The following is a 72,089-nucleotide window of genomic DNA, read 5'->3' as shown; positions in this document are numbered from 1 at the left end:
AGACTGGAACTCAACAAGTTGGGGAGCTCCAACTCTTTGATTATAGATCATTTATCAGCACGCGGGACTTAGAACCTATTCTACGAGTTGGAATACCCCGACTCGACGAGTAGGCACCGTAAAGGAAAACCCTAATTTTCAGGGATTTGTACCACATTTGAGGGACATATGGATCATTTTTTCCTCTCTCATCGTCCTATCTATCCAGACAGAAACCCTAGCCGCATTTTGGTGCTTTATTGAGTATGTGTGAGCCTTGGAGAGTGAAACTTGTGCTTTTTAGAAGGAAACTTGAAGGTTGTAGAGATTGAAGTGAGGAGAGGGATTTGGATCCGACATCTACCTATTGTTAGCATCCATTTTGTAACGATGTAATTTTTCAAAACAATCTTTCATTTTTCAACACAATAAAAATTATTTAATATTCTCAAATCTCATGTTCTCAAATGTCATCACAATAAACATATCCCAGAATCTCAAAAACATAATCTCCTGCCAGTGTGTACAGATCATCTCAGCGCCTTCCCACGATCATCGCTAGTACCTAAAACACATAACACATAACACGGTAAGCATAAATTCTTAGTGAGTTCCCTAAAATACCACATACGGCACATAAGCCACTTGAGGCTACAACTCGGACGACCCTCCGGTCAATGTGTCTCAGCGGGGCCCTCCAGTCCCGTAGCTCATTGGACCCTTTGGTCCGGTCTAGCTTGTTGGACTCTCCGGTCCGGTCTAAATTGTTGGACCCTCCAGTCCGGTCTATATAATGCATAGCGTACATATAATACAATGCAAAAAAATCTCAAACATACACATACACATAAGACCCTCCAGCCAGCACATAAATACCACTAATGTATAGTAAGAAGACTCACCTCGGGTAACTCGGATAATCTCGATTCTCGAATACTAATCTAGCCTCCGCCTAATCAAATAAAAAATTTTCATCTAATTAACAATAGCTCTCAAATGCTAGATTAATCCCCCTTATAATCCCTCAGAAGGGTAAAAGACCATTTTACCCCTCCAAGACCCAAAAGCCTAATCGTTGACCAACCCAAAAAGTCAATGAAAGTCAATTCAGTCAACGGTCCAACTTTGACCAGACTCGCCGAGTGCAATCATGGTACTCGACAAGTTCATGCACATCTTTTGAATCCTTCTAAGACCTCACTCGACTCGTCAAGTTAACCTCTCACTCGACGGGTTACCACTGACTCCGAATCGCAGGGCAACCCGACTCGACTCATCAAGTCCTCTCATGGACTCGGCGAATTTCCTCCATGGCAACTCCCAAATGACCTTCTGAAGTCACATTTGTTTCTCTAACTTATAGATCTGACCTGTAAACACTCAAAAGTCATGTAAAGGCCCAATCTTTAGGCTCATGCAACACTCATATGGCTCTATTTGATGAATTAGCCCATCATATGACAACCCAGATCCAAAACCCCAAAGGGACTGCATAAAGTTGCATTATTGAGACTCTCTGGACCTCCTAAGGTCCAAATCTAAGGTCTATTTTACATTGGGACTTCTCATGCTTCTTATTCCAACTCAAGAAAGGGTAAAGAAACCCTTGATTAAATAAGCCTACACAATAAAGAAGAAAATGGTCGAGTTGCTACCTCAAAGTGAAGTCTCCTTGCTTGAAAGTCTCAGAACAACAACCTCCTTTGGTCCTTCTTGATGGATCACTTCTCCTCCTTAGCAAAATCACAACAAATGGCTCAAGGTGGCTCTCTCTTGCACTTCACACGCTCAAATACGCTAGGGTTCTTTTCTCTGGAAAGGGTGGCCGCAAATGAAGGCCATAAGGACCCTTAAATAAGGAACAGGCGACTCGTCGAGTCCATTCGCCGACTTGTCGAGTCCACTCATTAATCTGAGTCATCATTCGCGATCCTACTCGACGAGTTAGGGCATCAACTCGTCGAGTCACTCCTCATATCTCAAAATAAATAATCATACGATCATACCTGGGAATCCAGATGTTACAATTCCCCCTACTAGAATCAGACTTCCCCCTCGAAGTCTTACTCAAATAACTCTGGATGTTGCTCCGGCATCTCCGCTTCCAGCTCCCAGGTCAGCTCGAACCCTCTCCAATGCTGCCACTGGACCTTAACCAGGGGCACGTCTTTGTTCTTCATAACATTGATGTTCTGATCCAAGATTGTGATCGTCCTCTCAATGTAGTTCAGGCTCGCATCCACCTAAATATCCTCTAGTGGCACTACTGTCGTCTCATCGGCTATACACATCCTCAACTATGATATGCAGAATGTATCATGAATCTAACCCAACTCCTCGGGTAGCTCTAAACGGTATGCTACCTTACCCACCCTGGAAATCACTCTGAAAGGACCAATGTATCAGGGCCCCAGCTTTCCCCTTTTCCTGAATTGGATCACTCCCTTCCAAGGAGATACCTTAAGGAGTACGAAGTCTCCAACCTGAAACTCGGGCTCGGATCACTGCCTATCCACATAGCTCTTCTGGCGGCTCTGGGATGTCAGTAACCTCTGTTTGAAATGTTGTATTTGCTCAGTCGTCTTCAGCACTATCTTAGTGCTACCTATCACTCGCTACCCCACCTCGCCGCAATAGATAGGGGACCTACACCTCCTCCCATACAACAACTCAAAGGGAGGCATACCAATACTCGAATGGTGGCTGTTGTTGTCGGAAAACTCAACCAAAGGTAGGTATGCATCCCAACTTCCCCTAAAGTCCATAACGCAAGCTCGAAGCATGTCCTCGAGCATTTGAATCGTCCACTCACTTTGTCTGTCAATCTGTCTATGGGTGGTAAGCAGTGTTGAAGTGCAATCTCGTGCCCAACTCCTCATGAAACTTCTTCCAGAACCTGGAAGTAAAATGAACATCTCGGTCTGATACGATCGAGATCGACACTCCATGCCGAGATACCAACTCTCTCACATATATCTCTGCCATCCTCTCTGAAGAAGAGCTCTGACTGATAGCAAGGAAGTGAGCGCTCTTCGTCAGCCAATACACAATCACCCAAATTGCATCAACATCCCTCGCAGTCCTCAGCAATTAGGTGATGAAGTCCATATAAATTTGTTCCCACTTCCACTGGGGAACCTCTAGTGGCAGCAACTTGCCATGCGGATGCTGGTGCTCAGCCTTAACCCGACGACAGGTCAAGCACCTCTCTACAACCCATGCAACATCCCTCTTCATACAGGGCCACCAATAGTCTCTATTTTGGTCCAAATACATCTTAGTGGCCCCGGGATGGATCCAAAATCTCGATCTATGCGACTACTCCATTAGTATGCTACGTGCCCCGCCCATAAACGACACCCATATCCGGCCATGGAAGGTCATAAGCCCTCGACTATCGGTAACAAAATCGGATACCTGCCCAACCACCCGCTCTCTCTTGCGGTTCTCCTGTCTTACAGCCTCTACATGGGCCTCTCGAATGGTATCCAACACCGGAGTCATCACCATCATCCTTATACATATGTCTCGAATTGGGGCACTCTCTGCCCTGCGGCTCAGAGCATCGGCTACCACGTTAGCCTTTACCAAGTGGTACAGGATTTCACAGTCATAATCCTTTACCACATCCAACCATCTTCTCTGGCACATATTCAGGTTGGGCTGATCCATCAGATATTATGACTCTTGTGGTGCGTGTATATGCTACACCGAACCCAATACAAATAATGGCACCATATCTTGAGGGTGAATACCACTACTCCCAACTCCAAATCGTGGGTGGGATACCTCATCTCATGAGGCTTCAACTGCCTCGATGCGTATGCTATCATGTGCCCTCTCTACATAAGCACCGCGCCCAACCCCAATATAGACGCATCACAATACACCACAAAATCCTCCATTCTATTTGGAAGGGCTAACACTGGGGCTTCGCATAATCTCTGGCGAAGAGTCTCAAACAAGGTCTGCTGCTTGGGACCCCAAGTAAAAGCAACACCCTTCCGAGTCACTCTGGTGAGAGGAACGACAATCATGGAGAAGTTTTCGATAAATCTCTGATAATAGTCGGCCAACCCCATAAAACTCCTTATCTCAGTGGGGATCTCGGCACCCCCCAACGCATAACAACCTCAATATTGGCTGGATTGACCAATATCCCATTCTGATTAATGAGGTGCCCCAAGAGCTGGACCTATCGTAACCAGAAATCGCACTCGGAGAATTTGGCATAAAGCCTCTCTAATCTCAATACTCCGAGGATCTCTCTCAGATGCTCCTCATGTTGCTCTCTAGACCTCGAATACACTAAAATGTCGTCAATAAACACTATCACCAATCGATCCAACATCGGCCTGCATACTCGGTTCATAAGATCCATGAACACTATTGGTGCATTGGTGAGCCCAAAAGGCATCACCACGAACTCTTAATGCCCATAACGAGTCCTGAATTCCATCTTCTGGATATTCTCATCACGCACCCTTATCTAGTGATATCCAAACCTCAAGTCAATCTTGGAGAACCAAGATGCACCCTGCAACAGATCGAACAGATCGTCGATCCTCAGTAGTGGATAACGGTTCTTGACCATCAACTTGTTCAACTCCTGGTAATCAATACACAACCGGTGTGTTCCATCCTTTTTCTTGACAAAAAGGATCGATGCTCCCCACGGTGAGCTACTCGGTCGAATGAATCCCTTCCCCAGCACCTCCTGAAGCTGCGAGGGTACCTACTGCATTTCTGGTGGCGCAAGGAGATAGGGTGCATTGGCAATAGGCACTGCTCTCGGAACCAAATCAATGTGAAACTCCACTTGCCTCTCCGTAGGCACAGCCGATAACTCTTCGGGGAAACATTCGGGAACTAACGCACTATCGGGACCTCATCAATTGAACACGGCCTCTCGGCGGCAGTTCGTGTATCCATCATGTAGTCTACAAACCCTCTACAGCTCTGCGGTAAACTCTGTCTTGCTCGGGCAGCCGAGCAAAATGCTGACCCAGACTGGGTACCATCGCCATACACCGTAAGCACTCCTCCACTACGGTCTCGTATGGTAACCAACTGTTGCTCGCAGTCTATAACAGCTCCAAATCGGCTCAACCAGCCCATGCCCATGATGACACATACATCCCCCATCGCAATCGGTACCAGATCTATCGGGAACTCAACACCAAAAATCTCGAGCACACATCCTCGAATCACGTCAGTAGCATAGACCACTCGCTCGTCAGCTATAGAAACTCAAAGAGGTCGAATCAATGCCTCTTGTCGGATACTGATGTGCTGACTAAATGCTAAAGATATGAAAGATCGACTCGCACCCGAGTCAAATAACACCAAGTAGGTATAAAATTCACAAGAAAAGTACCTAAGCATACCACAATATAAGCACAATATCTTAGAATTAGTAATAGCAAATAAAAGAGTACATACCATCCACGACATCGGGTGTTGCGCGGACCTCCTCCGCTGTCAACTGGAAGGCTCTCCTGCGAGCCTTTGGTGCGTCGACCTTCGCTGGCCGAGCCTCGGTAACCCTAGCAGCAGGTGCAGACCCCTGAGCTGATCCCTGAAGTAGCTGCGGGCACTCGGCCTTCCGATGGCCAGTCTAGTTGCAATGAAAGCAAACTGTAAACCCCTTGAGGGAATCCCTCGCGAAATACCCCTCCTTGCCACACTTGCAACACACCTTTGTTCTGCATACTCCCTCATGTCTCTGACCTCCAGATCTCGAATCAGTGGGCTTTGCCTGCTTGGCTGCCGGTTAAGATTGAACCGGTCACCTATCTCTCCTCTGAGACTCATCCTCCTCCCTTGCCTGAGTCTCCAGCTCGATCTCCCTCTTTCGGGAATTTTCCTGGAGCTCAGCAAACATCCAGTATGTTGAGTTCGCCAAGAATTCACGAATGTCTCTCCTCAGTCTGCTCAGATATCGACTCATGCGTGCCTGCTCAGTAAACACATGGTTAGGGCAAAACAACGCCCTCTCATTGAAACATCCGTGTAATCACAGTCACGGACTCCATCCCCTGCTTGACAGACAAGAACTCCTGTGCCAACCATTCCCTCTCCACTAGGGGAACATACTCATCTCGGAACATGGTAGTGAACCTCCCAGGTCACCGTTGTAATCTTTGCAGAAGTGAAATCAGTTGTCATAAATTTCCACCAATCCTTCACTCCCAAGCAAAGCTGGTTCAAAGCCAACCGTACCCTCAAATGCTCCGAACAAGAACAGGAGTAGAAGCATCCCCTAATGTCTGAGATCCACCTCATTGCAACTATCAGAACCTGAGCCCCATCGAACTCGGGTGGCTTCGTGTTGCTGAACTCTTGGTACAACAAAGAGTCACCTCATGTGGCCTCGCGGCAGCAACAACTACTGAGGCTGCAATTGTTGAGTTTTAAGCATTCTAACACTCCTAAGTGTACATGCAACCCTAAATACCTTAGATCTATGTTTTCTCTATAATACATGCAAATAAGAACTTTCCAAGGCTTTAATCCTAACTAGCATATTATGAAGCACTTGTAAAACAAAGTACTAGTTAGATGACATACCTTTTGATGTAGCTTGATGTCTTCAAGCTTTAAGAGCTTAGCCCCAATAGTGTGGAAGCCTCAAGTGGAATCACAAATCACCAAAACACCTTGGAAGACTTTAGAGAATATGGATACTTGGTTCTCTCTAGTGAAATCGGCTAGCCCTTTTTAGTGTACCACACTAGTGCTAATTTCACCAACCAAGGACATCTTTATATAGTGTGGAGGATTAGGGTTAAACCCTAATACCCATGACCTTTCATTTCCTAGGATCCATGGGTTAAACACTCCATGGACTATCCATGAAAGCTTAGCCCAACCTAAATGAACTTGGCCCATTCCATATATATAAGAGTCCATATTTAATTAGTTCCTTTTGATCACTTAATTAATTATAAATTAATTCTTGATCAATACTAATTAAATAATATGATTCCAAAATAATATATTAGAACTTATAATATATTAATATGTAATCATAAACATACTATTCTCAAAAGATTATCCATATAAATTGTGTCGGTGAAGTGCAACCCAAATGGACCATGCCGGGTCGGGTCAAGTACATACCAAATATAGTTATGGACTTAGACATTAATCCAACAGTCTCCCACTTGTATAAGTCTAAAACTATTATTGCGTATGACTTCAAACCTAACTGGAAATCATAGCTCTTAAAGCCGCTGTCGAACTCTGATCTTGTCAACGAATTTGTCCATTAGATAAGGGATCATATATTCCTCCATTCTAGATATCATATGGACTGAGACATGGATTATAATCATTCTCTCTGTCCATTCGTTGTTTCCCGATTTCCGATTTATGACGACTGACTAATTGAACAAATCAAATCAGTCCTGGCCCGGCCGAGCACTTCCATTTGTCATCATCAAATCATCGAGGGGCCCACATATATCGCTTTTATCCCGAAGGTAAAAGGAATGGATAAACTTCGACTCATATGGCTTGTTCTACTACTTGTTGAATCATACACAAAGGCACGTTTTATAGCACCGAGTTACCAAATGCGTTTTCGGGCAATCAATGTACAACCAACTCATAGTAACAACTCATATCTCTAGGTTTGAAGAATATATGATATTATCGTCTCATGATCACTCGTGATAAAATCCATGAAGTGATTCCAATGAACGCGGGTTGAATCCAATACTCAGAACTTATGAGCACTCATGAGTGTTGTAGCCCTTTGTCCAACACCTTAGACCTCTACAAGCCAACCCATGACAGTCTTTATTCATATATACTTCCAACATATGACTGACTGTGGATGGTTTGAATAACTTAGTCATTCCTAGTTTATTCGGGAAGTCAAAACATGCAAAGTGAAACACAATAATAATTGAATCCAATATGGTATCAAAACCTATGAACATAAATAAAACACCTTTTATTTATCACCATATGATTACACATTATTCATTGTATACTATTTCAGCTATCAACTTTATTCTTGAATTTAAAACAATAGTTGTCCCATGCTCCAAGCATGTACATTATGTTTTCTAAACACTAGTCATGCCATACACCAAGTATGCATACTATGTTTGTCTATGATCTTTACTTTGTGAACTAGATCAATTGAACATAACTTCAATGATTCTCTTTTCACACTCCCAAATCCTTACTGCAAATGCAAGAATTCCAAATTCATGCCATTTACTGAAATCTGTTAGATTCTAAACTTATACGCATTGTTCGTCTTGTAATGATTATGCACAAAGTCAGAAAGACTTGACAACAATCATTACAGAGTATTCCAAAGGAGATCAGCTCCTTGGAAACAACCTTCTAGCATTAAGTTTCCTAATCTTAAACAGATTGAAAATTCTAACTTTGAAACATTTCCAGATTCCATTTTGACTATCACTTCTGAACAAGAGTTGCCTCCTTCCAGATTATGTCAATATGGTCCTTCCAGAATTATCACTATACTTCCAACTATCCTTGAGCAACCAATCTTTGGTAAACCTTAGATTGTCCTCGACAATTGTTTAATCCTTTTAGTCATATCCAGTTCTAAACCTTTTCCCTTCTTAATGCCCTAGGCATTTGGAAATTTTTAGAAAGGATGAATATAGCACATGTAATCCATCCTATATCCGAAGCATATGGGACACGATTCATGATGTCTCACATAAAGACTAAACCAGTCTTTTGCTATAACATTTCCATTTCAATTTGCCAAGTTCTCATAATTCAGATTATGAAAAGGGGTGCCGTAATCATAATCGAATTTAAGAACACAAATAATGGACCCATATACAGAATTTCCTTGGGCTTTGAGCCATTCCAACATGAAATTCATATATATATATATATATATATATATATATATATATATATATATATATATATATATATATGACTAAATGATTAAAGCCTCATGATCTAAGCTTATAGATTTGAGATGAAGTATAGTTTCCTTTCCCTTAATTATAGCAAAACAACTTTTCCCAAGTGAAACCTTTTTTTTCTATAATTAACATTGCTAACTTGCAATACTTATCATAATTATCATGCTCCCACTAACATGATGATTATTAGCATAACACTTATGCTCCCACTAGCTTTGACATGTACTCAGAAATCAACTGACTTTCTTACCAAAGTTCAGATTTCTGATACTAGATTGTTTTGATAAAACTTTATCAAAATCATACACATTCCCTTAGATAGCACACTTGCGTATCTAAACAATTATGAAGAGGGATGCGGTAATCATAATGGTTAGACCTTTTTGCCACTTCTCACAAGTCCAGGTTAGTGTGTCGGTTAACCACACACGCTCCACTAAGGACTTTGAGAATGCAAATATCACAATAGCTATCTAACTAAAAACTACTTAGTGAAAGTGTTTCCTCACCATCATTTTCATGAATCGGAGAGAAACCTTATGACACTTAGATTTAACGGTGTATGTGTTCTTATCCATGTGAATTGTCAAAACCATAGTCACAAGACAAGGATAATGACAAATCCAAACTCATATGGACTGAACTCAATCTTAACTTCTTGCCACCTGGCAGCTCAAGGGCCTATCATTGCTTCCAAGTTGTTGTGCAACCAATTGAGAACTCTAAGAACTCAACTTTAATTGGAATGGGCACAGACTATGTCAACACGATAGGTTATAAACCTCAAGTCGTGTGCTACTGAAGAACTTTAGGTTTTATTCTTGATTAGTTCTTGAGACTTTCAAGACCTTTAAGACTCCCATTGTCCTCTTGACCTATAAGAATCCCTTTTCAAACATCCATGAGATAGTGTGGATTCTAACCAAGACAAACACTTCACATAGTTGGCCTAAGTTGGTCTTTGTTTTATCCAAAACATCACAACTTACCAACTTCAAATGAACAAGAGTAGGACACTTTTACTCTTACATTTGACATGTGTTTTAAACCTTCTTAAAGACATGTCACTCAAATTACAATCTTGGAGTATGACTCTAAGACTTGTATTGGAACGAAGTATGTCTCATCGTCTTGATTTAACCATTTCAACAATTCAAGATCCCTTCTTCTTAATCATAAGCATGCACTAAGACTTCCTTAGAGAACTAATTTTGATATGGTTTCTTAATCATTAAGATGATCACAAAACTGATACTAAAGTACTCTCCCATCTTTTCAGATTTGAGGAACTTTTATCCTTCTGCCTAATTTGATTCTTCTTATTCACTCTGCCATGCATTGGAACCTTTTCCAATGTCTCAGAGTTACACTTAAGCTTATAAGTATAATCATATTTACTGAGCTTTAGTAAACGATGACGAATAGCCTTATATCTTTTATGGTGGACTTAATCAGTGCACATGACTATGTACTCGATCCCTTAGTCCATTACATGACTCACACATCAATGTGAACAAGTAATTAGTCTTAATTTTTCCAATACTTGAAAGTTCTCATTCATCATGCTATACAACGTGCATGATTCCAAGTCCCGGTCCAATTGACACTTTGGATGATGAGAATCTTTCCTTATTTGGTAAATTTAGACATTACCACAAATGAAGGAATCAATTTCATATTTCCACTCTTGCTATTAATGGAATCATATAAGCAACAATTTTTCCTCAAATGCCATTGTAAGGATATTTTAAAATAAATAAAATCAAAAATTTTCTTTTATTTTAAAACTATGCGGAAAAACTTATCCTTACAATCCATATGAAAACTTGTTGTTATCTATTCCTAAGCAATACCTCATAACTCCTAAGAAGTAGCTCAAGAATCTAATCTTTAAACAACGCGATAGAAATCCATCTATGCGATCAGATTCAACATATTCTTTCTTTAAGTTCCTTCACTTTTCTTTGATTCTTAAAACATCAACATGTGACCCAGTCACATCATGTAATAAGAATCTCAGAATAGAAAGTTAGCAGAGTTAGATCGTGGACTTTACCTGAAGTAGAGTCAAACTTATTGACTTTAACATCCTTAGGTAAATTTGGCAACTTCGCAACTAATGATCCTTTCTTTGGCAATATAAACATATGGACCCTTTGATAATGGTACACGGGACTATCACAGACTTAGCTTTTCTCTTTACCATTTGGTCAACCGAGTTGACTATGGCCGATCCCTTTCCACTGGGAAGAGAGAGCTTTACTAGATATCCAATGTCATCATTGTCAATGTCCATAAAGTTTTAGGAAGTTGATCTTAGCAAATAGATAAGATCATTAAGGGTCTTGTCATAGTCTGTTTCATAGGTGTTCCAAAAGAACTCACTATGTGACTTAGGAAGTAGTTGAACCACCAACTTTCTCAAGACTTTGACACCCAACTCTCCCGGCTTGTCAATATGTGACTACATCTCCAAGATGTGACCACACCTAGACCTTGCCTTGCCAATAGGGCTTGAGTGACCTTAAACTTTTCAAGAACTTGTGGGTTAGGGAGAATAATCGGAGGAGGTGAAAGAAGTATGATTTCCAAGGGACATCATCTTCATTTAGGAAAGCTTGTTTCAAGAGATTTGGGAAGATCATAAATGTCTAAACCAGACATGTTATGGGAGATATTCAAGATAGTTGATTTATAGTCCTTAATATGACACCCAATATGAAATATTAAGGCTAGGACCCAACAAACTATTTTATAACTTAGAAGAGGTATGCCATTATCCAAGCTATAAAATATTTGAAGGTAGGTGAATGACGATTCACCAATTTCCACCAAGATAAACGAAATGTATTATTTGGTTTTAATTGGATTTGAAACTCCTAGATCTTTGAGATTCATTGAAGTGTTCAATGGCATGTTTCAATCTCGAGTGTGCCCTTCAGGTTTTGTGACTGGGATGTCGAGGATCACAAAACAAGGTGTGAAGTAACCATGCAAATTACTTGGTACCCTTAAGTGTTTACCCCTTAATCGATGTGCCGATAAACCACACACGCTCCATCGATACTATGATAAACATTAAGTTACCCTTTGCCTCCCTTGTTAAATACGAGTTAGTGTGCGGTTAACCACACACGCTCCACTAACCGACCTAAACAAAGTGCAAAGTGTAATTTCATGGATTAGCACCTTATTCACATTTTCCTAAGTAACTAAGATTGGGTATTATTAAGAGTTTAGTTACTTAGTATTTATCATTAATACTTTTAATGAAGGGAGAATTATAATCCTGTCAAACCCGTTCGGCTAACGACCCTCCACCAGTCAAGCAAGCGGTGGGTGAGAGTGGACACCCATTAAGTTGCCATTTTATAGGCAACAACCTTATACCCACCTTATAGACCGGCTTCGTGAATGAGGCGTACTAGCGGTAAGACTGACTTTACTCTTATACATATATATATTATTAACTTATAGTATTATAAAGTATAAGGGTTGAATTTTAACTCTTAAAATTCTAAGGGCTAACTTGGAATTAAAGTATTCATAAGAGAAAACTTTACAAATTCCAAAACTTGAGGGCAAGTTTTGAAACTATTCAAAACTAATTAATTCCATAACTTATGTGTTTAAAGTAGTCACTACTAGAAAAAAGCCCTTTAATGGCGTGCAAACAATGACACGCGCTGATAGACGATACGCATTTGTGCGTGCCCTAAAAAATAATGTCAGTTTTGCAAAATATGAAGGATAGAGGGAACCGCATTTGTGCGTGCCCTAAAATTAGTGTCAGAAAAGAAAAAAAAAGAAAATGCGGAGGGCACCTTTCATAAAACGTGTGACATCTAAGAGTGTCGCTTTATAATTTTTTAATGAAACACGCGTTTTAAGCGGGATTTCACCCGCCTATATTGGATCCCAAAAATTAAACCCCCCACCTCTTTCGATTAGCAAGAAAAAGCCCTAGGGCGTTGGTCTTCATAGCAGCATCGCACCACCACCCAACCTTCGATCTCACACCGCCAACTGTCTCCGACCATCTTCTCCAACCATTTGGGAGAAGTTGTTTCCAAACGTTTCAACCTTTCATTATGTCTGACCAGCTTCTAAACCAATTTTCCCTTCCATCTTACGAAGACATCCTATTTTTCTTCTTGAGCGATTCCACCCTTCTCCTCTAATTACTTTCTCGGCTTCTCCCCTGACTTACAACAAGAAAACCCTAGTTCTTTCCATTATCTCGCCTTCGCAAAATCAAGCGCATACAACCATCATCTATGAGAGTACATCTGTCTTCTTCCTCTTACAATCGCTAAGCCCTAACACCAAAAATTGAAAGTCAATTGACCCTCCGTTCGAAGAAAAAGGTAAGAATTTTCCTTTATTTATTCCATTCTGTTACTTTGACCTCATATTCTTCTGTTCTTCGTCTTTTTTCTTCCAAATTATCAACTTTAGCCCTATACTGTGTTTTCTTTAAATGGAGAACTATTCAATTTAGGGCTTGATTGCAATTTTATCCATGAAGCCCTTCTTCAGTAGTCAGATTTTTCATCTTTTTCTGAAGGACCAATGCCCTTCTTTAGTGATTTCAAGATCCATGTAAGTATCAATGTTGAATTCATCTTTTTCCGATTGCTTTTCCATCTCAGAATGCAAATAGGTCTGGAACTTTACATCATCTGTGATTTTAAGGGATGAACTTTCTTTTAAAGACCTTGCAAATTCCTTCTCGCTTTTTGATTTTCAACTTAGAACTAATACAACAGGTTGTTGGGACTCCATGTTTGCTATAAAAAAGCACGATCGAGTTAGTATACACATATCATAAACACTTGATTCTACAATCTTAGATGATAGTGATACTTCAATTGTAATACTTAAATTGGTGTGTTTCAGAATTTGTAGGTCCCACATGAAGGAACAATGTGTGATCTGTTAAGGTCCGATCCAGATGATAGATGCGGGTAGGGGTTCTCTCCACATGGGGCTGGGTACACATTCGGACTAGACATCGCGTCTCACTTCAACTATACAAATGGGCTTACTCTCATCTCCAGAGCTCACCAACTATTCATGGAGGGTTTCAACTGGTGTCATGTATATTTACTTAACTAGCCTTCCATCCCTCTATCCCTCTTTAATGATAATTATTAGGCTTATTAATAATTTTCTGATTGATATTAGGACAAGAATGTGGTGACAGTGTTCAGTGCACCAAACTACTATATGACAGTGTTAATATCAGTTTCCCTGTTCTTTTTTATACTTGATGCACCTTTGATGTATCAAGTTGCCTATGTTTTCCTTGTCATGTCTGATTTTTGGAAGAGTATGAAACGAGGAATGGGCATGGTTATGTTCTTTATGCACAGTGCTTCTTACTTCAAAAACAGATTTGGATCAGTATTGGGGGGAGTCGCAAGTCATGGGGCCCCAACAACATAGTGCTTCTTACTTCAAATATGGCTTTACATTATCAACAAACCAATTTTTACTCCTTCCTTTTCAAATATGGTTGTTCTTTTTAGTTATTTTAACAATATTTTGTGACCAATTATCATTTTTGAATGTCGATAGTATGACCTCATTGGCAAGCTGTGTTCTATTAAGCATTATCTTCTTCCGGATCAGGTTAAATTTTGATTGTTGTGTTTTTGTAGTTTAAATTTTTTGAAAACACCAGTGGTGGTAGCGATGATGGTAGTGGCACTTTCTTTTTGTTAAATTTTTTTTCAGAAAGATTACTTTAGCCATGACATGTGGAGTTCTTGGAATATAGATGTGGACCCAAATCTAGGTAAAACGTATTTTATATAACTGGAAAGTTTTTTCTTTACAGATTAATCATCATCTAAAAATGAAAAAAAAATGAAAATTATAAGAAAAAGAATTATATCAATATTATTTATCTTCTATCTTCTATATTCTGTAAAAAATGAAAAAAAAAATGTAATTCATATTTAATTTACACTTACTTTACAACTTTTGCTATTGTTTGGGCAAAACTTGAGCATAAAGGATTTCATTCCAACCATCAAGAACACCAGCTAAACACCAATAACCAATGGAATCATGGAATGGAAAAAGGAAGGAATGAAATAAAATGAGTTTTATATATTTTATGTAAATACAATTACTTACTTATGTACATAATTTTAATTAAAATTAACGAACCATTACATTACTTTCCAGATTCCATCATATACGAGACACCACCTAAATGAGGTCTTAGGTTCAAATGTTTGTGGACATTGTGGTCTGCTTTGTTGGCACTGCTGCAGGGGTGGATAGCAATCTCCATGAAGAAGCTGACTTAGTTGTTGAACGTGGAAAACAGGTAAATGACCATAACACCCCTGATCTAACTTTTCTGGACATTATTGTCCCTGGCGTGCCTGAATTTGATCGGAAACTTGGTGCACCTGCAAAAAGGTTCAGCCCACCATTAGCAGGGGATTTTTCGACCTTTTCTCATATACCTTTTAATTCGGTTATGGTGCGTGTTTGTTTCATTGTCAATTCCATTCCTCCTTTTTATTGAAAGACCGAAATACCCTTGTTATTACTTTAGATTAAAAAACAAATTCCATTTTGTTTTATCAGGATGGCTCCATTGGTGACCCTGCAGAAGAAGGTTTATATGTCAATACTAAGAAGAGAGCTTCCTAAGCTTCTAGCATTGTCTTCTAGAACTTTTAGCCATCAATCCTTGGAGAATATTGTAAGCCAACATCTCTCCTTCTATGCTTACTATCATGAACATTTAGCAGGTAAACATTTTGTCATGGCTTGTTAGTTTTTTTTTTACCAAAATTAGACAAGGGTAAATTAGTCATTTTTCATAAATTTGATGACTGGACAAAAAGTGTTATAAATCATTGCATTAGGGACTTAAAATGAAAAAAAAAGATTCCTTTTGGACCGTATTCAAAGAACACAATATAGTACAGGAACCAAAAATATAAATTACTTGAGAAGTAGTATTTGATTGCTTGTGTTAATGCAGGTAATACAACTACGTAAAGCAGGTAGTCATCCTCACCTCTTTGCTGGTATAGAGCCAGAACCATATGAAGACGGTGAACACTTGGTTCAGGTATAAAAAATATATCATCTCTATTTATTTATAAAATCATACAAAATGTTAGTAATAAATTTGAAATCTTTATGATTTCTTTCAGGTAAGTGGCAAACTGGTAGTCTTGGACCAGCTACTTCAGAAGCTACATACGTCTGGACATCGTGTTCTTCTGTTTGCACAGATGACACATACACTTGATGTCTTACATGTTTACTTCCTTATCTTTTCATAAAAAAACTGTCAGCTGTCAGCTGTGCTTATGTATATCCATCTGTTATTATTTAAACTTAAACTTTTTTGGAAAATTTTGAAATACAGGACTATATGGAGTTGAGAAAATACCCTTATGATCGGCTTGATGTATCCATCAGAGCTGAAGAGTGGTTTGCTGCAATACGGAGTTTTAGCCGAAAGTCCGGAATTGGAAATTCCAATTCCGAAGCTGATTCTGACTCTGCATTTGTCTTCATGATTTCCAGCAGAGCAGGGGGTGATGGGCTGAATCTTGTAGCTGCTGATACTGTGAGCTTTGCAATACTAACATCTATGGAGCAGGGTGTTTAATTATGATCTTTACAATACGTAGTTTTTCTAATTTTCACAAAATTAAAAATATTTTAAGCCGTTAATTAAGGACATCAAAATATTATGTCTAAGTGATGACCATATAAGGGGCCTGGGCAAAATTTTTTGGAACTTGAAGATATTATTACCAAAAAAAACATAATGTGATTAGCTTGCAATGTATTGGAAAAAGTGATTGCATGTGCATGGCTTTGAGACAATTCCTTATTTGGGTATCACGTCTCCCACTTAGATTGAAAAAATTGTGGAACTTGGTTGTTGTTGTACCCATAAGCCGCGAAGGTATATGAATTTTATTTCCAGTTACTCAATGACGACTTGTTGTGTTTCAAAATAGATCTCACTGTTATTACAGTATCACCCATTTGATGATACAGGTGACAAGGGAACGAGCATTGAGAAATTGGGTCTTTGATGAAACTGCTGGAAACATTCATAGGGAGTTTGGATCTGGCTATCCTGGAGGTGAAATAACTATTACTGCTTTTTATTATTAAAGTAATTCAACAGCCATGGAATGTGATCATACGAATTTTCCTACTATATCTATGTGATATTGTGATTATTCCATGAATTTACCTGTCCAAGTGTAAAAGTTTGGGGTTTTGCTTCATTTTGTGTTTTCTAAGTAGATTTTTACACTATTGTTGGATGAAAATACCCCTGCTGTTTGTTTCCTCTAGGGATGTCAACGGGATCAAACGGGAGCGGAAATAGCTGCCCCCGGTCCCGCCCCCGAAATCAGTTTTTGCCCCCGCTCCCGGTCCCGCCCCCGGATTGCCTGTTTACATAGCCCCCGGTCCCGCCCCCGGTTTGATGGGTTTTAGCCATAAGAACTTTCCTATGTGCGCATGCAAAACCCTAATGCTTGGATCTAGGCTTTCTAATAAACATGCTTTTGAATCCAAGACTTATAATGGCTAATTAGGTTAAATAACAATATTGAAATAGATCTAGAATCATACCTTTGAATTCCTTGTTGATCTTGTTTGTCTTGGAGCTTCTAGAGTCACAATTGTCACTCCTCTAATGGCTTACAAACACCAATAGCAAGCAAGATGATTTAGGAGAGAGGAGAGGGGAGGAATTCGGCCAGAGGTTCCTTGCTTAAGGTTGTGTGTCTAATTCCCTCATCCATAGGGTCTATTTATACTAATAGACTCCTTAAGGGTTTCACCCTAAACCCTAATTGGATAATCTTCTCTTAAGGCTATCCAAATCCATTCCATAGATAACCCTATGGACGATTTGAGCTATCCTAAAGCTCTTAGAATCCGTCCAAGGTATATCCTAATGGATTTACAGTCTAAAGTCTAACTATCAAACAATTGACAGTTTATACCCTCTTATTTAATTAATCTCTTTAAGTCACCAAATTAATACTAATTAATTTATGACTTATATTAATCAAATATCCAAATATTATTCCTTATAATATTTACTCTCTCTTAACAAATCATCCTTCAAGTTGCTATGGTGAAGGCAACCCAAAAGGACCATGCACCACCGAATATAGTTATAGCCTTAGACACTATTCCAACAGTCTCCCACTTGGATAAGTCTAGTAACTATACAAGTACAATACGGTTTGCAATCGTAGCTCTCAAAGACGTTGTCAACTCTGATCTAATCAATCTTGTCCTTTAGATAAGGGATCGTACAGTCCTCTTTACTCATAAATAAAACTCCTTTATTTAATCATCAAATGTTAATTACATTTATCTATTATATGTTTCTAATACTATCTAATCTATGCTAATATCATCCTTCAGCCCAATACTCCTAGCATGTTGCAAGTGCTTAACCCTACTCAGTCCCTTCGTAAGCGGATCTGCTGGGTTATCTTCTGATGATATCCTCTTCACTACGAGTTGTCCTTCTTCTACACGATGTCTAATGAAGTGATATTTTCTGTCGATATGTCGAGATCTACCATGATCCCTCGGTTCCTTGGTCAAGGCAACCGCACCTTCGTTATCACAGAAAATCTCCATGGGCTCCTTTATGGCCGGCACAACTCCAAGATCACCGATGAAGTTCTTCAGCCATATTGCCTCCTTCGACGCTTCGCTCACTGCGATGTACTCTGATTCGCACGTTGAATCAGCTACGGTTTCCTGCTTGGAACTTTTCCATGTCACTACTCCTCCATTTAGGGTAAAGACCCAGCCCGACTGCGAACGGTAGTTGTCCCTGTCGGTCTGAAAGCTGGCGTCACTATACCCTCACACCTTCAAGTCATCACTCCCTCCAAGGACTAAGAACCATTCTTTCGTCCTCCGAAGGTACTTAAGGATGTTCTTCACCGCAATCCAATGTGCTTTGCCAGGGTTCCCTTGATATCTGCTAACCATGCTCAAAGCGAAGGCTACATCAGGGCGAGTACAAGTCATAGCGTACATGATTGAGCCAACTGCGGAAGCGTATGGTACTCGGCTCATTTCTGCTATCTCAGCTTCGGTACTCGGACTTTGAGTCTTACTCAACTTGGCATTTCCTTGTATCGGTAGTTCTCCCTTCTTTGAGTTTTCCATACTAAAACGTTTTAGTACCTTCTCCAAGTAAGTATTCTGACTAAGTCCAATTAGTCTCTTACTTCTTTCTCTTACTATCCTTATTCCCAAAATGTAAGAAGCCTCTCCGAGGTCCTTCATAGCGAAGCACTTCCCGAGCCAGGACTTAACCTTCTGCAGAGTCGGGATGTCGTTTCCTATGAGTAATATGTCATCGACATATAGAACGAGGAAGCTTACTATACTCCCACTGGCTTTAACATATACACAAGATTCGTCTTCGCTTCGTACAAATCCAAACTCTTTGACTTTCTCATCGAAGCAAAGATTACATCTGCGAGACGCTTGCTTAAGTCCATAAATGGACTTCTCAAGCTTACACACTCTATTCGGATGCTTTGGATCCACAAACCCCTCTGGTTGAGCCATGTAAACATCCTCAGCCAACTTTCCGTTAAGGAAAGCGGTCTTGACATCCATTTGCCAAATCTCATAATCATGAAATGCGGCAATTGCTAGCATCACTCTAATAGATTTAATCTTCGCAACTGGTGAGAAGGTCTCATCATAGTCAACTCCGGGAGTTTGAGTAAAGCCCTTCGCAACCAATCGCGCTTTATATGTGTGTACGTTCCCATCCACGTCGGTCTTCTTCTTGAAGATCCACTTGCACCCTACGGTCTTACGTTCGGGCACGTAATCAACCAAATTCCAAACTTGGTTATCGTACATGGATTGGATCTCGCTATCCATCGCCTCTTTCCATTTCGCAGACTCCGGGCCTGCCATGGCTTCCTTATAGCTATTAGGTTCATCAAGATTTACTAGTGTACCATCACTAATATACGGGTTGAATGCCAGCGGTAGAGGTTCCTTCATCTATCGATTCTTGAATTTATTCAAGTTCGATTTGCCTCCCACTGTCTCCTTGGCTTATGAGTTCTCGCTCTCGGAAAACTCCTCTCCTCGCAACAAAGATAACATTACCTTTCGGTCTATAAAAGAGATATCCAAAGGAAGTTTGCGGGTAGCCGATGAAAATACATCGCTCACTTCGAGGTTCAAGCTTGTCGTGAGTATCTCGTCTTACGAAAGCCTCGCAACCCCAAACCTTGATATGTGCCAACGAGGGAGCTTTCCCCGTCCACATCTCGTGAGGTGTTTTGGCAACCTTCTTAGTAGGGACTCGGTTAAGGATATGGGCGACAGTCTCTAAGGCATACCCCCAAAAGAAGATAGGTAGTGAAGCACGACTCATCATAGAGCGAACCATATCCAATAAGTTTCGATTACGCCTTTCTGCCACACCATTCAACTGCGGTGTCCTAGGAGGCGTCAATTGCGAAACTATTCCACACTCCTTGAGATAATCGTGGAATTCAAGACTTAGGTACTCTCCTCCTCGATCGGATCGAAGCATCTTGATTTTCCTGCCCAATTGATTCTCCACTTCATTCTTGAACTCTTTGAACTTTTCAAAGGTTTCTGACTTTTGCTTGATTAAATAGATATACCCATATCTACTATAATCATCGGTAAAAGTCACATAGAAGCGGTTCCCATCCTTCGTGGTTGATCTAAAAGGTCCACATACATCGGTATGTATTAGGTCTAATAGTCCCTCACCCCTTTCACAAGTACTCGTGAAGGGTGACTTAGTCATCTTTCCAAGTAAACAAGACTCGCATGTGTCATCTTCCCTAAGGTCGAATGACTCCAACACTCCATCCTTTTGGAGTTGGGCTATGCGTTTCTTGTTGACATGTCCAAGACGACAATGCCACAAGGATGCCTTATCCATACTAGTGGAAGAATCAATATTCAAAACATCATTTCCTAAGTTATCAACAATCATAACAGTTTCATATATTCCATTACATGGTATAGCTTCAAAGTAAAAGACACCATTTAGATAAGCCAAAATAGAACCATTCTCATTATTAAAAGAAAATCTAAATCCTTGTCTATATAAACCATGAAATGAAATGATGTTTCTAGCCATTTCTGGTGAATAGCAACAATTGTTCAAATCTAAAACTAAACTATTCTTAAGCACTAAAGAATACACTCCAATCTTGGTCACAGGCGATGATCTTCTGTTCCCCATGATTAGATTGATCCTTCCTTGCTCCACATCCCTACTTCTTCTTAGTCCCTGCACATTAGAACAAATGTGATAACCACAACCGATGTCAAGAACCCAAGAAATAGCATGATTAGAATCGTTAGATTTGATTGCATATATACCTGCGAAAGATGGCTTGATCTTTCCTTCCTTGATGGCTTGCAGGTAATCCGGGCAGCTTCTCTTCCAATGTCCTATCTTGTGGCAGTGGTGGCACTCTGCCTCCTTCGGGTTAGAGCAGGGCTTAGAGGGATCAACTTTGGTCCCACTAGAAGAGGAACCATCTCGGGCTTTCACCTTTCGATAGTTATTTGAAGAAGCTTTCATCTTCTTTCCCTTCCCTTGACCAATAGCCAAGACAGGAGTAGCGGATGGATTGGGAGTTGGTGCAACAGACTTGCCCTTGAAGTTGCTCTCAGCAACCCTCAAGAGACCTTGGAGTTTGCTTAGAGTGACCTCCTCTTTGTTCATGTGGTAGGTCATCCTAAATTGGTTGTACATCGGAGGCAAAGAGTGAAGCACCATGTCGATCGCCAAGTCTTCGCCGAAGTCAACGTTTAACTTGCGAAGGCGGTCGACATACCTTTGCATCTTTTGCAAGTGCACGGTAAGAGATTCTCCATGACCCATCTTAGCGGAAATCATGTTAGTGAAAATCTCGTAACGCTCTTGTCTCGCGTTTTGGTGGTACCTCTCCAACAAGTCTTGATGCATCTCGTATGGATACATGTCCTCGTAGGACTTTTGGAATTCGGAGTTCATGGTGGCGATCATGATGCAATGTACCTTCGTTGCATCTCGCTCATGAGTTTCAAAGGCGGTGATTTCTTCGAGAGTAGCAACTTCGGGGTTGATTTTCTCGAGTTTCTCATCGAGGACATACTCTTTATCCTCATAGCGAGCAATGGTGAAAATGTATCTTATCCATTCGCTAAAGTTCGTTCCATCGAAGGTGACCTTTTGGCAAAGGCTCATCAACGTGAAAGAACTAGCAGCAGCGTTGTTTGCGTTTGACATCTATAGAAAGGACAAAGATTGATTAGAATAAGAATCCCTAATTATCACCCAATAAGAAAAATTAGGGCTAGGATCCAACAATAACATTTACATACTAGAAAAGGGATGCCGTAATCTAACATGCAAATAAATTGAAGGTAAGTGAATGATGATTCACTAATTCTCCATCACAAAACTTAAACTATTAGTCCTAAGTGTTTTTGAGAATTCCTAGGTTCGGATGAGATTCATTGAACTATTCAATGGCATGTTTAAATCTCGATATGCCCCTCTTGTTTGTGACTGGGATGCCGAGGATCACAAAGCGGGTGTGAATTACCATGCAAATTCACATGGTAACTTCATTGTAACGATCACCTATTCGATGTGTCGGTAAACCACACACGCTCCATCGAACTATGATGAACAATGAATCACCCTTTGCCACCTTCGCTTAGAACCAATTAGTGTGCCGGTAAGCCACACACGCTCCACTAACATCTTAGCAAGGTGCAAAGTGTAATTTCATGGGATTGCATCAATTCACTTTTCCTAAAGTAACTAAGATTGGGAAATTTTTAAAAAAAAAAAGTTTAGTTACTTCGTATTTCTTATTATACTTTTAATGAGAGGATGAGGTTGCCCTATCCTACCCGTTCGGCTAACGACCCTCCACCAATCAAGCAAGCGGTGGGTGTGAGTGTACACCCATTAAGCGCCATTTTATAGGCCGCAACCTTATACCCACCTTATAGATCGGCTTCGTGAATGAGGCCTACTAGCGGTAAGACTAGCATTTAGTTATACATATATATATTATTCTAGTAATATCATATAAGTATAGGGTTGCATTTTAAACTTTTCAAAATCTAGGGTTTGAAATTTAAGTTGTCTAAATTAAAACTTTTAATCACAAATATAAATTTCAAAACTTTAGGGTAGGTTTTAAACATTTAAAACATGAAGGATCAAATAACAAATAATTCCAATTAACAATTAATATTCTAATTATCTTTATTTGATTTATCTTGATTTCTTTGAAGATAATTACCAAAATAATTAATCATTATCATATAAGGAAATTAAATATTTTATTAGATGATAAATATCTTTAATTAGATCAAGATAATAGTCATATTTATCAAAAAATCGGATTTAGATTGATCTAATATGATTAAGGTAAGTTTCCATAAGATAATTATGAAAAAATCCCGAATCTGGTCCTTCCTGACGCCTGGACTCGCCGAGTGCACAAGGGGACTCGCCGAGTCAGGCCTACTCGACGAGTCCACCTTGGAACTCGCCGAGTCAGTGACTCAAAACCCAAAAAATCGAATTTTGCAGGTTTGTTCCAGTTATTCAAGCAACAATTTAAAGAAAACCAATCTAGTGCTCTGATACCACTGATGGGTTTTAGCCATAAGAACTTTCCTATGTGCGCATGCAAAACCCTAATGCTTGGATCTAGGCTTTCTAATAAACATGCTTTTGAATCCAAGACTTATAATGGCTAATTAGGTTAAATAACAATATTGAAATAGATCTAGAATCATACCTTTGAATTCCTTGTTGATCTTGTTTGTCTTGGAGCTTCTAGAGTCACAATTGTCACTCCTCTAATGGCTTACAAACACCAATAGCAAGCAAGATGATTTAGGAGAGAGGAGAGGGGAGGAATTCGGCCAGAGGTTCCTTGCTTAAGGTTGTGTGTCTAATTCCCTCATCCATAGGGTCTATTTATACTAATAGACTCCTTAAGGGTTTCACCCTAAACCCTAATTGGATAATCTTCTCTTAAGGCTATCCAAATCCATTCCATAGATAACCCTATGGACGATTTGAGCTATCCTAAAGCTCTTAGAATCCGTCCAAGGTATATCCTAATGGATTTACAGTCTAAAGTCTAACTATCAAACAATTGACAGTTTATACCCTCTTATTTAATTAATCTCTTTAAGTCACCAAATTAATACTAATTAATTTATGACTTATATTAATCAAATAGCCAAATATTATTCCTTATAATATTTACTCTCTCTTAACAAATCATCCTTCAAGTTGCTATGGTGAAGGCAACCCAAAAGGACCATGCACCACCGAATATAGTTATAGCCTTAGACACTATTCCAACACGGTTACCTCCATCGCCCCCGCTCCCGCCCCGGTTCCTCCGGTTTATAGGCTCAAAATTCAATTTTTTTTTTCTTTTGCTAAAAACCGTTTTGTTTTAGGCTAACAAAACTATTTTTAACAACTTTAAAAGCTTAAAACCTAATCTTTTAGAAACTAAAATTTAAAAATCCAACATTATGAATCCAACATTACAAAACGACAATTCCAACAATCTTACAAATATAAAATACGATAAATCCAACATTACAAATATAAAATACTTACATGTCAAAAAATATATGATCAATTTGCTTCATCTTCAACATCCATTAATTGGAAACGGGAAAGTGAAACATAAAATTAGAAAATCTATTTTGTATATATATTTTACATTAAATATATATTTTTTACATAAATCTACAACCGGGGCCCCCGCGGGAGTACGGGATGGAAATACCGACTCCCGACCCCGGTCCCGAAAGTAAACGGGATTTAATTTTGCCCCCGCTCCCGCTCCCGCTCCCGGGATTTTTAAAAATTTAGTCCTGTACCACTCCCACGGGTGTTTTTGACATCCCTACTTTCCTCTATTCTTTATTCTTAAGATGTTTTGGGACAAACAATTTATTGTGTTTTCTAAGCAGATTTCAAGAATGTAAAAAAATTTAGGTAATCAGAACTTATGATCTTCATTTGTCTCCTATGTGTTTATATTTTTGTCTAGAACTTAAACTTTTTCATTGTCAACTTTAGGTAATCAGTGTGCGTCCATTTATGATATTCACCAATAAACTTGGTCAAGATATATATTTGAAGCTAGGCAACGAAGATGAACCGAGAATGTTGCAAGCATCTGATGTATGAGTCTTCTTTGTTTACCATGAGACTGACCAACCTAGCAAGCTACAGGTGATTAGGGATGCCTCGTGTGTGTGTGTGTGTCTTTCTTTCATTGTACAATTTTTATCTATTTATTATAGTGATATTTTCCTTACATATTGTTTATCTAATAGATCCGTGATGAAGGCACAAAATGGTCATTTCCTGTTCAAATTGAGAAGGAAGACACCATATTTCTTGTTTTGAAGGAGGAAGATGGCACTCCAGAAATTTGAAGGACTGGAATTCGAGGTTATGAAGAGGGATCACGTTTCATTGTTGTACTCCGTCGTGGACCAAGATATGGCCCCATTAGGTACATACACATCATATAACTTTGTATATTTATCAAAATGAAGGATAATTCAAGAAGCCCACTTTTATTTATTTCCATGCTTCTGCCTTACTTATGAAAAAATTGTGCTTCACAGGATTGAAAACAGAACAGTTGGAAAAGTTGTTAGAATTTGGCAGTCTGGTTTGAATAATTGTGTTCATAACAGTAATGAGGTTCTACCATTCAGTATTTCCTTATTCTCCTTTAACATTTTTTTTCTTTATATCTTCAAACATATAGCTGTAAAAGAACTAACTTTAATAAGGAAATAAATTAATTGTTGAAGTTTTTGATTGATTAAGTGTCTTGATTGAAACCGGTTGTACATGTTTTGACAAGGAGTTGTTGTATCTATTCAGAGTAGGCTTAGAGCAATGGTTGCAAGAGATGAGTTCAGAAGAAGAAGAAGAAACAAGGCTGCAACTAACTATAGTTCAGGTACTATGCATGAATTACGTTTGTAAAGTATTTCAGATAATGATTAGAAACAAGGGTGAATTTGTACACATTAGTTAGCCACTTGCAGGTTGATCTTGAATAAGCAAAGGGGCAATGGATTGTATTTTTTGTATCTAATTTGTTTGTACATTTTTGTTACAACTTCTATTGATTTGTTTTATCTTTCCATGGAACGATTATTCATATGACATTAAATTTATGCAATTGATTCTATTTTTTGTATATGATATTTTATTTTCTATTATGAAACATTAAATACAAATTTAATTTGAAAATAAGTAAATCTATAAATAATATTTTTTTTTAAACATTTAAAATTATGATATGCAAAAATTTGTTTCATCTTCATTTATGACATTGCCTTTCTTGATAGGGGCTTTCTTGATACACATTGCGTGTCATTAACACACGCGTCGTAAGGTTACGACATGCGAATGCGTGTCGTCTTTCTTTATGACAGGGCCTTCCTTGATACGCATTGTGTGTCGTAAACGCGCGTCGTAATTGCGCGTCGTAAATGAGCGTCGTAAATGCGCGTCGTCTATAGACGACGTGCAAAAGCGCGTCGTCTCTCTTTATGATAGGGCCTTCCTTGACGCGCATTTGCGCGTCGTCTGAGCCTTTTACGACGCGCAATGAGCGTCGTAAAAGGCTGTTTTTCTAGTAGTGAGTTTTAATCCAAAAACTCTTCAAGTTCCATAACTTGAGGACAAGTTATGGAAGACTTTAAACTAATAAAAGAATTAACTTTTCTTTATTTTATAACTTATGGAATTAATTAAGGTTACACTTTTTTTTATTTATTATTTAATGAAGAGACTCTTGGTCCTCCATAACTTGAGGACAAATTATGGAGTCATAACTCCGATTAATTAGAACTAGACTCTTCATTTTGTAACCCTTGCCAACTTTTATGAGTTTTATGAAACTTAAATGTGACTCTTCATATAACTTGAGGACAAGTTACAAAAACACATTTTAGAATCAACTCTTAGATTAATTTTGATTAAAAACAACTATTTCACTCAACTTTTCTATTAATCTAAGCAACTCATAAGAACAAGATAATTCATATCAAACTTTTTCATGTAATTAGTCTAAACCTTAAACTAATACAAAACATGAATCTATTGACAATTATCTTTGAAATTGGATTAGCATGAACATTACCACTTCAAAAAACAAGTTTATAAGTTCAAAACAACTTAGGGTAATGTTCCTAGTCCATTTCTAGCCAAAAACCTCGAAAATATGTTGTCTGGGGGTCCAACTCGTCGAGTGCATGAACCAACTCGGCGATTTGGATCGATTTGATCACTTTTTAGGCATGGACTCGCCGAGTCTGATGATCAGACAGCAACAATTTCGATTTTTTAAGCAGTTTTGCAAGTAAAAGAAGAAAACAAGCCTAGGCTCTAATACCACTGTTGGGTTATGAGCATTCTAACACTCCTAAGTGTACATGCAACCTTAAATACCTTAGATCTATGTTTTCTCTATAATACATGCAAATAAGAACTTTCCAAGGCTTTAATCCTAACTAGCATATTATGAAGCACTTGTACTACAAAGTACTAGTTAGATGACATACCTTTTGATGTAGCTTGATGTCTTCAAGCTTTAAGAGCTTAGCCCCAATAGTGTGGAAGCCTCAAGTAGAATCACAAATCACCAAAACACCTTGGAAGACTTTAGAGAATATGGATACTTGGTTCTCTCTAGTGAAATCGGCTAGCCCTTTTTAGTGTACCACACTAGTGCTAATTTCACCAACCAAGGACATCTTTATATAGTGTGGAGGATTAGGGTTAAACCCTAATACCCATGACCTTTCATTTCCTAGGATCCATGGGTTAAACACTCCATGGACTATCCATGAAAGCTTAGCCCAACCTAAATGAACTTGGCCCATTCCATATATATAAGAGTCCATATTTAATTAGTTCCTTTTGATCACTTAATTAATTATAAATTAATTCTTGATCAATACTAATTAAATAATATGATTCCATAATAATATATTAGAACTTATAATATATTAATATGTAATCATAAACATACTATTCTCAAAAGATTATCCATATAAATTGTGTCGGTGAAGTGCAACCCAAATGGACCATGCTGGGTCGGGTCAAGTACATACCAAATATAGTTATGGACTTAGACATTAATCCAACAGCAATAACATCCACCTTAGTAACACCAGCGTACCACTCATCAAACATCTCAATCAGCGTGGTCTTGATAGACCCAAACATCTCTAGAATGGCCTCTTGGATCGCCGCGGCCACCTCGTCATGAATCATCTGACGAATCTCCTCGTCCCTAACGTCGTTGCCCCGTGGTGTGTGGCATGTCCCAACCATGATGTCACTGAAACACAAAAAAAAAAGATATCAAAGACTCGCTTGAGTATACTCGCACTCGATACTCAACCCTACGTGTTCCTTGGTAGCCTAAGGATTCTTACTTGGACGGTTCACCGATCTGGTGCTTCCAGTAGTACGGGCCCTATACTACCTTCCACAACGCATTGTTATTCATCCCAAGTCCTCCTCCTAGGATCCCATATCACAAGTACTCTATATCTCGCTAAACACAGGCTACCCTCCAATAAACCATACATAAGCTCCTCGCTGCTACCTACTCACTCTCGAGGTATCTCATAGCAGCAGTAATCTCATAGGCTAAGGCATCCCAAATCAGGTCACTCTAGTCCTAGATATGAATACCTAGCCTACTCTTGCATGCATATCAGATCACATAATATTTCATAACACATAATGTAAGGGTATTTTGGGAAATCACTGTTCGGGCGCAGGCTGATCGTACACATTGCTCCGTTCTGTTTGTCTAAAAATCTTTTACTCTTTTTAGATTTTTTTTTTATTTAATGAAAATCTTCTCAAATCCTCAGTTTGAGTTCAGATATTCCCGAAGGTGCATCCGAATCCCTCAAACCAAGGCTCTGATACCAACTTGTAACGACGTAATTTTTCAAAACAATCTTTCATTTTTCAACACAATAAAACTCATATAATATTCTCAAATCTCATGTTATCAAATGTCATCACAATAAACATATCCCAGAACCTCAAAAACATAACCTCCTACCAGTGTGTACAGATCATGTCGGCGCCTTCCCACGATCATCGCTAGTACCTGAAACACATAACACATAACACGGTAAGCATAAATGCTTAGTGAGTTCCCCAAAATACCACATACAATACATAAGCCACTCAAGGCCATAACTCGGATGACCCTCCGGTCAATGTGTCTCAGCAGGACCCTCCAGTCCCGTAGCTTGTTAGACCCTCCGGTTCGGTCTAGCTCGTTGGACCCTCCGGTCCGGTCTAAATCGTTGGACCCTCTGGTCCAAGCTATATAACACATAGCATACAAATAAAACAATGCACAAAAATCTCAAACATACACATACACATAAGACCCTCCGGCCTGCACATAGATACCACTCTAGGTAATGTATACTGAGAAGACTCACCTCGGGTAACTCGGATAATCTCGAATCTTGAATACTAATCTAGCCTCTGCCTAATCAAATAAACAATTTTCATCTAATTAACAACGACTCTCAAAGGCTAGATTAACCCCCCTTATAATTCCTCAGAAGGGTAAAAGACTATTTTACCCCTCCAAGGCCCAAAAGACCAATCTTTGACCAACCCTAAAAGTCAATGAAAGTCAACGCTCCAACTTTGACCAGACTTGCCAAGTGCACTCATGGGATTCAGCGAGCTCATACGCATCTTTTGAATCCTTCTAAGACCTCACTCAACTCGTCGAGTTAACCTCTCACTCAACGGGTTACCACTAACTCCGAATCGCGGGGCAACCCGACTCAACCCGTCGAGTCATCTCATGGACTCGACAAGTTTCCTCCATGGCAACTGCCAAATGACCTTCTGAAGTTAGATTTGTTTCTCTAACTTATAAATCTAACCTGTAAGCACTCAAAAGTCACGTAAAAGTCCAATTTTTATGCTCATGCAACACTCATATGGCTCTATTTGATGAATTAGCCCATAATATGGCAACCAAGATCCAAAACCCCAAAGGGACTGCATAAAGCTGGATGATTGGGACTCTCTGGACCTCCCAAGGTCCAGACCTAAGGTCTATTTCACATTGGGACTTCTCATGCTTCTTATTCCAACTCAAGAAAGGGTAAAGAAACCCTTGATTAAATAAGCCTACACAATAGAGAAGAAAAGGGTCGAATTGCTACCTCAAAGTGAAGTCTCCTTGCTTGAAAGTCTTAGAACAACAACCTCCTTTGGTCCTTCTTGCTGGATCACTTCTCCTCCTTAGCAAAATCACAACACATGGCTCAAGATGGATCTCTCTCACTTCACACGCTCAAATATGCTAGGGGTTCTTTTGTCTGGAAGGGGTGGCCACAAATGAAAGCCATAAGGACCCTTAAATAGGGCACAAGCCCAAGGATTTAGGGTTTCTGCCAATAGCATGGACTCGTCGAGTCTATTCACCGACTCATCGAGTCCACTCATTAATTCGAGTCATCATTTGCGATCCTACTCGACGAGTCAGGGCATCAACTCGACGAGTCACTCCTCATATCTCAAAATAAATAATCATATGATCATACCTAGGAATCTGGATGTTACACATTTGGAGGTAAAATGTTTCTACCTATATCTCTATTTTCTTAGATCTCATCTTATGGAAGAATATGGTCACTTTTGCTCAAAAATTGGTGTCAAACTCGGATTTGGACTTGTCATGAGGATATGGTTCCAGATCTGGACACCTCTTGGTCTTTCATGACATAAACTTGCTTCCTTTACCTAGTCTAGCCCATTTTCCATTTCCTAAGTATTGGATGAACCCTAGTTTTAGCATTTTATCCTTGGGAGGCCTTGCATGCACATAAAGTTTGCAACTTTATGTGGTAACTACCATAAGGGGTTGGATCTGTAACTGGGAGCCTTGGATTCCACTGGAAAGGCCTGAACACAAAAAGAACTGAAGAAACTTGATGAGTTTCTTAGCCAACTCGATGAGTCGGGTAGGGTTTACCTGTTTTCGAGATTCTGAGTGATTTCATTGAAGGTTTGGAGATTTCGGTCTTCTAGACATAAGGAACTCGATGAGTTACTTAGGTAACCTGGCGAGTTGACTCGGGATTTCGATTGTATCGACTTTGAAGGAAATAAACTTAAATCAAACATTCTCAGACTATAGAATCTTTGTTATTTACAACTATGATGCATACACTAAACAACGAAAGTAATGATGTCAATTTCATAAAAAGAAGATCCTAGGCTATCATGAATCATACAATCAGGCAATTCTATTATGCAATTCCAGAAGATACCTAGCCTATCACTATCATGATGTACTAACATATTGCAATATTAAATAATAGTGTGGTAACATGGGGTCAAAATATTGGCTACGGTTAATCGTACACATCACATCCTATTTGATTTTTTTGAAAACAGTATGAAAATCATTTTTAAAACCCTTTTTCCTTAGTTTGAGACTGGATTCACACGAGTGTTACTCTAATTTACTCTAACCAAGGCTCTGATACCAACCTGTAACATTCAAAAAGTTTCAACAAAATCAAACATTTCAAAAGCGACACATTTATTAACAAAAGTGTTTATAAACTATTATTTCCAAAATATTATTTAAAATCAAATTCTCCCCAGATCTAGTCAGTTGTAAAACCAAGGATGTGTATGGTCACGCCTTCGCCTTGCCACGGTCCACTGAAGTACCTAAAACCATAAACCAAAATTGTAAGCACGAAGCTTAGTGTGTTCCCCCAAAATACCACCACACAAGCAGATAACAAACAACAACATGCTCAAAAGCTCATGCCTGGCCTAATCAGCCTCGGTCTGGAATACCAGACATGTCTATGATGGGACCAGTCATGCTCGAGATGGAATTCCATCGTATCATAAGGATTTTGGTCCAATCAACCATCAGGTTGGAATACCAAACATGTCGGTTCCAATCAACCATCGAGTTGGAATACCCCAAGACCTACTGACTGATGCACAAAGCAGTTTAGTGTCACTAGATACCAGACAATCATATCAGGTCCAATCAATCATCGAGTTGGAATACCAAACATATCGGGTCCAATCAACCATCAGGTTAGAATTCCCCAGGCCTATTGACTGATGCACAAAGTAGTCCAATCTCACCACACACCATACAATCATATCGGGTCCAATCAACCATCGGGTTGGAATAATCCAGGCCCAATCAACCATTAGGTTCGAAAGTCAATATACAATGGGTCCAATCATCCTCAGGATGAAATACCCTCAGTCCCACTCAACCATCGGGTTAGAATGCCCCTTGTTTGTTAGCTTGCGCAAACCAGTAAAGCCTCAACCATCAACCAAACATGTGCACATATAACAGATAATCATATAACAGTCAACAAACAGTTAAACATATCTGTTGATCACTAAGTGTAGCATCATCCTATATACCAGGATACCGATATAATAGATCACTACATCACAATAACATACTATCACATAACAGGATATCTAATCCAATAGGATGTCCTTAGTGCCTTTGACCCGAAAGTACAGTGAGGAAAACTCATCTCTGGTTCTGATCCATAGCTGATGAGGTCCTGACTCCAAATCTCATCTCGAACCGACACCTATCCATCCAAGTGACCAATCACAGCCAAAAATCCCAAAATACGAGGTCAAAATTAGTCAAAGTTAAACTGGTCAAACCAACCAAGTCAACTGAGTCAACCAAGCTGACTCAACTCAGAGCATGTGCACGGGGAGTACTCTGGAGGTACGTTGTGCATACATAACTTTACATGTTGACCACTATTGGGGCGGTTGACCTTGTATGCGGGGCGTACCCTTGCAAATCAAAAAATTCCATTAAGAGCTTAATTGCTTAAGATCGTACATCCAAACTTTAGATGCAAGGCTAAAATACTCTTGGGAGTTATAAAATCTCCAACTTTATGACCTAGCATGCCCAATAAGTGCTTAACACAAGGCCTTATTCCATTAAGACCCTCCAAATGATGCATGAAGCAAAACTAACCATTCAGAACCCATTTTTATGACTCAAGACCCTTACAAGGGTCCGAGAGGACAACTCAATGGGTCTAGAACATGCTTTGTTCAAGAATCATCATTTTGGGACCAAAAAGAGACTTCAAAGAGCAAAAGCCTTTACCTACAAGATGGAATGGAAATGATGCAAGCTTTATACCTTTCTGATGTTGCAAACAACCTAGAAATCCTAGATCTATAATGCACTCCACTCCAAGGTCTTCACACCACCTTCTTCTTTCTTTAAAACCACATCAAAATCTCTTACAACTCACAAAATGGCTTTGTTTTGCTCTAAGGTTGATTAAGGGTCAAACTATATGAAATATGCTGGATAAGAATAGGGTTTACGTCCATAAAGATGCTTAAATGTGAGCTAAATCCCTATAATTAGGGTTTGCATGCTTCCTACGTATGCCATGCATATGAAGTGTAGGCCCAATGTACTAAGGCAAACCTTAGTACGCTTAACGTACACACACATATGCACGGCGTACTTACCCCTTCTCAAATTCTACCAAAATGCCATTAAGGGTCCCCTTTTCCCTTATTTCATAACTTGGGGACCAAAAATGCAACACATCTCAATTTAAGGATCAATAATGGAAGTTCTTCAAAACCAGATGTTACATCACTACATCATAGTAACATCCTATATACCAGGACACAGATCTAACAAATAATTACAACATAACAATATCCTCTATGCCAGGATACAAAATCTAGTGGGCTGGAATTGGTGCCTTTGACCTACAAGTACATTAAGTAAAAACTCACCTCTCTGTCTGAACAAATAGCTTAGTAGGTCATTACTCTGAGTATCAGCTCTACCAGTCACCTTTAAATGGTGTTAAATGATGATGAGATTCTGTATCCAAAGTACTCTACTCTTTTAGGATGGTTTCCTAGTCCTCCTTCATCCTTCACGAACAGCAAAATGCACACTTAAGGTCAAGATTGCTTCACTCAAGAGATTAGGGTTTGAAAGGGTCGAAATGGGGTTGGAGACCGGTGAAAGAAAGGTTAATGGGACTATAAAGTTTTTAAATAGTGCACAAACCCTAAATATTAGGGGTTTAGGTCTAATCCAGGTATGCCCAACGTACGCAAGAAATCTCCAAAATTACAAAGATGCCATTAAGGACCAATTTGCAAACAATTCTCATACCAAGGGCATAAATGAAATTCCTGGAAATCAGTATGTTACATAACTTAATGTATACAAACTTAATCCATTAAATACATGTAAAAATGTTTAAAATATCACTTTTCCCATTCTACCATTTTTGCTCCAAAGTACAGATCATTGGCTTAAACCACTTAACCAACATTATTAACATATAATAAGGTCTAAAATTTATTTCCTTGAAGCCCAAGACCTTTACTCGATTAAATTACGATTTGTTATCTTGAAATTAGAAACATCCCAAAACTAGATGTTACAGCCATCGTCATGGCCACCAACACCTCCGCATCTACCACCTTTTCCATTACCACCACTATCCCCGCCACTGCAACTACCTCTGTCATCAACCTCCATAATCGTATATGAATAATCATTTATGAATAAACACATATGAATAACCATATATTAATAATTATATGTGAATATGATGTAACATTCATAAATTAATATGATTACTCATGTATGAATATTATATCTTTCTTTGTCCTAGTATGTTGGAGTTTTTAATTGGTAGATGATAAATTGTGTGACCCAAATTTATTGTCGCTTTCTAAACCTCTTTTTTCTTAATTACTCATTCTCTCCCCCCCCCATCTCTCTCTCTCTCTCTCTCTCTCTCTCTATATATATATATATATATATATATATATATATATATATATATATATATATATATATATATAGGTTTTTCATGCTTTAGGAACACATTTGATTAATCTACTCTAATAAATTAAGATTTTTTGCTACATGTTATCTTCTCATGTATTTACACAATTGTCATTCTTTTTTTTTTTTTGAATTATTTAATATCTACTAGTCATTTTGGTGTGTTTTTCAATTTATTTAAATATCACCTAATAATACCAATTATATTTAGACAAAACTGCAAAATGGTCCCTATGGTATGCATTTTTTCGGAGGTTTAGTCAAAACCTCAACCTTTTTGGATCGACATTCCTTTTGAACATGTTTGTATGTGGCTTTGGTCCCTCGAAAAACTGAAAAGACCAAAATAACCTCCTGATATATTTTATATATATTTTTGTTTAATTTTAAGTTTTATTAATAATTAAGGGGCCCACCTCTCTCTCTCTCATCTATTACCAAGTTCCACACAAATATCTTCTCTTATTTGAAGAGATAAAACCAAACCTTGGAACTCTCAATCTAGATTCGTAAGCACAAGACCTAAAAAGCACCATCAGAAATCGTAGAGACATTCACGGGAAATAAACAAACTCAAAAACCATTGTGTCCCTCTCATTGGAAATCAAACACAGAAGGTCCATAGTATGAAATAAGTATGTATGCTCATCCACCAAACTCATCATATGCTTCTTCTATATGGCTTTCTTGTGAACCATCAGTATCGCTAGTTCTCTAGAAAACCCTTTTGTGATCATCTGCATCCTTTTTTCTTTATCTTGTCATCATAGACCCAAAACATTTCATCTCGTTGTAGTTCCACACCCCCATTTATACAACATTGAATAGGTACAATGCATTTGTAGATCTGGGCTGGGTGATTTATGTTGTTGAGCACTTTTCTCTCTCTTCATATATAAACATAGTTATATGTGGGTGTGTGAAATCAAATCATAAAACTTTATATGTGTGTGTGAAGTTGATTCTGGAAAACAAACATATGGGTGTGTATTTCAAGAAAATGTGTATGTCAACGTGTTCTTGGGTGGATCTGAACCATCTTTCTTCTTTTTCATCTCTTCAAGAACAAAATCAAAATTGAATAGGTGAGTTTGTGAACAAAAGGGTTGAATTGGGTTCATATGATCTAGAAGTTTGTGTGTTTATCAAATATGGATATAATTCTTCATGAAAGGGGGAAGAAGATGAAGAGCACAAACTGGCGATGCTGTTTGGTGGTAGCTTTAATGGAGTGTATGGCCGGTAATCGATGGGTTTGAGAGAGAGATAGAGAGAGAGGGGTGGGCCCTCTTTTACTATTTAATTAATAAAATAAATAAATAAGTATTAGATTTTAAAAAATTAAAGAAAAATGGTAAATTTTTACCCCAACGGTATTACAGTCATTTCAAAATTCAAAGGGACCAAAACCACGAACAAACATGGCCAAAAGGACAGTCGATCTAAAAGAAATCAAGGTTTCGACTAAACTTAGAAAAAAATACATACCACATTAACCATTTTTGCAATTTTATCTTATATTTAAAATGCATATATTTTTTCCAAGTTTAACTTCCTTGATTTAAGGCTCTATATAGAAAGTTTACCGCCTATTTCATATACTATTTATGTAATGAAGTTAATTGGTCACAATTTCTGTACATTTAATGTTCGTTTATTGTAATGGGGACTAATCCTATAATTTTTTAAAATAAATAATATTTGGGTAAATTTTCTACACATGTAAATGCAATAAGGACCATTTCTATAATTTAAGTTTGTCGTCTACTCTTTATGAAAAGTTAATATATCACGAATGGTACATTAAATAAGTAATGTGTTTTCAAACATTTGGGTCGATTTGTTTATATGTAAATTTACTTTAAATGTTAATTAAACAATACCATCTGTTTATTTATTTTAATTTCACCATATAAACAATTGACATTTAACTAATTAGTCGTATTTTATTACATTATATAAACAATTATAAATTTATAATGGTTCATAATTAAATAATGAGTTATGAAAATATTTTTAGTGATTATATATTTATTTAAATACAAAATGTTAATTTATAGATGTAAACTATAAAAATATATATTAATTAAATAATTTATTCGGTTTTTTTATTTAACCAAAATCATTAAAATTTAACCAAAACTAAACCAAATAAAGTGTCATTATTCGGTTAACCAAACCGAATTAACCACATAATCAAACAACCTGAACCAAATTGACCAAACATCATTTGGTTCGGTTCAGTTATTCGATTGAGTTTTTTTATCACACCCATATATATATATATATATATATATATATATATATATATATATATATATATATATATATATATATATATATATATATATATACTAGAAAAGTTTGAGGCCCGTGCAAAGCACGACCCATAGAGGATAATTTGGGTATTTCTTTTACCCTTATCTAAAATATATTGTACCAATCACAAAAAAAAAGTGAAAATACAATACTATAAATAAGTTGATTTCAATGTACAATGCATGAATAAAAGAAAGGAAAAAAGAAAGTATATTGTCGTCATCAACATATACATGAAAACCCAATTGCAATTTTCTGATATTATGATTTTTTTCACCTTATGGAAATCCTATTTGCATCATTATTTTTTTTTAGAAAGGGAATTTCCCTAGCGTGGGTTTCCGGACCAGCTTTCGCGCATCGACTAATCCCCCGCTACAAACATAAGTGCTCTGGAGTCACTGCATACGAACCTCCATGGCCACAAGGGTTGAGTAGTATCAGGATTTGAAATACCACTTGGATTTCTGATTCAAGGCTTTAGGCACTTGTTCCTTGGTTGCATGCATGTTGATCGTTATTGATATGTCCACTTCGTCATTCGATGTGACCTAAGAAGTTAAGTATGAAATAGAAGGATTTGAGAGTATAAAAACTCTTTTAGATCCTGAAACTGTCGGAACATACACGTTGCAATCAAATAGGTAATTGATGTGTTTTTAGTTAAATGAAAGCAATGTATTGCAACTATCTTGTAAAACCAAGGTTATACAAATATCTTAAGTATGCATTTTGAAGTAATAACCGTTTTATTAATATCATAAGTACTGATAAAGCTTCAAGGTTGTGCATCTACATAGCAAAATATTATGCTAAACATAAGAAATACAACAAGTAATGTAACATTTTTTCATTTATTTCTGTCATGTCATAAGTGTCTCATAAGCATATGTAATAAACTAAATGTGATAACTAATAGGTCCACAAATATCCTTAATAAGTTGTATTCAATAATCAAATACCCAAAAATAAGTGAAATGTTTATTGAATTTTTTCTCAAAGACACACAGGTGCCAAGCTAAAATCCGAAGTAAAAGAAAATTAATTGAGACAAAAATTTTTAGATAAAAATAAAACACTTTCACCGTTTTAATTCAAAAATTCGGTTACATTACCCAGAAACTAAAACAATAATTAAAAAAAAAATTTCTCATATAACTTTAACCATCAACATGTTTAGTTGTCAAACGTTTGTTAATAATTTAATAAATGAACTTGAACTTGTAAATTATTATATAATCGTTGTATGTTGATTATTTTTTTTATTAAAATAACAAAGTGATATTTATATAACAATTCAACTTTATACACAAATATTCTTGCTCTTAAGGACATTATAAAACCGACAAGATAATGAAATTAAAGAAAGTGATATTGCTCGATTACAATTAAACCAAAAAATTGATTAGTTATATTTATCTTTGTTATTCAAAGAAAGAAATTTTTAATTATGAATCTATAATAATAACATTTAACTTTCTTATGCAAAAAAGAACTTGGGTGGTGATGATAAGGATCCAAGCCGGACAAATTTAAAGCACCCTAAACTTGATGCAGTTGAATACCTCAGTAATGATACACCAACGCAAGTTAAACACACAACCTAGTAAAAGCATTATAACAAAAAGCATAATAAGCAGCATGGGAAATTATAGAAGAAAAAAATGATAACTTACATCAGACAAAGCAATCAACACAAGATAGTGAGATAAAATAGACTATATCAAAACTCTGGTTATAAATGATCCTGTATGTTTTTGCAAAATTGTTGTGTTCTTACTGAAGTTGTTAATGTCTTCATGGTATATGCAGTCTTTTGTTATCTTAATTGTTAGCAGTTTCTGTTGATGCTCTGGTTGACAACATGACAATATGGCTTCAACTCTCCCATTATGGAATTTAAAAAACTGACCAAAACAATCTGTTGTGTCATAATGGTTAGCAAAAAACATGATTTCATCATCATGTAAGTCACAAAGATCATACAATAGTGGAAAATTAGTTTAGAAGCCAACATAACCAAGAATCCAACATCAGTGAGTGAAGAAGTAGTGTGGTGCATCTCTCATGTAAAGATCATCCAAATATCCCCTTCAAATGGTATACATACAACAAATACTCTTCTTTAAATACTTCATGGTGCAGATTATAGGAAGACAATAAGAATGACTTTTGTGATCATATCAATTTTACTTGAATAAAATTAATCTAAATTCCTAAACAACTGTAAAATAATAGCTAATAAATACATGAAAACCATAAGCAGAAGCTTTTTAGGTGATAGGATTGGCAAAAAGTCGACAAAAATGTTCAATTTTTAATATCTAACAAGAAAGAAATGATCAAAATCAATTATGGATATAAATTGAGTGGGTTGACCTTTAAATTCAAATTGCCTGGAAATTGCAAGAGAAAAGAGAGTAAATTCTCAGAAGCAGAGTTTTCTCTGTTTTTGGTATTCACAATATAAAGGGTATCAACATCAAAATATTGGATTTTCCCTAAACAACAATCACAATGTAGATAATGAATGTGTAATTATACATACCAGGAGAAAACAAAGTGTCATCAGAAGGAACGATATTGGAAGTCTTCACCACTTAGATTGGTTCAGTAATATATTCAAAGCAGCTGTTAAAGAGGCACTAGATGAAACTTGAGGCAAGCAGGTGGATTTGACAAATGATGATGAATCGGGTGAATAGATCACTGTGGTGGTTTCGATTAAATGAAAAGGATTCAGATGGTGGATACTGATTAAAATCAATTCCTTTCTTATATTGTAAGGATGTATGGAGAAAAAAGGAAAATAAAAAATTAAGAGGCCAACTGGAACCAGGGGAAGCAAATACGTACGCTGTAACTTAATAGGAAGATATCATTTTTGACACAGTATTGACTATACGAGGAAGAATCCTTTAAAACTTTAATGGAAACGGGAAAGTGACAGTAATCAATTCGCGAAGTCTAACCTTCTTGAAGAATCCGGTATGATGAATCAATCCTCAGCAGGCAGAAGATGAATTAGCGAAATCGTTGCCTGCGAAGTTAGGGTTTTTTTATGTGGATGATACAGTCGGTGCTCGGTAATGAGGAAATCTGGAAGATCAATCAAATGGGATAGAGATGAAATGGCGATTTGTTGTACGTGAAATTAGGGTTTGTTTATGGATTGATGTCGTTGGTATTATTAGAGAAAGTTGGATTTGCGGTTAGAGGAGATGGTGAATCGAGTCTGTCTTTGAATATGGAGAATATGGAACATTAGTGGAGAGTGGAAGAAGATGTGTTGTGGTAAGTTGCGTCGTTCAGGAGTTAGGGTTACGTGAGTGAAGAGGGAAAAGATAGAAACGGTGGTTGGAAACAGGTGTCTATAGCGAAGCGGTGGTGTGAACACGGTGGAGGAGAATACGCGGTGGAAAGACGATGTGATGAATCGACGTTGATGTTATGGTGTCGTTCAGGAGGGAGTCGACGTGGCGTCCATTACAATGCGGAAATGTGATTTTTGGGGAAGGAGATAAATAAGGCTTTTATATATAATAATGAAATGATATATATATATATATATATATATATATATATATATATATATACACACACACACACACTAGGTTATAACCCGTGGGAACCATGATTACAAAATTACTTCCTTCAAATGGTAAAATTTTACATGATAATTTGATGATATAATGATAACATTACTATATAAAAGGTTGATAAATAAATAAATCATACTAAATATGGACAATAAACTAATATTATTACCATATTGGTTAAAATGAATAACATATGCAAGAGATATCCCATGAGATGATGATGCGGTAGACATTTTTTTTTTTGGATTTTCTGTCATCTAAATATAATTTACTATAATATAATTATAAGATAATAAAAAATTAACATAACCCTTTTTGCCCTGTAAGTAAAAAAAATGAAAAAAACTAGACTTTTTGTTATAAAACTCTTATAATAGAAAAGTATGATGCTATAATATGCTAATTAGACATTTACAAAAGTACATTGCTATTTTTGCATTTAAAGGGATGCATAAATAAATGAAAAAAATTCCATGGTAGTTTTGTAAATCTATTTTAATTGCACCAAATCATCCACTATTAGAGGTAAAATAAATGAAAAAAATAAACTTCCTTTTATAAAAGTGTTACAACAGAAAAGTATGATGTGATAAACAACCAACAAATACACTGCATAATTGGTTCGCTTGCATCCCATTTACCGTCCTTTTTGCACAATGTGCTTGTTTTCTTCATACCAGCCACTCTCAAAAACTTTACCAAAATATGACTATCTATCAAACAAAGCCAATATATAAAATTTACCATATATATTAATCCCTATATTAAATTATTATTTTTTTCTATAACAAAATTTTCAAAAAAGTGGATTTTGGCTAAATCTAGATAATTAAATTAAACATTATTACCTCATCTTTTTCTATGGTTGCATCAATCGTTCGCACATCTTCATGCATATCAAAGTGGAAAAGCTATAGATATTAAAAAGTAATATATATATATATATATATATATATATATATATATATATATATATATATATATATATATATTAATTATTGTAAGAAGTTCAAACTTGATATTCCAATTATTAATAACAATAATAATAATAATAATATAAAAAATGAAAAAAAATGCTAACCCACTTTTCCCCTAGCTTTGTTCATAGAAATCTGTTATGAACTAAGTTATAACAACAGATTCAATAACACAAAAAGCCACAACAGCTTCAAATATTGATTGATAACCTCAAATATACCCAAAAGATTACAAGAACAATGATAGTTTAGCTGATTCGAGATAGCCAATCTCCCAAGGAATAAATTCCAGATTTCACAAAAAGATTGATACCTCACTCCCTGCCCACTACCCTCTTCTTATACTATCTGACAAAACAGCTAAATACTATAAAATGCCTAAAATGCCCCTCCTACTAATAAGATACCCTTTAATTAGATGAGTTCCCATATTACCCCTAACTTACTTATTTGCCTAATATCAGAGGTATAACAAAATCGTGTTGCTGAAAATAGACGATAACTATTTATTAGTATCATCTTAATTTTTTTTTAATTTGGATTAATTTTTTTAACACGATGAATGTTACATTATTACATACATGTGGAATAATGAGATCCTCTTTCACATATGAAAGATTTTCACCTGAAGCTATTCATATTTCTCTAAATTAAAGTGCAAGTTATTGCCAAACTGCCTGTAAAAACTCGCTAATTGTATCCCCTTTCTAACCTAAAAACCATAAGGAGGGGGTAAAATGGTAATTTAGCCATATTTAGAACATAAGAAATTAAGAATTACCTGCATGACTCTTCAATGTCCTGCACCATCCCAGTAATTATAAGTGATTTCAAGAGCCTCATCTGTAATGTAATTAACATATGATTTAGAACTTAAAGGACATAGTTTTTTTTTAGATTAATAAAATATAAGATAAAGTTTTATAATATTAAATTACTTTTTCACGTTCAACTTGCTCCTCTGCCTCCCTCTCACTAAAGGAGTATGTTTCACACTATGATAGTGACAATTAGGTGCTGTTTGTTTTTTCGAAGCAAAAATTCAAAAAGTCTGCGGACCACCTCTGCAAACCTCTACCGCAGAAGAGGTGGATCAAACGGCTGCAGACTGTAGTAAGAAGCGTGTTTGTTTTTGTTAACATCTGCAGACTGCTGCATACATTAAAAAATTAAAATAAACTAATTTAATAAACCATAAATTATTTTTAAATACAGAAAATTTAATAATTATAGTCTTAAAACATTGAAATAATAAAATATAATATGTTATATGTTTTGTTACAATCTGTTTTTCCATTTTATTTTTTATTTTATAATTAAAACAAAATAATAGACACTTATTTAAAAAGAAAATAAAAAATGAAATTCTAGACACTTATTTAAAAAACAACATTAAAATTAATTAGCTTATGTAAATTAAATGAGAGAAAAGAGTTAAAGGGATATAAATTTAATGTATTAAATGTTAAAGGGATGAAAATAGAATTTAATATATAAGTAAAGGACCATAAATGTAATATAAAATATACACCATTACAAAATGTAATAATAACAAAAAAAAAAAAAAAAAAAAAAGGCACCGATGGTTTTTTTGGGTTGAATATATTAGGTTTAGGTTTGAAGGGGTGGGAAGAGGTAGGAAGAGGTATAACAAGTGCTTCCCCAAGAAGCACACGGGCAGAGGTTTTAAGCCCCGAAGACTTCCGAAAAACAAACTGCTGCGGGACAAAAAGTGTTGCGCGTGTGCTGCGCCGCGCAGCAATAAGAGTTTTGAAGAGCTTTTTTAAGAAAAACAAACAACACCTTAATCAGCAAAACATATAAGATTTATAAATGTTTTTATTTTATTATTTGAGAGTGTTCAATCAAACCTATCGGGAAAAAGGTAGTTTCTGTTGCCAGATCTTTGCCAAAGCCTCTACAACCAAACGTATTTGATTCTTGTTTTTTTGTATATACTTAAGAACATTAATTTAAGTTAATGAGTATTAAATACAAAAGTATTTGATAAAATGAACTTAAAATAATGAAAAATAAACTAAACATATGCTTACTATCCTCCTTGTCTTCTTTTTCTTCTTCCTCGTTTTCAATATCTTCAGAAAAAAGATAGCTATGGGTTAGCTTTGATTTTCTGCTTTTTTTGTTTTTGTAATTGAAGCTCCTCTTCCCTAAAGTAATACAAAAATGTAAAATTAGCAATTAAGAATGAATATTAACTATAAACATGAAAATATACAAATGTTAATGACTTAATGTTACTCATTCTTGTTGTAGCTTTAAGTTTCTCTTTTTCTTCTTCTTCAATCTTGACTCGAATGTTAACTCTCTGTATGCAAGTATAGTTTAGTGAAATTCAAAGTTGTTTTTGTAAGTAGTAAGTAGAGTGAAAGGAGAAAGAATGTTTGAATCGGTGACTAACCTATTCAACATATTGATCCCTTATGACAGGCCCAACTGTTTCCTTCTTGAAAGCAGTCTTAAGAATCTGATCAGATTTATAATCTCAACCAAATTTATATTAACCCCCAAAACACTCGAGAATAGATGGATGACATTGATAAAGATATAATGGGACCTTAATACATTACAGAACCTCAGGTAATTGACCGATAACAGTAAAATCATGACCGTCAAATTTACACTTTACAGGCTTATGCTACCCTTAGCTAGGGTAAATTGCAATCCATTGAATTAGGGCATAGAAATCAGTATGGATATACAACAACTGATTGCAAGATGCACATGTAGATGCATGGATATACAACAAATTGGATTTATGTGTTGATTCATGGCCATATGGCCCAAATCTACTTCATAGCCTTTAAGCTAGTGTCGAGTACATTCTTTAAGAATCAAATTTTGATACCTTTGTATGCGGTCCTTTAACATACATATTTCCCAGCCAAGTTCTTTCAAATACGATGCATACTTGACAATTGATTCAGTAAATTCACCCACTGACCTATACATCATTAAAAGAACAGTAAAAATTGCAAACCCAAAATCTTGAAATTTCATAGACCCGTATGTATTGATCAAAGCAATAGGAATACATAATCAAGAAAATCGATAAGAATGGAACATGATTATGTAAAATACATCTACACTGAATGGAAAAGTAGAAAAAAATTATAAAAAATAAAATGCACTTCAATCGATCTCAATCGGACTCTCTCTAACCATTCACTGATGCCAAAATCAAATCCTTTGATAGGATTCCATATGGCCATTCACTTAGAAAAAAAAAACTTGCATCCAATCAGTTCGTGTAGGAGTTAAATATCCAGACGGACCTTTACTCCTTGTGTAAACTTGCAAAAAAAGTGAAAATGAAGTTGCGACTGCCTGAGATCTTTGGGTTGAGAAAGATAAAAACCTGTAGGTATAGAGAAACGGTGAGGAAATAGTCGATGGTGGTTGTGGAGGAGAAGGAAGCGCCTATAAAAAAGCAGTAAATGGAGATAGGGATAAAGATGACTAAACCGAAACTGCCCAAAATCGGCTGATAAATTGTAGGGAATAAGATTTGGTATTGAATGTAATTGAAATTAATTGAATGGGCGGGAAAAAATTAGGTATAGGTGGAGAAAATGACACGTGTCATCTTTCTTGTGTATAAGGTGGACACGTGGTGTTTAATGGAGGTTTTTATTAAGCATACTAGGTTATAACCCGTGGACACCACGGGAAAGAAATTTAAAAGTAATTCAATAAAATTAATGTTTAGTTATTGAGCAATGTTTTGTCTGTAATTTCATAGTGATATAATGATTGGTTGAAATTATGAAATGATAATGACTTGAATATGAAATCAGCAATTTGTATTTGTATATATGTTAGAAAGTTATCATATTGTATAATGCAATATAAATTTAAATAAAGCATAAACATAAATTCATATAAATAATAAAGTTGTACAAAGTTTTTATAAATTTCTAAAAACTTCTTTATACACGACATTGGATGTTTTATTTGATAGTCTACCATGGTTATCTAAAATTAACAATTTTAATCCCTCTCTACTTTGAACTCTAGATAAAGCAACATACAATTGACCGTGTGTAAAAACAGGATCCTTAAGAAACAATCCAACCTTCGATAAAGACTGACCTTGGCTCTTGTTAATTGTCATTGCAAAACATACAGCCAATGGAAATTGTCTTCTTTGGAATTTGAACGGGATCTTGTTTTCAGTAGGAGTTAAAGACATTCTTGGAATAAAAGTCCGGTTTCCAGTATTAGTTCCAGATATGATAACTGCCTCGATAACTCGTTTGCCCAAAGATATGACTTGTAGTCTAGTGCCATTGCATAAGCCATTTTTCTGATCAATGTTTCTCAATAACATAACTGGAACACCGACTTTTAAAATGAGATTATGGTTTGGCATACCTGAGATTTTAAGACCATTTAAAATATCAGGTGAGTATAAATTTGAATCAAACTGATCATTGACAAACTCAGATTGGCAGAGGCTATCTGAACTTAAATATTCTTTTTGCTCTCCTGGAATCAGTTTTAGCAACCGATCATTTATTTCTTGGACAACTTCATTCTTGGGAGCAAGTATTGCTCTTTCTTGAAAATAACCCGCAATGTTGAAGTTTTCAAGAATGGAAGGATATACAAAATTGATTAATGAACCAATAGGATCACTTGGATCATTAATGAGAATGTCTTCTGGAATATCAACAATTGCTTCACCATCATTCGGACCACCAAGATTACCTTCTCCTATGTCCAAAAGCCAGTTTGAAAAACCCGTTATTCGATGAACAGTAGATGAATCACTTCCAACAGTTAACCTCATGTTTTTTGTTAATTTATGGACTTTGCACTGTTGCCATAAATACGAAGAGCTTAAAGAAGCATTGACAATGTTTTGTCTACTGCCACCCGGAACAACATGTAGAATTTGTCTGAAATCACCTCCAAAAACAACCACTTTCCCTCCGAATGGAATATTTGAGTTTGTAGGATCGACAAATCTTAATATATCCTTCAAAGTTCGATCTAAAGCTTCAAATGCATGCTTGTGTACCATGGGTGCTTCATCCCAAATGATCAATGAGGCTTTTCTTACTAAACTCGCAAGATCACTCTTTGGATTTATTCTACAAAAAGAATCCTCGGTAAGATTTATGGGAATACTAAACCGAGAGTGTGCTGTCCTACCTCCAGTCAATAATAATGAAGCAATCCCACTTGAAGCAACATTTAAAACAATCTTTCCTTGGGATCTAATTGCTGCAGAAATTGTCTTCCAGAGAAATGTCTTACCCGTTCCACCATAACCATAAATAAAGAATACACCTCCCTTATTATTTTTAACCTTATCCATTATATCAAGAAAAATGTTGCGTTGCTCGTCGGTTAATGAAACAAAGAGGCGATCAAACTCATTCTTCAAATTTGGTATGTCATAATCTAGCTCCTCGGCTATCAAACGATTGTTTGAAGATGAAACCAAATCAGCATCTGGGTAAGGCATCCTTCTATAGTTTTTGAGACTGGATTTGTTTCGGAGTAAAATTTGTTCTATCTCAAACAAAGTCAAGTTTTTAAGTTGATCTTCGTTTAGTGATAAACATGTACGAACAATACTATATTAATTACAACATACTAAAAAAGAGATTAAGTTGGACGTAAAATGTAATTGAGTGCATATTGGAAATTTATATGATACAATTTTAATAATAATGGAATAAAAATATAATACTTGGAGAATTTAATCTCTTTTGTTGAGTATAAAGAATTCCATCTGACAGGTATTCCCATGTGTTTCCCACACAATCTCTGGTTTACACAAACTGCCGGACAATAACATTGTAGCAAATAAGAAACGTAGATAAAAACCAGATCCAGAAACACTCGCTTCCTTAATTGCTTCGATGTATTCTTTGTCATCATCCAAAAGGCCCAGATTATAGCATGCATCTTTAAAAGAAGAGCATATTTTACCATTGACTGTGCGAATATTTTCGAAGGATTTTGGACCTTTCACTTTATTTAAAAGAATTCTTAAAAAATATGCTTCGCCAAGCTTAGGTGAAACCGAGTGAATTCTACCAATAGAATATCCAACTTTCCTTGGCTTCCAAATTTGAAGTTTAGGTTTCCAAACAAAATTTGTAGGAAATTCAACATATGTAAGTTTTCGTGCTTCTTTATTGATTTGATTACACTTCATCCAAGATGTGAACATTGAAGAAGCAACTTAAGGTCGGTCAAAAACATCTTCAATATCATCGTCTGCCTCATATACAACTTGTTGTTGACCAGGTAGATGAAAAGGTAGTCTAATCACAGCAGGATACCTATAATGAACATCATATTTAAAAATCCGCCATGATGCTTCACATGCAGAAATATATCTACAATCATAGTACTCTTTTATTTCATCCACTGAATCATTGTTATCAAAATCATTATTGCTTGGCTCCATAGCAACAGTCGCTCTATCAGGACCCTTGTTTATATATTTAAATAAATACTTTATAGAAGATCCCTGATTGCACCATTCAACATTAATGTGTGCCTGATATCTTTTCAACAGATATTTGTTGTATGGAACAACATTTCTGTTATCTAAACGAACACCAGATTTTTCAACAAAATTCCCATCATTTCTTCTCCTATATAAGGGAAACCCATCTGAATCAACTGAAGTATGATTACAGAATTGCTTTGGAAAGTTTTTAGAACACTTTCTGTCCACCATGCATGGGCAATTCAAATTTTCAGCTCCACATGGACCGTGAATCATGAACTCCCTGACAAGTGAATATAATTCTGGATCTTCTTCGATATTTGGAATCTTAGCATAAATAATGGGATCGATATATTCAACTGTAGGAAGCTTGTAGTCAGAATGCATAAACAAACATATATGACTATGAGGCAGACCTCGTTTTTGAAATTCAATTGTATAAACCACTGCATGTGAAAAATATACACATAAGATACAAGTTACAAAGTAAAGAAGGTGTATATATATATATATATATATATATATATATATATATATATATATATATATATATATATTAAAGTATAATTTTGAAATACCTGCTTGAATCTTGCCAAAAATTTCATTTTCCCTTAAATCTTTAATAAATGCATCCAACTTTATCTTAAATAACCTACATAATATATCCGGTCTATCTTCTGGATAAAGGGAAGTGTCCTTAAGAAACCTTTGAACTTCTGGCCATTTTGGATTACACGTAAAGGTTATGAAAAATCCGGATATCCAAACCATTTACATAGAGACATGGCATCCAAATAGTTTTGCATCATATAACGTGCACCACCGGTAAATGAAGAAGGTAAGATCACACGCTGCCCAATGTTCGAAATATCTGTATTCCCACTTGCTTTGTGATTACGCAGATTCTCATAAGACTCACATCTAAGAATTTTTTGTTGCTTACGTATGAAAAATAATCGCTCACTTTCAATCATGGTGTAACCATCAACCAAAAATTGTTGGAACAACCTTTTTGCATTGAGAATAAGTGAGAACGAATGATCTTTATCTTGAATTATGTAAGCGAAAAATTCTATCATTGTACAGGTCGGGCGCTTGCTGTTACTTGAAGATGTAATTCCTCTATGAAGGATGTCAACTCTGTAACCATCATCGCCATATGGAAATAGTAATGGATACTGAAGAGCAAGGTAAGAAGGATGTAATTCACTGATACGCTTTAGTAATCCTGATGAGGTTTCAACAATGATGTCTCTTTTTTCAATTGAATCATAAATGTCACCGACAATTAAAGCGGCTACCTCAGAAGAAGTTGGTAAGTTATACGTCCTTCCATCGTGTTCTCTTTTTCCGATTAATCTTAACTTCAAATTAGCACCAGGGTTTTCATGAAGACTGTCTCTTACCATCCTATAAGACTTGACCAACGCATTGTTTGAATCTAACATAACTTTCAAAAATTCTATAATCTGGAGATCATATGATCTTGAAGTTGATGTAGAAGCACTTGTTGGTCCACTGAAAATATTATAATAAATTATTTAATGTTAATAAAAAAATTAAATGAACTGAAATGATTTTTTAGAAGAAGATTATAAAAATATACCCAATACTTGTCGATCTATTTGAAATCTCGTTCTCCGTGTCATATATGTATAACTGATAGAATTTTGGTCTTGATCCACTTGTAGGTAAAAGACTTCCTATACTATGATAATTTTGACCGCTAAGTCTGAATACATATGGTGCGTTGCCTGTGTTGTGGATGAATCAACTTTGCCTCCCATCGATGTAAATGAAAACATTGAATTGTAACGTCGAATGTTCTTCATGAAGTGTTTGCTTTTAGAATCGATGGAACGATAAAGATTTTTGTAAGATGATGGTGCTTCTTTTAAGGGTGGTAGCTCAACTTTTCCGTAGCCACAACATAAGGAATAAGACGTATTTCCTTTTTTTTGCCCTCTAAGCGATTCATCTACCCATAATTTTGCATGACAAATCTGATATATAACAATCTCGTCTCCATGATCCAAGTAATCTATTGAATGAAAAAAATATAAAAAAATAAAAAATTATTAAAAATAGATTATTAAATAAATTTAAATAACATTAAAAGTATTAGAATTATGATCACCTTTTGATATACCGCGAAATTTATCTTCGACAATATGATCATCATTACGTTCTTCATCTAATGTCAAGTCAAAAACACGTATAGAGGATATATCTGGAGTCTTCCTTTTTAATTGATGCTTTCCTCTTGGTAACTTAATTGATGAAGAATTCTGGACAATTGTGGAACGACTACCAGATGTCGTGGGATTAACAAACATTGAATTGTGTTTGTTAATAGATATTGGTGTTTGAAGGTTATTATTGAATATGTAATTGCCTGATAAAATAAAAATACAAATCAAAATGTTAGCAATTGTTATGATTTATATAAATATAAAGCATATATTTCTAAGTTTGTGTATTTATAAATGCATACCGTTTGAAATGTTAGAAAAGGGAGTTCTAACATTTATATTTGTTGAAGGAGAATTATAAGTTATTGTGGAACGATTGGTGGATGTCGTGCCAATGCCAAACACTGAATTATGTAAATTAATAGATAGTGGTGTTTGAACTTTATTGTTGAAAATATAATTGCCTGATAAAATTAAAATACAAATTAGAATGTTAGAAATTGTTATGAGTTATATAAATGTGAAACGTATATTTTTAATTTCGTATATATAGAAATTCGTACCATTTGAAGTATGATGAATACTTGTATGTTGATATACACATGATTTGACTGAGTTTATATTTTCCTTATCTAAGGTAACGTCTGTATAATTAACTGTAGATATTAATTTAACACGATGACTGTAGACATCTCTTACATAATTAGAAAACATGGTTAGTAATAATAAAAAAATATTAATTATTATAAATACACTAAATGAAATAGATTTGCAAATTTAATAAAATTTTTATATTTACAAATCAATTGTAAAATAAACGAATATAAATACCGTTATTTGACATGTAAGAAGTATGTGTAATCGATGAATTTTGATGGCTTGATGTGCTTGGTAAGTTTTTGGATTTTCTATTATCCAAATATATCTTTCTAATTTTTCTCCTCTCTTTAGCATTTGTAGATTCTGTAGTAGTATTTGAACCTGTAAAATCGTAGAAAACAACTTAAAGACATTTTTTTTTATATTAAGTTTAAATATATTATAATTTCTTTTAATTTTTTTAAATAAAAATGAATAACATATTTAAAATCTATCAATAATACATATTATAATTATCAATGCAAAATAAAGCAAGAAGATTACCGTATTGTTCAAATTTTATAGCATGTCCAGTAGGTGTACGATGAGATGATGATGTAGTACAACGTTTTTTTGGATTTTCTGTTATCTAAATATAACTTTCTGTTTCTTCTTCTCTCTCTAGCGTCCATTGCATTCATGTTCTTGTTTGATATATAATAAAAATAAAAAAGTATAGTGAAAAACAAAATTAATAATTTGATAGTAAATGTTACATCGATTGGTAGCTTATATAATTTGTATAAACTTCATTTGACGAATTGAATACTAACCAACTAGGATATAAATGATATTTCTAAATCATAAAATTACATAATTATATATAAATCACATTTATTTATTAAATTGTGGAGCATGATATATAAAATGGCAATTTAAATAGATTATGTCAACTTAAATTAGAAATTAATAATTACGACATATCAATATAAATTCTTAGGTAATTATTTAAACTATAATTATTTCAATAATAAATGGGATACATACCAATCCAAATTATATAAATATTATTGATATAAAAAATTAGAAAAAAAGAACATTTTTTTTGAAGGATTCACACAAGTAATAACCCCTATTCTCCCACGTAGAAGATAATCATCTATTAGTAATAACCCCTATTCTCCCACCTAGAACCATCGAATATCAAAATTTATATCTCCGCAATGAAGATTAACATTTCGAAGGCATTCATTTAAGAAAGATACGAATGAATATGGTATGAAGATGCGACAATCGAAGGTAAGATGTAAATTTTTGTTAACTATTGTTTTCTTAACAGAACATAGATAGTTGAAAGAAATTGTACCTGATTGTTTTTGGCAGAAATTTGATTCTTATGAAGAAGTTATCGAAAACTGAAATGGTATGAGCAGTAACTCGAAATACGTCAAGAGCGAAGACACAATCAGGTAACTTTCAATTTTTTGAAAGTATGATTTTCATACTCTGTGCGTAATAGTTTGAAATTTTGAAATTTGAATTTCCAAGATTTTAGGGTCAAATTTGTGCATCTGATTAATGTTAGCAAATAATTTATTAATTGAATTTTAATTTTATATACCTTCCAAAATTGGAATGCGATTTTCATATTGATTAGCTAGATATTAGGGTTAAATATATGTGCAAAACGGAGAACAAACTCATATCAGTGCCTAGTGAGTGGTTTGAAATTAAAAGTAATGGTTTAGAACAAAAAATGAATGTAGATTGCAATTTCTTTTATTTGACAGCAAGATTTGAAGACAAAAAATGGCAGAAAATTGCTCAAAAAAGCAGAATTTAAAAATATAACCAACTGATATGCACCCTTTAGATTTAAACCGTATAACACACTGGTATGTAACTCAAAACAGATGGTTCAGGATCTGAAGTTTCATAGATGGTATAACACACTAATATGTAATTTAATTACACACATATTGACACACATAGAAAGCAACATGACCAAAGAAACATGTTCCTGTTTTAAAAATGTTTATATGTCTAATGTGTACTTTATTAAGAAAGGGACAAAAAATGTAAAAAAAATAATGCCGTATGGACCATTTTCTAAATTAATAATATATTTGTGATGGATCAAACATGACCAGGGGCTCTTTTAGAGGATTGAAGTGCACCTTCCATGGTTTCCATTATCAATTTTTTGACCTGCAAATAACACACACATATATATATATTCAAGAAAAAGATGAACTGGGTGCTACCAAACCCAAGTTTGAACATTTAAAGATTAAAAAAATAACAGGTCGTACTATAATAAATTACATACTTGGCCACTGTAAAAAAAAAGATACACAAACATACACAGGTACATTAACACACCCACGTGCAGAATTAATGATAATATAATATTGTAAATCAATAGAAAGAGTACCCCTCCTCCTAATGAAATTTTCATCTATTATAGGAGGATCAAACTGTACAGAGAAATGAGTTTTTGAAAGTAGGCTAGAAATTGTTTTTAAGCATTCTATATATATTAATTCATTATATATATATATATATATATATATATATATATATATATATATATATATATATATATATATATATATATATATATATATATATATATATGTATGTATGTATTATGAGCTTAAGGCATTAAAGATAAAATAAAAATTGAATTATGGGTTTTAAATAACATTTTGAAAATTTATGAACACGTTAAATAACTTTTCAATTGTAGTGTAGGAATATTAAGACACACAAATTATAGCAATGTACTTTGAAAGTACATTGCTATAATTGGTATAAATCAATATTTTTTACAAAAAAAAAAAACATTTCATTTTTGTCTTTTTCTTATTAAGCCATTGTATTACAGAAGTATATTTACACAAACTAACAAATTGTAGCAATGCATTTTCAAATTACATTAACACAAACACACAAATTATAGGCGTTGATCTATAAAAATAACAAAAGATATCCAAAAGTTAAGCAACTACCACTACTTTTTCATGTTGAATATTAAAACGATAAATATATTAGTATGTAGCATGAAATTTTGTACCAATAATGGAAAAGCAATAATAAAATGACGTCTAAAATATGAAAAAATTAATTCATAACATGCTATCATAATATAGCATAACAAACCATTTAAAAAGAAAATAATCCCAAAGTGTTAACCTTAATAACCAGAATGTCGCATTAAATCAAACCAAGATAGTTAAAAAAGCACCATGCAAATTAAAAACTGAAAATTGTTCATGAAAATCCAAAATGGACACTGTCTTCCGATTCACCACCAAATGAAATTCAGCCACTTTTTTCCAACTTCACCTCCAACAACTGTTTTCTTGGACCATCTAGGGATACTTTCTTTGTTTTTGACGACGATAAGTTTTCATTCAATTCCAAATCAAAGACTTCTTCCAGATTTCGTTTCAAAACTGGTGTTGTGTTCAAAAATTTCATCGGGCTTGTTGCTGAGTTCTTGTCAACTGTGGAAGGAGTTATGTTATCATCCGTCCCTGAAATTTGATCCTAAAGAAAATAGTTTTACAATATTGTTATTTACATCCAAGTATTATTTTAGAACATATTTATCTAATTTAATATGAATGTAACCTTTAAAGGCCTGTTATCTTGAGATTCGAATTCGCCCGAACAAACATCCAAAGAGTGTGTTATACCAGTCTGCATAAGACATAAAATAACAAAAAAATTGTGGTAGAAATATTATAAGGATATATAGTTAACAACCAAAAAACAATAATTAGTAATTTAATTACCTGTGATTCGGTAAACTTATTTTCGAGCTGTTCAATTAAATCAACATTGTCACTGACTCTAGAAATACCATACTGATTGGTTTTTTTCGACACATTGAAATCCGTAACATAAATCTTGAATGCCAATTTCAAACCTTTCAATGCATTAATCTCCCATGGATAGAAATCAGTATTGTCCCCAATCTACATCAAATAATAATGTAAATACACGTTTCGGTTAAAGTGAACATATATATAAAACGAAATAATGATTGCATAATATTCAAACGACCTCTGTTGCTTTTTTAAAACAACTCTTTGGCTGATGTCTTCAATAGATACCTTCCTTCTTTTTCAAACATTGTTAAGGTAATAGTCCCGGTATTATCTTGCACACGTATGGGGATCATAAATCTACAAAAAAATAATATAAAATATCAAAAATATTATTAATATATATGGAGTAAGAAACGTTTTTGCATGAATATAGTTTATAGTAACAACCTCGGTACAACAGTAGTTGTTTTTTTTGTGCAATTTTGGTTACGACATTCATAAGAAGTTGGTTTTGCATCAGTATCCGGAAAGGCCCTGTGGCTGCAGTTTGTACACGCTGGATAGAACCATTTCTCATTCTGCAAGATTCCCTTTATAGTGCCAACTATAATGAAATGGGTTTTCTGCATGAATGATTGGTTATTTATAATATTTGTTTATTTTAAAAATTACAAAAGAAGTATAAATATACAAGTTTAAAAAATTCAAATAAATACCGAATGTGGTTCAAAAATCTCAGCAATAGTCTTCAGCTTAGTTATAACTATGAAATCATCTAATTCAGAAAGTTGTTTAGATTCAATGACTGAAATTGTATTCGAAGACGAATCGGGACGATCATCCCCATCTAAACTGTAAATCACACAAAGAAATAATTTTAAGTATTGTTGTAATGAACATTTGTATATTTAAAACGTACATAGAAATGTGTTACCTTTTTTTGAAAAGACTAATTTCATCGATATCGGAGTTAATGAACAACTTTGAAGATGTAAAGTAGGTATTAACACTCGGACGATCTATAACACAAATAATAATAATCAGTTTAATAATCAAAGATGTAAAAATTGTTTAGTTAATAAAACAAATATACCTCTCCAAACACTAATCTTTGCAAACTGGAGTATAACAACGACACGTTGATTGGTGGATTGTTATCTATGTAATCTTGCATCTTGTAGGCATAATCACCCTACAGATTTACACGGAGTTGCAAAGCACTGAATATTGAACAATTGTTTTTTAAAAGTCATGTTTTAATATAAAATATAATACAAATATAAAGAAACGAATAACAAACTTTGCATCTTGGATGTGAATGGTTAGTCTGTGTTTAGACTTTTCAGGATCATCCCTCATCATCTCAGTAATAGCAACTACAAACCCAATAACATCTGGAAAAAAAAATATAATTGAAGAGCCCTTTGAAATTTAAAGATATAATATATATAATATATAGCAGATAAACATAGCTAAAACCATTTAAATATTTAGTTTATAATTAAAATAATAAATATTAACTAACCAACATATATGTCTTCAGGATGTAGCAAAGACATAACAGTTTGATAGTCAACAAATGAAAATCCAAATGTAGATCCAGAAAATTCTGCACATTCTTTGAGAACAGTATTTTGGACAAAGGTTAGTTTTTGATCTTGAGGAGTTATTTTGAAACAACCGGACTTTTGTGATGCAAAACTTGGACTCGTGATGTAAAAAGTCGACCCATCCTTTAATATATTTTTGAATCGATACAGAAACTTTTTCCAAACAGTAGCTTGGATCTTGCTCCCCTATAAAAAAGTAATATATGATCAACTATATAAGTAATTGTACTTAAATGTGTATTTGTAAGAAATAATTAATATGTAGAGTGTAACATACCTGTTCATCAAGTAATATTAATTCAATGGACCAAATTTCATCTTTGTTGTAGAATGACATATGTTTCCACAAGTTGATGACACGAACTTTTAGAGTTAAATCGTCCCTCAACACATCTACATCAGCAATGAAAGTGACATTGGGAGTAGCCATTTAACTGAAAAAACACAAAATTATATAAATTTGGTGAAAATATATGTAAATTCAAGGCCCTGAATAAGTTAACAAAAATATTCCAATATGTTGGTATTATTATGATTCAAATTCAGATTGCATTTGAACCATTTAACTGAAAAAACACAAGATTATATAAATCTGATGAAAAATATATATAAATTCAAATTACTGACTAACAGAACACACATATTCCTATATGTTTTTATTATAAGGAGGACATGTGTATCGATTTCTTCATTTTGTTTGTACGTAGGAAAAAAATTGAATAGCTTGTGTATAAGATAACATATACAGAAAATAACCGAAGGAGAGGAATATAGATGTAATCAAAATTACAATAAGAATACGAATGAATGATAAACAAAAAAAATTCAGCATAGTTGTTTCGGGATGCTTTACCTTCTCTGCAGTGTTTTAGAGTTCAGATACGAAGTAAATGAGAAAATGCAAATGGTTGAAAAGAATTTAGGGGTTCTGTATTTATAGGTGGAATAAAACAACCGAAGTCAATATTGTGATTGAATATTGTAATTCGTTTAAATGATTTTTAATTACTATAATCATGCAGATATTTTCGGAAACAGATAAACTTTATAAAAAACCATTACTGATTTTATGCGATATGATGATGATAATGTATGATTTTTATGATTTTTAATGCAGGTATAATATGGAAAAATAATTGCTGATTAGTAGAAGAATATGTGGATTCGTCAAAGAAGGTATGAGAGGTAAAATTTTATAAGAAACATAGATTTTCGTTTTATAGGGAAACATAATTATTTTTAAAAAACCATTGCCAATTTTCTAGCAAGGTGATTATATTTTAGTTTGAATTTTTCATTTAATATAAAAATAGATTTTTCGTTTAATATGGAGACAGATTTTTTTCGAAACAGATATTAACTTTTGATTTTCGGAAACAGATAAACTTTATAAAAAACCATTCCTGATTTCATGCGATATGATGATGATAATGTATGATTTTTATGATTTTTAATGTAGGTATAATATGGAAAAATAATTGCTGATTAGTAGGAGAATATGTGGATTCGTCAAAGAAGGTATGAGAGGTAAAAGTATTATAAGAAATATAGATTTTCGTTTTATAGGGAAACATAATTATTTTTAAAAAACCATTGCCATTTTCTAGCAAGGTGATTATATTTTAGTTTGAATTTTTCATTTAATATGAAAACAGATTTTTCGTTTAATATGGAGACAGATTTTTTTCGAAACAGATATTAAGTTTAGATTTTCTGATTTTGACTTTCTGATTTTTTGTCTAATTTATAGGGATGATTTGGACGGGAACTAATTTCTGAGGAAAATGTAGAAAATGACACGTGGACTTTGGTTGTTTAGAAGAATGCCATGTGTCACCTTAAGGAGTTTTTTATTAGAAGAGGGGATATATATATATATATATATATATATATATATATATATATATATATATATATATATAACACTAGCTTATAATATGAATGTTATCTATTATGTGGTCATAAGGATGAATCTGGACTAACAGATGAACAAAATGGATGATCATGATTCCAGAGTCTATGATACTATAATGAGATAATATGTATCATATCTCACAAATTTCAGGCAGCATAAGAATATTTTAGTCAATTAAATATATTTAAAAAATATATTAGTATTTAAAGGGATAATTAATTATCTTAATTTTAAAAATGTGAATTTCTTAAATTAATTAAATTTCAATTCTAAATTAATTTTTACTCATTTAGAATCGATGTAAAATAACCAAAAAATCAAATATTCTAATACAATTTGTGTTTAATAACATTTCATTCTTAAAGAATACGATGTTATATAAGCAAAATTCTAAGAATTAACATTCTTAAAGAATAATAAGTGTATATATTTTCAAGAATAACATGTTTTTATCAACGAAGTACACATTTTTATTGAAATGAAATATCCTCTTTAGAATCATGTAGAATGTAATAAAAATGAGAATGCAATTTATTTAAGAACATGTTTTTTTACACTCAAACAAAAAAATCATTCATGAAAAAGAACATCATATGATAATAAAGTATAAATTGATATCGAAGTTGACAATACATTATGTAGATTCTCTCATACAATTCTAAAAGAATGATATTGTTTTTGTGCGATGAACCATTACATTCTGAAAGAATGTAGTTATTTTTGTAAGTTGGACACTAAACTTCTGAAAGAAAGTTTCTGGAACCTGAAACTCTAAAAGAATGTTGCTGCTTTTGTAAGATAAACATTGAAATTCTAAAAAAATGTAGTTTTTTTTCACATAAGTCCGAACCTTGAAATTATTTCATTATTTTAGAATGAAATACTGAGTCACACAACACTTTAGCAATCTTAAAAAACAACACTAGTCAGAACACATATAGAATAAAATAGTGAGTCACACAACACTTTAGAAATCTGAATAAGAAAAAGGCATTATCGATGCAACAAACTCATGAAAATATAGCTCTCTGAATATTCACATAATGCATCAAAACAAGTACGAAAATAAAGTTCACATTAGAAAAACAAACAAAAAAACATTGTAAACAGATCAACGATTCACCATTTGATACAACTAGATATTCAAACTAGAAATAATTAACCAAGAATACATAAGGTATTACTAGTGTAATCAAACAATTATGATTTTTTACTATTGTATGAAAGGAAAAGGAGTTGTTACTTGTATATGAGAAATCCTAAATCAATTAGGCTTCCACTTTCTAGAAGCTTTCACATGTGAAAGATACTAAGATATGTTCCATATACTACTAAAATAACTACATATCAATAATACATGGTTGATTATAAAGATATTGACATATATTCCATATACTAATAAAATAACTACATATCAATAATATGGTTGATTATAAAACCAACGAAACCTGTAACACTAAAATGTCAAAATTCTTGAAAGCAATTTAAATTTGTGTATGGATTAGCGCTAAAAAGCAGAAAAACATAAATGAAAAATCAAGGATGGATTCGTAAAAAGGGATACTTATTACTTGTTAGTGACTAGAAATTAGAATCCTTGATTTTAGGAAAAAAAAAGTAGGCTTACTACGTGGAGACGGATGTTCATTTTGTCAGCAACTTTAAAGAAAAGGGGGAGGAAGAAGCAATGGATAGGTGGAGGAAGGCGGTCATAACCTCGATTGATTGATTAAAGAAAAAGACAAGTTTGTTAAAAGACATAAAAACTTACTAACGATTGGAGAAGGATAATCATCTTGCCATGGGTTTAGAATCTTCATTATCGATTATAGAAGAAGAAGTAGTGGATCAGAAATGATGGTGACTTCGATTAGGGCTAAGATTAGTTTTCATCGAGATGTTGAGTGTTTATACTTTATATGTGCTTCTTGCGAGACTTATCAGGAATACAACTAATATCCTATTGTATCTCTATTATACCATAATTAATTAATAAGAAGATTACTATAATACTTTTATATTATATATTAAATGATTTAATTTATCTAAAATCTGATTAATGCCTACATCCACACAATAGTTGGTCATCCACAAATGAACATCTCTCTCTCTCTCTATATATATATATATATATATATATATATATATATATATATATATATATATATATATATATATATATTTGTGTCTAGACAAAAATGAATGGCATCTGTTACAACACACACACACATATACATATATATATATACATATATATATATATATATATATATATATATATATATATATATATATATGTGTGTGTATGTGTGGTGTAACAGATGCCATTCATTTTTGTCTAGACACAAATTATTTACAAATATCTTTTTAACACAAAAACCATTGTTGTATGTCTTATGGTACTTTACCTTCAGGTTTTAAATAAAACAATGATATTATCATTTATGATTGTATTTGGTTTTTTCTATATATTAAATTTTATATTTCATCGTACAACATGATTATTTAACCATTAATCTTATGTTAAAGAAAATTAAGAATGTTTTAAAATCATTTTAAATACTAATTAAAAATAATTATGCCTTATGAATAAAATAGTAAATGTTGTTTAAGAATAACTATTTGTAAATTTCTGATTGATAATTACAATATTTACAGAATCTATGTTTTTATTATTACATATTAAATTTTCTACTTCATCATTTCGGTTGTATTTATTTCAAAACTTAATTTAAAAAATGCTAAAAGTTTACACATTGATATTTAATTTTTTAAAATCAATTTGTATAGTACATGCCTGTCACATCTAATATTTTATAAACACTAAAATACAACCATAAAATCTTTTGATTTATTTGAGAATAATTTAACAATGTTAACCAGGAAAATTAAAGGACGACGATATTAGATAGCAACCCCTGACTTGACTCCATAAATGACATAACATGCACACATATGAATATTTATGCAACCAATTAGCAACATCAAGCGAGGTTATGCAAATTATGTAGATGTTGAAATGTAAAAGAAATAATACCAAACATTACATATATGCTTATTTATGCAACCAATAAGCCACATCAAGCGAAGTTATGCAAATTATGTTGATGTTGAAATGTAAGCAAAATAACACCAACCATTGTAAGTTAGGAATGAAAGTTAGTCTGAACCCAACCAATTAGACTCGGTCCCAAAAAAACAAGAAACCAAAATTAAAGGATTTGAAGATGCGAAAACTGGACCGGTATATAACAACCGGTTCGGGTACGTGGCCGGGGAAAATGGGTTTAGAACCGGAAAACCCAAAAATATCAAAATAGATAGAGTGGAACCGGATAAAATGTGCCTAGAACCAGAAAAACCATAATTTTTGTACATGGTGGTTTGAAATGAATTGAAGTAATATATACTTATATAGTATATAATTAAGATTATTATTACAAGTTGTGCGTATATAGATAACTATAACCTAAAGAAATGAGATTTGATTTTAAATCAAGATCGTAGATTGTAAGACTTTTACGTACATTAAACTTTAATTGGGTCAAACTCATAATTTGTTTGGTCTAATTACTCTTAAAGGGTTCTAACATCTTATATATAATTTGTCTGAATGTTTGAATTTTTTGTTATGGTTTTAATTTGCTAATTGTAAAGTCTAACTATTTAGATTTTGTTATGGCATTTTAGCAATAGATCAAACTCATAAAAAAATATATCATACCGACTGAATTTGTAAAGTACTAAGGTGCATTTGGTTGGTAGGAATGGAATGAAATTCGAGGGAAAATGATTCCAATTCCCTCGAATTCCTGTGTTCGGTTGGAGTTTAAAAGAAGGAAAATGATTCCTAAATGAAAAACTTTCCCTCAAATGGTGGACAAAACATTCATTCAATTAGCTGGTGGAATTAATTCTCTAAAAAGAAATAAAATACAAGATCACCATTTTGTTGCTGTTAATTTTTTTTTAAAGCCATCTAAAAAACAAACCCTATTGTCACGTCGTTCTTCACAACCGACATCATCTCTATCTCCACGACTCTAAACCTTCATCTTCTTCATTGTGCCATGTGAGTTCTTCCTCTCTCTCTCTCTCTCTCTCTCTCTCTCTCTCTCTCTCTCTCTCTCTCTCTCTCTCTCTCTCCGAACCCATCTTCCTCTTCTTATTGTGAAAAACTTCTTGCTATTAAAATCGATTTTTGGTTGTTTCCTTACTGTGAAAATCAAATATATTAATAAAATCTGTTAATTGAATACATGATTGTTTATTTTCTTGTTGTGAAAATTGATTCTTGATTATTTTCTTGTTGTGAAAATCGATTCTTGTTTATTTTCTTGTTGTAAAAATCGATTCGTGTTCTTGTTATCTCTTTTTTTAACAACTACATCTCTAAATTTGTGTTTGTTTAACAACATCTCTGAATTTGTGTTGTTTAATAGAATCATCTCTCAATTTCTATACATGTACACAACTTTTGGAAAATTGAAAAAGGTGATAGAGAGGTTTATATCAAATACATTTTGGAAGGGTAGTACTATTAATTAGGATGTTAATTCGTATTTTGGATTTTTAAGTTCTTTTGGGTTGTTTATTAGGATGTGTCTTTGTACTTTTGATTTGTAAGTTTTTGGTATCTTTGATAGGGATGTATTGAAATATTATATGCTTTTTGGTAAAGTTATTATGATACGAAGTGGAATGACTTTAAGTTATGATGTTTATTAATATGATTTTCGTAATATGTTGACATGAATGTTTAATCAATAAATTAAAATATTACTATTTTAATGATTTATGTAATATATGTTTACATGTAACTTGGAAAGCAAAGTAAATTTAAGCAAAACAAAAGGGTAATCCTATCATTTTATATGAATTCCAATTTAATTTCCTACGAACCAAACATAATCTGGACTTAATTCGAATTCCATTTCCTGCCAACCAAACAACACATAGAATTAGATTCGAATTCGTGATAGATTCCTTTTGCAATTTCAATTCAAATTCGTTCAGCAACATTGTGTAAACCAAACAACATCTAAGGATTCAGTTATTATACTATTTTGTACATAATAAGGCATCTTATGTTTAATCATTTTAAGAAGGCTATTGTAGTCTAAAGATGATTAATAAATACAAATATAATTGGTTAGTAAGAGACAAACCACCAAATTTCGATTTTCTAGAGATACTTAATAAGTACAAATATAATTGGTTAGTATGTGATAACATATAGTAGAGGTGTGAATCGATTATTATTTTTCTAGTCACGTGATCACAAAGAGTAGGTTGATGTCGATCATAATGGCTAAGGAAGGAAAAAAATCAACAATGAAGATGAATATCGATCACAAATTGAAGAGCAACAGTCAAATAATGAGAAAAATATCGAGACAAGGTTGTGCGTACGTATCCTATTAATCCAATGGCTAGGTCGACGTAGCTTAAAAACTCTATACATTCCAGGTTTCCAGTCCAATTACACGGTTCCAGTTCTTTTACGTGGTTTACCCAAAGCTGTTGGACCCATATCCGGAATACCCAAAATGCGAATACGGCTAATCCTAAACCCAAAACCCAAACCAGTTTAGCATATTCTGGTTCAACCGATTCCGTTTCCGATCAGTTACAAATCTCATGACTAGTTTATAAAGTTAAAAAAAAAGAAAAAAAAACAATAGAAATCTTAAAAAATTTATGTATTTATGGGGTTGTTAGTGTTTTTGGGTTTATGCATTTTTTATTTAACACACCTATATATATATATATATATATATGTGTGTGTGTGTGTGTGTGTGTGTGTGTGAGGGATAGAGACGGAGTAGGGTTCAATTGAGAAAAAAAAGTTGAGAATGGGGTAACCATTCTTAACCAGTCATTTAATAAGCTGAAAACTAATAAAAATGTTGTGGGAAACTTGTAAATACTGCAAAAGATTAAACCATTCAGGGCAACTTTTATCCCACATAAAATCATGTCAGCAAAACCATCATTTCCCTCTTCGAACATATCACTGTTTCCTCATAACAAAAAAGTCATTCACAGAACGATTCATTCCTTCCATTTCAATCACCGTGTCCGAAAAAAAAACCCTAAAATCAGTCTCACGAAGAACAAATCGATGAAAATGTCTTCTGATTTGATTAAACATTCTTTCCGGTCTTCTATCATGACATAGTTATGCTTTTTGTAGAATTCAACTCTTCGGTTTGCATCAGTGAGTTGAGCTACATTAATCAGATTGTGTTTGAGAGTAGCTACATACGCCACAATGGAGACAGAGAAATTGTCGTTGTTAGGGATGCCATAACCTCGGATTTGTGAATTTGATTTTTTATATATGTCACGTAACCAACATTAGGAGCGAGATTAAGATCATGCAGAAAGTCTTTCTGCCCATTCATGTGCATAGAACAAGCACTATCAACATACCATATTGTATCATGTCCCGAAGCACAGAGTGCTTGCAAAATCAGTGAGTTTTGGAGTCTTTAGGCTCTGAGTTAGACTTAGGGACTTTGGCAAGGGCTTTTGAATTGGATTGTGACTTTTGAGCAACTAGCATCTCGAAGGGCTTGTTCCGAGATACATTGGAAAAGAAGCAGAATGACAAGGTCTTTTCATTTAACCAAAAATCATATGTAACCAAAGGTTGTTTGGATATTGCTTTTCTCGGATCAATAATTTTTTGAGATGTTGTAGGAATCACTGTGTTGAGATATGTTTTTTCAACCTTTTTTACTTTCGACTATTTTTTTTAATATTTTGAGGAATTCTGAACAACAGTGCTCTTACCAACCTGTTCTTTGCTTGCTACTTTCAAATGCACATTTGTTTTCGGAAATTGCATTGCTTTGAAAAAATTTCCATCAGAGTTAGCAATAAACACAAAAGAAACTTTCTGAGGAGAGTCAGTATTCACAGAAGTAGTCTCAACAATGACCTTTTTTGAATTAGGACTGACAAATTTGTTTTGAACACCCAAACTAGAAGGTTTGGATGGCCTCTTATGAATCTTAACAGGCGTATAGGTATTATGGTTCCAAGCGGCTGGACTAACTATTCGAGACACTTTCTTTTTGGATTTCTCAATGACTTTAGAATCTTTCCTTGACCTAATTGCTTTCTTAAGGGAATTTTTAGCCTCGATCTTAGGGTGAACTATATCTTTCTTATTAAACAACGTTTTCTCTAAGAGTCAGATGATGACTTAGAAGTTTCTCCAGATGATGGATTGTCAAACTTAGGGTTAATTAGAACTAGAGTTGATTTTAATATCACATTAAAGTTAGAGATAAAAGAGTCAGATAAATCATCACACACAATTTCTTCATCTACATCACTATAAAATGATGCCCAAACGAAGTCGGATTTGTCAGAGTCATGTCCAGTTGTCTCGAGAATTATTTCCTCAAGAACACAATTTTTCGGTTGACCAGAGTTTGGAATTTGAACTCCAGTATAATTGATGTTAGGGAATGAATTTGAAGACTGATTCAGGTCAAGGGATATTAGAGGTGGAAGAGGCGTGGAATCAGGACATTTAAGAATGTAAGTTGGAACTCATGAATCAGATATTGGAACTGGTCTGAAGTCTTAGGAAGGGGTGAAAATGGTGAGACAGGGGTATCTAAGTGAGTATGGTTCGGAATGTCTCCCATAAATGTTAGATTTTGCAGATCCTTCAAGGTATGAGCACAAATTCATGGAAACTCGCTTCCGAGGCCTGGTGCTTTGGACCATGGGTGACGAAAATTATGTCCCACTCATTCGTTTGCTTCAGGAATATCAATTAAGTTATGAAAGGCATTAATTTTGGCATTAAGAATTTTGTTATAAGAAACTAATATATTCCTTTCACAAAAAGTGATTTCACTACTAGAAAAAGAGCCTTTTACGACGCGCAAACAATGACACACGCATATATACGATACACATTTATGTGTGTCTAAAAAATAATGTTAGTTTTTTAAAAATTTGAAGGATAGTGGACACGTATTTTTGCGTGCCCTAAAATTAGTGTCCAAAAAAAAGAAAATTAAAAACACGGAAGGCACCTAAATTAAATGGGTGTCGTATACAAATGTTGTTTTATAATTTTTAATACGCGCATCCCTCTTCTTTGATAGAGGTAAGCGGGAAAACCAAAATATCTAAATTTTTTGAAGTACCCTCCTACCTTTCTCTCTCTCTCTCTCTCTCTCTCTCTCTCTCTCTCTCTCTCTCTCTCTCTCTCCTCTAGGTCACGATTCACCATGTGAACTAAGACATGCCTAAGATTCTGTCTCTTTATCGCCATCGTCTTCGGCTTTGATCTCTTCCTAAAAAAGCGACGATGAATCTACCACGAGGCGTCACAAAAGCAACCGGAGGCATCGATACCGGTGGAGCAACGAAATAAGGTGTTCTAGAAGAGAGAAAGAGAAGGGGAAAGAGAGGTGGAAGATAAAGAAAAGAGATAAAGTGACAAATATAGAAGGAACGGGAGCAGTAGCTAGAGATCAAATCAAGAAGGCAAAAGGACGGGTTCAGATTCAGACACAAATTCATTCTTTGCTTTCAATTTCATATACGCCTCGATGTTCTTATGAATCGCCTGGATTGTGATACGAGCACGCCCTCTCTTATTCCTCCTCTGATTCGAGAATGACTTGCTCCATCCACCCTTGAAGATGTCACTGGCATCAGTGGTTTTGAGCAGAGTCGATTCGATCTTCTTTTTAAAACCCTAAACGCCGATTCAGAATATCGTTGGTAAAACCCTAGATCCAAAAATAGGCTACAATTAATTCTTCTCCCGATTTTGGCCAATCATCTAACCCTTTGATTTGGGTCTTTAGTGTTGGAATTAAAATGTGAGACTTTGTCTTCATATGGGCAATGTTAACGCTTCTCGCAGGTAAATAGTAAAATCACTTGATTTGCCATTGTGACATCGTATTCTTTTTTATTTTGATTTGGCAGTTTTAATTTTGAATGTACAGGTGTTTCTCAGGATGTAAGTGAGGGCTACATCACTTGATTTTCCATGTTGGCATCGTATTCTTGTACTTGAAATCTTGAGGGTAAATCTGGAAGGGTTGAATATAGCTAACAATTGCAGTTTTTAGTCTTTTTATATACTAATATTACCTCCCAAAACCTTTCATCTAACTATCAATTGTTGTATATTTTGTAGGGTTTCTGTGTAAAAGCACATATTCTGAGAATTCTATTTCAGAATTTTCACATGTAAGCTAGTTAACATACTTATGTTGCTAGTTGAAGTTAATTAAGATAACTTATTCATTATGCATCCCTTTTCACACACAAACAGATAGTTTTTCAAGCCGTGGCAATTGATTAATGTTTTTTGAATAATGTCTTTTGAATCTAGAAAGGATATATCATAACAGTTATATGATGCTTTTTTTTAGATTTTACCGAAGAAATTTTGTGTTATGCATTTGCCTGAGCATGATACAACACTTATTCTTGTTGATGAATCTGGAAAGGAGTTTAAGACGAATTATTTGAAAGTAAGACATGGTTTAAGTGCTGGATGGAGGTGGTTTTCTATTGCACAAGGGTTACTTTAGAGTGATATTTTGTTTTTTCGTCTTGTTGAACCCTGTAAACTTCAGGTAATCTTTTTGCTTTTTTTTTTTTTGTCTAAAAGATTATGTTATTATATACCCTAAATTGTGTCTTTTTGACTTAACGGGGACATAAGATTATGTTATTATATACCCTAAATTGGATGCTGATCCCATTGAAAATTGACTTTACCCTTCCTTTCAGGTTAATTTCTTACTTTACCCCTCCTTTCACTTTATGGTCTGGAATGTTGTGGTCCTTAGTCCTTTGCTGAGAGGGCAAAATTTGTTAGTGAAAAACTCTTGGAGAACCCAATAGTTGTTTGTTTGTTCTCTTTCTGTGAAATTATCTGTTCATATCTTATCAGTCTTAATAAGGAAAGAAAGAAAAAAAAACAAAACAGAAAATGGAAGTAAGATTCTATAATAAACATATAAATGGTATCGGTTAGGTTTTTTGTAACATGATTTAAAATTTTCAGATGGATTGATATGATTGGAGAGTTAGAGAAGATGGCTAATCTTCTTTGACCTCTTCATATCACATCAACTGGCATTTTAATTTTTTGTAATGATTTCATTCAGATAAAATATTGAGCAAGATGGGTGAAGGTTAGCTGTAAAGTAACCGTTGTCTGCAAAATCTTATATTTTTATCACTCTTCTTTTGTAGGTATCAACAAATTTCTAGTGCTGTAGGCACCTTTGGTTGAGTTTTGGAATGTTGGGATCGTGAAACCCATGGATATGTAGTAATCAAGGTAATTATTTCAACATTTTTTTAAGATAGTACTTACTCCATTTTTATTCTCTTTGCATGGTTTTGTATCTTTTGGCGAGTATTTTAACATACAGATCCTAATGGTAATCCCTTAAGTTACTTTAATTAGTAAGATGTTTTGAGAGATTATAATTTTTGTTTTCTGATCATTCATTTAATGCGATAGGTCCAATGTATTACAAGGGAGTTTATCATCTATTCTATCAGACCCCTTTCTAAAAGAATGGAAGAAATATTTTGGTTATGGTTCCTAGTTTGTCTGCATCAGCAAGTACTAGTGAAAGAACTCAAAGCCAAATGTAAATGCAAAATCTGCTTCCACCAATGCTACTCAAATCATAGAAACAGAAAAATCTTATGATGTTCAACTTGAATTCAAACATAGGATCACTCAGGTGCCTACAAGATGAGACTAGTAATAATGTTAGAGTGGCTGACCTCAAGTAAGGTTCTATGTCATTATTTCTCTTTTTAAATTTAATTTTTTTGAAATAGTTATAATGTTGGCATCATCTTGAACAGGGTTGTTGGATCTTTTATTGAATTCACTCCTGATGCATCTGAAGTGGTAAGTCTATTTGTTCCCTGGAGGGTAATATTGTAATTGTTCTACTTGTTCTAAAGCAACATCCCAATCATATACACACATACTAAAATTTTCAAATTTATCCCAAGCATATTAAATGTTTCAAGACAATGCCTTGCATCTGGTGATGTCAATCAAACAACAAGATCTGGGGTTTTATTTTCTCTACTTTAATAATTTTTTGACTTTCAGAAGACATTTATATATATTATTAGTTTCTACCATGTTAATTGATTACATATGAGATTGAAGATTGATACGTTGTTACTTCTCCTTCAGATTATGTGGCTAGGAGACATCTTTAGAGCCCAAGTTGTGGATACAACAGAATACTCATTAACAATAGAGGTGACCTATTCATTACATCCGCATTACATATGACTACTGACTCATTATAAACATACAGCCATACAATTAAAGTAAACAACACTTGTTAATAGTATTTTAGCCAAGTTTGTAATCACAGAGCTCCTCTGGTTAATCAGGTCACTGGGGATCCTGGGAAGATGGTTGCTGTTCAGAGAAACTTAGCCAAATTTGGAATCAAAGAGCTCACAAGAACAGGGAAGGTGAGATGTGTCTTAAATGCCTTTTTTCATGCAACACACACACACACACACTAACTGTGTATGTTGCAAATTGTAGATTGCTTTAAGAAGAGAAAAAAATGGGTGAAACTGCTCCATTTTGGAACTATTGTGCTGCTTCGTATCTAGATCTGGAAGCCCTAGCTCCAATTCCTACTGCCTCAAATATAAGTCACACGGTTGATGAGAACTTGAGTGTGGTTTCAGGGGTATATTCTTTAATTCTTTGCAGGTTTCTATTTGTGATAATTACTTATTTTTTTATTAATTTGAGTTGTGATATATTTGTTTGAATGTAGGGAGATGTTTATCCTGTGGAGTACTATAATAAGTTCTCAATGAATCAAGTCCTTGACCCCCATTGGGGTGTGCTTTATGAAGAAGATGTAAGATATGCATCAATTTCTAATTTTTCATTAATGTCTTATCAATCATTATTTAGCAAATAGTTTATGGGCTATATATAACTGAAATTTAATATTAATAAAACAGTTAATTGGTCATAAGTCTCACACTGTGAACATTCTTGTCAATAATGCTCCTGGAGTTCTCAACCTGGTCACCGGAGTTATATCCAGAAAGGGTTACAACATCCAGGTTTGGTTTTTATCCTTATAGTATAATTTTTTAGGTGAAATGTTTACTTTTTTTAAATAACAATAATTAAAAATAAAAAAATGTGTTGTGTTAAATTTAGTGGAACAAAGTTTTCTTCTTTTGAGTCCATTAACTTCACTGCTGACATTTATAAAGGTGATGCACACTTTTTTTCTTCTTAATTGATTTCTTTTACTATGTTTTGAAACAGTTGTACACTTGTTTTAAAGGTGATGCACACTTCTTTTAAAGGTTTCATTATTCTCATTTAGTTAGTTGTTCTCATTTGGTAGGTTTAAAAGTAGAATGTCCCAATAAGAATTAATTTAAAAGTAGAATGAAAATGACAAGTGATTTTGTGTTGTGTTCACAGGGTTGATGAAAGCGAATAGCTCTGGAGTTAGAAGAGGAAAAGAAAGCTCAAGCTGAAAGAGATAAGATGCTGCAAATGCAAGTGTTGCATTCTTCATTTCAATTGTTAGTATGAAACACATAGTAGATTAGCTGAATGCAAATTTATATATTGTAAGAAATAGAATTGTATGATATTAAATTTTATGCAATGGATTGTATTTTTTTTATATGTTATTTTATTTCTATTATGAGACAGTAAATGCAAATTTAATTTAAAAATTAATAAATATATAAATATATTTTTTGAAACATTTAAATTTACGATACGCAAAAATGTGTTTTATTTTCATTTATGACATGACCTTTCTTAACTGGGCTTTTAATGATACGCATTGCGTGTCATTAACACGCGCGTCGTAAGGTTAAGACACGCGAATGCGTGTCGTCTTCCTTTATGATAGGGCCTTCCTTGATACGCATTGCGTGTCGTAAATCCGCGTCGTAATTGCACGTCGTAAATAAGCGTCGTAAATCCTCGTCGTCTATAGACGACGCGCAAAAGCGCATCATCTCTCTTTATGACAGGTCCTTCCTTGACGCGCATTTGCGCGTCGTCTGAGCCTTTTACGACGCGCAATGCGCGTCGTAAAAGGCTGTTTTTCTAGTAGTGTTTCATATTTTTCTTTTAAAATGATACATTCATCATTAGATATTACAAGCTCTCTTTCTAGTGGTTCTATCTTAAGCTTGAGATCTTCAAAGCATAATCTAAGACGTGTCAGTTCACTATCCAACTTTGTACTTACTTCTATGGCAGACTCATATTCTTTATGAATAACTATCATATCTGATTGGATCTGGGTTAGATATCGTTAACAAACAGATAAATCAAAATTATTTTCAATGATGATGGATCTTACTTACTGGATGATGCTTCTGCCGGGTGGATTAGTAGTTGCCATGTAGCAAAAGTATGGCTCAACATCGTCGTCGTCTTCTTCTAAACCTAAAGACCAATAGCCTTCATTACACTCGATCGATTGTATTTCCATAAGACACGTGTTCCTTCTAGTTTTCACTTCATACTCATCTCTAGAAGACCAGTACCCATCAACATTTCTTTACATGGTGGTAATAAAAGCTT

The 72,089-nt window shown here is 34.6% G+C and overlaps 4 protein-coding genes and 1 long non-coding RNA gene across 9 annotated transcripts; 2 read left to right on the top strand and 3 right to left on the bottom strand.

Annotated features, from left to right (window-relative positions):
• Nucleotides 1–42,630: 42,630 nt before the first annotated feature.
• Nucleotides 42,631–47,331, bottom strand: LOC145009795 (uncharacterized). Its single transcript, XM_078968426.1, has 6 exons — nucleotides 45,951–47,331; nucleotides 45,217–45,278; nucleotides 44,100–44,166; nucleotides 43,892–44,008; nucleotides 43,709–43,795; nucleotides 42,631–42,680 (listed from the first exon to the last, which is right to left on the bottom strand). The coding sequence occupies exons 1-6, from the start codon at nucleotides 47,329–47,331 to the stop codon at nucleotides 42,631–42,633; spliced, it is 1,764 nt and encodes a 587-aa protein (XP_078824552.1).
• Nucleotides 47,332–48,057: 726 nt separating this feature from the next.
• Nucleotides 48,058–51,798, bottom strand: LOC145009794 (uncharacterized). Its single transcript, XM_078968425.1, has 7 exons — nucleotides 51,762–51,798; nucleotides 51,354–51,503; nucleotides 50,825–50,986; nucleotides 50,480–50,725; nucleotides 50,071–50,371; nucleotides 49,106–49,848; nucleotides 48,058–48,776 (listed from the first exon to the last, which is right to left on the bottom strand). Exons 1-7 carry the CDS (start codon nucleotides 51,796–51,798, stop codon nucleotides 48,058–48,060), a joined length of 2,358 nt encoding a protein of 785 aa, XP_078824551.1.
• A 408-nt stretch (nucleotides 51,799–52,206) lies between these two features.
• LOC145012073 (uncharacterized) lies at nucleotides 52,207–58,597 on the top strand. 3 transcript variants are annotated; one of them, XR_013664375.1, is made up of 5 exons: nucleotides 52,207–52,400; nucleotides 52,485–52,570; nucleotides 57,665–57,723; nucleotides 58,007–58,065; nucleotides 58,298–58,597. It is a non-coding gene; the product is annotated as an uncharacterized LOC145012073 (long non-coding RNA). The 3 variants fall into 3 exon arrangements; XR_013664374.1 differs by having other exon boundaries at nucleotides 57,665–57,732; XR_013664376.1 differs by having other exon boundaries at nucleotides 57,665–57,732; nucleotides 58,007–58,074.
• LOC145012072 (replication protein A 70 kDa DNA-binding subunit B-like) lies at nucleotides 54,210–60,393 on the bottom strand. 3 transcript variants are annotated; one of them, XM_078970846.1, is made up of 12 exons: nucleotides 60,090–60,393; nucleotides 56,825–56,981; nucleotides 56,463–56,733; nucleotides 56,238–56,331; nucleotides 56,031–56,129; nucleotides 55,872–55,956; nucleotides 55,654–55,789; nucleotides 55,385–55,560; nucleotides 55,173–55,294; nucleotides 54,902–55,084; nucleotides 54,738–54,806; nucleotides 54,210–54,653 (listed from the first exon to the last, which is right to left on the bottom strand). In XM_078970846.1, exons 2-5 carry the CDS (start codon nucleotides 56,975–56,977, stop codon nucleotides 56,096–56,098), a joined length of 552 nt encoding a protein of 183 aa, XP_078826972.1. In that variant the 5' UTR covers nucleotides 56,978–56,981; nucleotides 60,090–60,393; the 3' UTR covers nucleotides 54,210–54,653; nucleotides 54,738–54,806; nucleotides 54,902–55,084; nucleotides 55,173–55,294; nucleotides 55,385–55,560; nucleotides 55,654–55,789; nucleotides 55,872–55,956; nucleotides 56,031–56,095. The 3 variants fall into 3 exon arrangements, with proteins under 3 accessions (XP_078826972.1, XP_078826973.1, XP_078826971.1); XM_078970847.1 differs by having other exon boundaries at nucleotides 56,031–56,157; nucleotides 60,234–60,393; XM_078970845.1 differs by having other exon boundaries at nucleotides 60,234–60,393.
• A 6,220-nt stretch (nucleotides 60,394–66,613) lies between these two features.
• LOC145011920 (acetolactate synthase small subunit 1, chloroplastic-like) lies at nucleotides 66,614–71,150 on the top strand. Its single transcript, XM_078970666.1, has 13 exons — nucleotides 66,614–67,364; nucleotides 67,450–67,530; nucleotides 67,644–67,696; nucleotides 67,882–68,088; nucleotides 68,714–68,801; nucleotides 68,988–69,264; nucleotides 69,344–69,389; nucleotides 69,687–69,755; nucleotides 69,893–69,976; nucleotides 70,053–70,203; nucleotides 70,294–70,380; nucleotides 70,487–70,591; nucleotides 70,965–71,150. The coding sequence occupies exons 10-13, from the start codon at nucleotides 70,075–70,077 to the stop codon at nucleotides 70,968–70,970; spliced, it is 327 nt and encodes a 108-aa protein (XP_078826792.1). The 5' UTR covers nucleotides 66,614–67,364; nucleotides 67,450–67,530; nucleotides 67,644–67,696; nucleotides 67,882–68,088; nucleotides 68,714–68,801; nucleotides 68,988–69,264; nucleotides 69,344–69,389; nucleotides 69,687–69,755; nucleotides 69,893–69,976; nucleotides 70,053–70,074; the 3' UTR covers nucleotides 70,971–71,150.
• The last annotated feature ends 939 nt before the right edge of the window (nucleotides 71,151–72,089 follow it).

This window comes from Lactuca saligna, chromosome 8 (genome assembly GCF_052625555.1).
Source record: "Lactuca saligna cultivar CGN05327 chromosome 8, ASM5262555v1, whole genome shotgun sequence".
Lineage (NCBI taxonomy): Eukaryota > Viridiplantae > Streptophyta > Magnoliopsida > Asterales > Asteraceae > Lactuca > Lactuca saligna.
This window is presented reverse-complemented; position numbering and strand designations above follow the sequence as displayed.

What these genes read in the sequence shown, in the direction of transcription:
- LOC145009795 (XM_078968426.1), bottom strand. Translation starts at nt 47,331, where the DNA reads ATGCCTTACCCAGATGCTGATTTGGTTTCATCTTCAAACAATCGTTTG. An exon ending in CCGTTTCTCTATACCTACAG is followed by an intron (nt 44,167 to 45,216) that starts GTTTTTATCTTT and finishes ACTTGCATACAG; the next exon opens with AGAGTTAACATTCGAGTCAA. An exon ending in AAAAGAAGACAAGGAGGATA is followed by an intron (nt 43,796 to 43,891) that starts GTAAGCATATGT and finishes AATGTTCTTAAG; the next exon opens with TATATACAAAAAAACAAGAA.
- LOC145012072 (XM_078970846.1), bottom strand. Translation starts at nt 56,977, where the DNA reads ATGGCTACTCCCAATGTCACTTTCATTGCTGATGTAGATGTGTTGAGG. An exon ending in TAATATTACTTGATGAACAG is followed by an intron (nt 56,734 to 56,824) that starts GTATGTTACACT and finishes ACTTTTTTATAG; the next exon opens with GGGAGCAAGATCCAAGCTAC. An exon ending in TCCTGAAGACATATATGTTG is followed by an intron (nt 56,332 to 56,462) that starts GTTAGTTAATAT and finishes TTTTTTTTCCAG; the next exon opens with ATGTTATTGGGTTTGTAGTT.
- LOC145011920 (XM_078970666.1), top strand. Translation starts at nt 70,075, where the DNA reads ATGGGTGAAACTGCTCCATTTTGGAACTATTGTGCTGCTTCGTATCTA. An exon ending in ACTTGAGTGTGGTTTCAGGG is followed by an intron (nt 70,204 to 70,293) that starts GTATATTCTTTA and finishes GTTTGAATGTAG; the next exon opens with GGAGATGTTTATCCTGTGGA. An exon ending in GTGTGCTTTATGAAGAAGAT is followed by an intron (nt 70,381 to 70,486) that starts GTAAGATATGCA and finishes TTAATAAAACAG; the next exon opens with TTAATTGGTCATAAGTCTCA.
- LOC145009794 (XM_078968425.1), bottom strand. Translation starts at nt 51,798, where the DNA reads ATGCAATGGACGCTAGAGAGAGAAGAAGAAACAGAAA. An exon ending in GAGAGAAGAAGAAACAGAAA is followed by an intron (nt 51,504 to 51,761) that starts GTTATATTTAGA and finishes ACGATTTTACAG; the next exon opens with GTTCAAATACTACTACAGAA. An exon ending in CTTTTCTAACATTTCAAACG is followed by an intron (nt 50,726 to 50,824) that starts GTATGCATTTAT and finishes TTATTTTATCAG; the next exon opens with GCAATTACATATTCAATAAT.